Source organism: Lygodium microphyllum, chromosome 13 (assembly GCF_053477565.2).
Source record: "Lygodium microphyllum isolate KBCC chromosome 13, Lygodium_microphyllum_v1.1.10, whole genome shotgun sequence".
NCBI classification, from domain to species: Eukaryota; Viridiplantae; Streptophyta; class Polypodiopsida; order Schizaeales; family Lygodiaceae; genus Lygodium; species Lygodium microphyllum.
The window spans coordinates 12,858,606-12,930,694 of record NC_141147.1 but is presented as its reverse complement, the minus strand read 5'-3'; the positions used below and the strand labels follow the sequence as shown (position 1 = coordinate 12,930,694).

General features: G+C 40.5%; 1 protein-coding gene across 1 annotated transcript; it reads right to left on the bottom strand.

Moving 5' to 3' along the window:
- Window positions 1-24,061: 24,061 nt before the first annotated feature.
- Window positions 24,062-25,616, bottom strand: LOC148026350 (palmitoyl-acyl carrier protein thioesterase, chloroplastic-like). Its single transcript, XM_087690434.1, has 5 exons — window positions 25,492-25,616; window positions 25,254-25,367; window positions 24,997-25,168; window positions 24,813-24,881; window positions 24,062-24,519 (listed from the first exon to the last, which is right to left on the bottom strand). Exons 1-5 carry the CDS (start codon window positions 25,599-25,601, stop codon window positions 24,172-24,174), a joined length of 813 nt encoding a protein of 270 aa, XP_087546560.1. The 5' UTR covers window positions 25,602-25,616; the 3' UTR covers window positions 24,062-24,171.
- Window positions 25,617-72,089: the final 46,473 nt, after the last annotated feature.

Sequence of the window (72,089 nt, the reverse complement as noted above, 5' to 3'; positions counted from 1 at the left end):
CATATTCCCTAACTCACCACAAAGAAAGCACCTTCCTTCCTCTTTGTACTTTTGTATCTCAGAGGGTGAGAGATACTTGCGCTTCTTCTTGTTACCCTCTGGCTTTGAATATTGGTTATGGGTAAAGGTAGGTCTTCTTCGATTAGTCATGTCTCTTGGTTGATCATAGAGCTGCTCTTGTCTAGCTCTATAAGAACTCATCTCCAACTTTCGAGATGTACCAGGTGTATGCAAACTTTCAGCTATGATGGCAGACTCCATCATACGAGATACGGTTTCATGTGGATACACCTTCATGGTTTTGTGTAAATGAGGGAGTAGGCCAGCTTCAAACTTCCTTTTCTTCTCTTCATCGCTGATCTCCATGAAAGGAGTAACCTTGAGAAGAGTAGACCAAAACTTGTCCACATAACTAGTGACCTTTTCATGCTCTTTCTGGCCTTGCCAATCCCACTCCTTCTTGACATCATTCTCAAAATCTGGAGGCAAAAATTGAGCATAAAACTTCTTCTTGAACTTTTCCCAAGTCATAGGTTTCCTTCCCTCCAAAATGAGAGTCAACCACCAATTGCTAGCGGAGTCTTTCAAGTGCATGCCTAAATGCCTTAGCTTGGACTTTTCTGAGAAATTACCATCAGAAAAAGCAACTTCAAATTGCCTGAGGCTAATAATGCCTGAGCAGGATCTCTCTTACCGGAGTAAGAGGCAAACTTTATATCCTTATTCCCAGCAAAAGCTTCCGCAGCACTTGCACCTTCTCTTCTCCTCTTGGAAATTGATTTCAGTAGGGCTTCCGTAGCACTTGCACCTTCTCTTCTCCTCTTGGAACTTGCAAAGTGATGCTTCCTTCACCCCTCCCCTACACCCAAAGAGAGCATCCTCTTTTATAGGCTTTCAAGAGCTTCTCTTCTTGGAGAGAGAGTTGAGTTATTCTTCATGCAAGATGTGGTTGTTCCACTCTGTAGCACTAATTTTGAGATATCTCTTTGTGCATTGTTTGGATGAAAAAATGTCCAACACGAAAGTTGTAGATCTCTTTGTTTTCGATAACCCTAGCGGCCCATTTTTAGAGATTGTTTTTCTATTGCGAGATATTTTAAAAATGGATTTTCCAAAAAAATAGCTTTTTAAACTGTACTCTTAACTTGTGGTCCATGCAACCACTTTGAGTCATAGATAAGGAGAGTTCATTAGATTACCTTGGGCCTCAACCTTAAGATTGAATTCCACACAAAAGCTTGTGTCATTTTAGACCTTAGAAAGAGAAAATCACTTCTCTCCTCACTTCTAGAGGATCACGTTCTCTTGTCTTTCTTAGTGAGAGAATTCCCTCTCTCGTCTTTCTTAATGAAAGAAAAGACCTTAAACCTTGCCTTGTAGGGGAGAAGATGACCCCAAATGAATGCAATGCTCATTACACACAAGTAAAACATTCCCAGGCATCCCTATGGATGCACACATAAATACATAACACAATGCTAATGCACTTCCTCTTCTTAGAACTCAATCCATCTTCATTTATGTGCAACTCCTTGGTTCTTGTGTACACTCTTACACTTGGCAGACACTTCATTCCCCCTTCATAACTTGTACTGCTGCCTGTACCAGATATCGCTGTCATAGTGCTTTGATCACCCCATTAAGTGATGCACTAGGAATACTGGTCTCTAAATGGTCTCATGGCCATGCTAGATCATCATCAACACTTAAAGAAAAGTGAGTCATTAATTTATTGACATGAATCTATTAAATAGAGAATGCGTAATAAGTAATCAATTTAGTGACAATGGCGGCCATGCAGAGTATGGTGGAGGGGGAGAGAAGGGGTAGTCATGCAGCTCATTGTCTCGCAACACCTAGAGTCATTGGCCACCACAGCTCTCCCTCCCTCCGCCAGATGCTGTTCTCACAACCATTGCCCCAACTGGCGGCGTGAGTAGGGGGACATTTTTTTTTAAATCGTTAATTTAAAGGGGGGGTCTTATAGTTATAGGTGAGGGGGGGATATTACAGTGGTGGTGTTTTTATGCTAATAATTCAAACACTGAGGATTCTTCCACCAACCTTCAATGAAGGCAAGTTAGATGCTACAAACTACACTTTTTGAAAGTTTAAAATTACGACTATCCTTGATTCTTATGAGCTTCTAGAGATGGTACTAGGGACTAACCTGGAAACATAACCCATCCCTGATCCATCACATTTGAGTGTTATGATTCCTTTCAATGCACATCTTCTATGGGCTTGAAATTGAAGAGACATAGATGTATTGTGTACCTTAATTACAAGCTATTTTGATAGTGTTTTGACCTTGATTTAGCATACAACCAAGGAATTAGAGGCTTGGAACGTACTAAGGAGTTAGTAAGAAACGTAAAATCAAACAAGGATTTAGAACTTGGAGAATCAACTAATAGTAGAGAAATTTTCTAAAGAAGAGATAGTTGAAGCATTCATCACTTGAATCAAGAATTTGTACGACCAAATGGCTAGCATTGGAATACAGAAGACTAGTGATGAGGAGCTATCTTAGAGGTGTCCTCAGATTTTTCCACCAAATTTTGATGGATTGGTAATTGCCCTAAACACTTGGGTGAGACCCCAAGCTTCGACATTTAAGGTTTTTGTGCACTACTAATGAAGGAGGAGCTGTGGCTTAAATTCCAAGAAGGTAGCAACAATGGGGATGCTATATTCTCCACTAATCTAAAGAGGAAAGGTGACTCATCTACTACCAACAATGAAAAAAGAAGAAGGGTAGTAAGAAAAGTTTCAAGGAGAGTGCTTCTACTACAAGAAGAAAGGACATGCAATTACAGATTGTCATATCAAGAAAGTTGTAATATTCCCATTTGAGAATATTACTAAACCGATCTCCCGCTCTCATCGTAAACTCGTGCAAAGATTATCACCAGTGCCAGCAGCTAATCTATAACCACACGTGAGAAATGGAGACACTCCACCTTAGGAAAATAAGGCTGGGGATTCAAACCTGCATAGCCGCGGGAAAACTCCCTCTTGGGAGGAGGTTAAGGGGATAAAAGGTGGAATTATTGAAAAAAAATTTGAATTTATCTTCCCCAGCCGATGTGTGGCTGGGGGAAAGGGATGGGCTAGTAAGGGCAGCATGAGGAGGTGGGGGAAGAGAGCCATGCAACGGGCCACGTGGGGAGGTCCCCTCTCCCCCCCTTGGACTATAAGAACCCCCTTTGTGGAGGAGGGGGGGTAGGAAGGGTGGAAAAAAAAACTGAGAGGCTGCGAAGGGCCGTGAGGAGGTTGCCGTGGAGGGCCGTGAGGGCCGCCCAGACCTGCCACCAGCGCCACACCAGCCGCCACCAAGCCACCGTAAGGACCGTCCTGCCACGCCCAACCGTTAGGCCGCTGCCATTCTGTCATGAACCCCTCCTGTCGTCGACTATTTTTCCCCCCTCCTCAATCATTATCTTTTTCCCCACGTGGTTCTGGGGAGGAGAATCTTCCTAGAAGCTTCATGGAAGCTTCCAAAAACAAGGCCTAAGACCTTGTGCACATGGGGTCTATCCTGAGGGTTAAAAACCTTTCCTAAAAGCCCAAATCTTTTTTCCTCCTTAAGCTTCAAAGTGGAAGCCTATAAGCTCTTCCCAATAGTTCCCTAATACTCCTTTCCGGGGCTTTGAAGGAGAGGGAGCTACAAGCCTTCCCACTCGATTTCCCCCATAAGCCCATTGAAGAGGGTTGCCTTAAGGCCCTTTTTCAAGAACCTTTACCCCATAATTTTGAAGAAATTAAGCATAAAGGCCTTGCCACTAATCACCCATAAGGCCCTAGGCTTGGGATTTAGAGTTCCCCTTTTCCGCAAGGCCCAAAAAAATCCTTCCTAAACCCGGAATTTCAAGGTGAATTAAAGCTCTCAAACCTCCATTGTCCAAGGGTCCTCATAAGAACCCTAAGGCCTTCCAAAGTCAAATTCCGCAAGTCGGAACTTCGGTCAAGGAAGCCATATCTCAAAGGGAATTGCGCATACAAGGGAGACGGGCCAAGGTCATAAGACTGCAAGCCAAGGCAAGAAGTTGAAATCCACAAAGGCTAACCGGAGATCGAATTCGCGATGGCCTCTAAAAAGTCACAAGGCGCAACCGTAGGAGGATCATCTCCTAATATTCATGTGGACATTTCACCGAACCCGCAAGTCTAGGTTTTCTTCCTATTTTTGATTCACGTCGAAGTAGCAATTATGCATGGTTAATTCATGGAATTAGGATGCACTTTTGCGATTGAAATACATTGGCTATTTTAAAGGAAGTAACTCACGATTGAAGATCGGTCGTTTGTATTTTTCAATGGAATGAACGAAAAAGAGCATAAGGTGTCTATGCATTTGTAGGACCTTATCAGTAAGTTTCCTTTTGTGCATTCGAAAGTGGCGAGCCTAGGACAACTGTTACCTCATTACAAGGTTGAAATTATTGAGGTACACCTTTTACTAGGCATGGGAAGATTAATGGCATGTCACATTTTTAGATAAATCCTCCTTGTAATGATTCATGAGGAAAAGTTAACACTCATAAGATGTTATTCGAAAAGAAATAGAAGAGCACGAGAATGATCTATGGACTTGCCAGTGGCATGTAAAATGGAATAAGTTAACACTAGCTTTAGTTTAGTATGAACTTCATTAACTACATTGTAGCTAGGGGAAAGTTGCGTGTTGCATAGTCATCATGCAGAAATTTCATTCATCAGGAGCCGTATTTAGGAAAGGTCGCATGGTTTATCAAAGCATGAGATTCTAAAGTGTAGACAACAAGGTTGTAAGCATGATTATTTGATGTAAGTCCTAGTAGGTCCTAGGAAAGTTAGTATCCAGATTATCATGCATTTTTACTATACCAAGGAAAGATAGAGTTAATGTGAACCATGTGATGCGCAGGAGCAATGAATCACATGTTTACATGTATTGTGTTAGTTGCAACTATTTTTTCTCCTTTAGATCTAGTTCATTGTCTCTAGGAAGGATTCATCCTTGTCGCGAGACAAGCATAATGAATTACCCAAATCACCTAGCCACAAAGGAATCATATGGTACGATAGACACCCCGAACACTAACTAGGTTAAGGATTCGGCCAAGTTTTCCAAATGTCGCTAAGTCGAAACCTTCAAGCCAATAGTCCTAACCACATTCCCAAAATGTTGAGCTAATTGGATGCTCATGTAAACAATAATCTACGATTCCTACCTTAAGGACCAAGCGTTCAAGATGATGAAACTCGATTTGAGTTGGACTAAACGCTGTCGATTTAGTGAAATTAAGGATGGGTGGGTAAAAAGACACCCTAAACCCTCCTTCTCGTCTAAAGTTAATTCCGTGACCTGAATACGCCATTCATTAGGAGAAATGATCTCTTAGAATGGAGGCGACACTTGTGCAATAAATTGCAATGTCACTTAGCTTTGTGGGTTGATCGTAAGAAGTTTTGCCATTCCGTGGTTTAAGGTTGGCAGGCTCTTGCGCGAGTTTAACTTGCAAGGGGAAAGGGTAGTCATCCTCTTACTCTATCCTCATTAGGGAAAATTTGTCAAGTTAAGGGAAGCTAGGTATTTGCTTGAACGCAAATGATTAGTCAATAAACTAAAGCGACATGGTCGTCGGAATCTACCATAAACAAAACCTAAAGTATTGACAGGGTATGACCCTAGCCCAAGGACGATAGGAATCTTGCCAAGTTGCAATTGATTCCGGATCGAATGCGGGTTGCATTCGGAGAAAAGGAGTCATTCCTTAACAGTTTGCCAGCTAAACGACCACTGGAATTGATTGTGCTTGTAACAGTTTAGAAAGCATTGTTTGCATTGTTTGCTCAATGAACTAAAGGATGAAAAGATATCTAAATACTTCAGGTTGAAGGCCTGAAGGGAGAGGGAGCTTCAGTTACCCCCGACTGCCTGCCTGACCCTAACCAAGGGGGTTGTTGACCGCGCCGGGAACGTGGACCGAACCCGCCGTGAGAGGTCTCTCCGTTGAGTTCTACTTGGAGCAGGAGGACGCTTGGGTGCCAGAGGGGGCTCTGGCTGTAAATCCCTCGCCTTCCGGGCCCTGCACAAGAGGCTAACGTGACTCGGGATTGGATCTCGAGGCCCGCATACTAGTCTACGGGCAGAAACTTGGAATAGTGATCCCTGGTGGATTACTGGATAGCCTTCGGGCGGATTATGAACAAGCCTACGGGCGGAACTCCTTGTATTTCAAAGATAAAAGGATAAAATGATAATAAAGAAGTTGTTTGACATTGTTTTCTTTATGTCCTGTGATAAGATTACGTGAAGGAACCAGTGCTTAACAGGGTTAATCAAAGAAGCTGTTTGTTATATGTCAAATTAATGTGGTAGGTAATTACATAACTAAAACAAACCGAGGAAAGTGCGGAGGATGGACCATGGGTCCGTCCTATGGATGGGTGGTCCCGGTTAGCCGGGAACTTTTCTCAAAATCTTGGACGATCATCATCATCACCGAAGCAAGTAACGAGAACGATGGTTTAGAATTACCTATTACCCGATTCACGCTGTTTTAGGGGAACGGAATGGGACTATGCCTTATGGCAGAGAGGTCGAGCCTTGCATCCCTCTCGTTTCCCATTCTCCTTGAACCAAGTGCAGCATGAATCCGCTTCAGGCCGGGCGTTTCTGCGTAGAGTAGTTCGATCGGGCCTGACGCTAGTTACTGCTAGCTAATGACCAAACAAGAAAACCTAAATTCAGGTCGATCCTAAGTGGGAACGGCCAGGATACTTCCGCTACGTGGCAGACGCGGGAAGACCTAGATCGCAAGTCTCGTAACATTCCATGGGAGTGCCGGGCGGAGCATTCTAGACATCCTTTCCGATGGACTGCTAAGACGTGTCCGGGATGATTCTAGGGGACGCGTTACAAAAGTAGATGAAAAGAATGGTATTGTGAAAATTAAAGGGAAAAATATAGCCCATACGATTGAAGTAGAGTTACAGTTATTCATGGAAACCATTCAGGAAGTATGTTTCTTGGTGTAAGAAATATCTACCATTGACTCATGGGTATTGGATAGTGCCATCTCCCATCATATGACCAATAAGAAAGGTCTATAAAGTTTTAGGAAGCCTTTGTAAGAATCCATCATTGTGACCATTGGAAATGATGCAAAATGCCATAGTAAGGACATAGGTACTATTTTCTTTGTTGTTGTAAAAGTAGTGGACTCAAAAATTGTTCAAATGTGTTGTATGTTCTAGATATTAAGAGAACTTTATTATTAGTTACTTCTATAATTGATAGTGTCCATGAGGTAATATTCAATAAGACAAGTGTAGAAATTATCAATAGTGCTGGCAAAGTTATTGGCAAAGGAGCAAGAAGAAATAACTTGTATGAGCTAAGTGCTCCTACAACCACTGTTGGTGTGGGTATAAGTAAACTTTGGCATGAAAGATTTTGTCACATTGGTTTTGCCATGTTAAAGGAGATGCATTGAGAGACGTACCTGTAACAAATTATCAATATAATGTGTATTCAAAGGATACTAAGAAATATCATTTCTTTACATGCTATAAGGCCATAAAAATGACCTCTTTTACTTTGCTAAACTTACAGATTTTTTTAAAATTGTAATTAAAAATCCCCATTTGTAAATATTCTATAAGGTTTAATCCCCAAGGAAGATTAAGCACCATTCTAGGGTGGGGTGCAAGATAGAATATGTAAGATACTTTTGCAAAAACAAAGGGATTAAGCACCATTCTAGGGTGGGGTGCAAGGGGCAATCAACTAACACTTAATACCTCACTTGTTACAAAACTTCTCAAATGGTTTAGAAACATATTTTCCCCATTATCTAAACTTAGGTATTTTAGCCTATACCCAGACTAGTTCTCAACAAGAGTAAGCCAATGCTAAAAGGTAGCCAATACATTAGCTTTTTGCTTTATGGGATATACCTAGACCTTATGCAAATAATCGTCAATGAAAGTCACAAAATAATTCACATCGCCTAGTGATTGATAGGACATGAGACCACATACATCAGAATGAACAAGAGCCAGAGGCTCACCCATGCACATAATGCAAGACTTTTTATGAGAACTATATATCTACCTACCATAAAGACAATGGCCATAAGAATTAAAATATTTGTAATCAAGAGGTAGAAGGTACAACAAACAAGTAAGCATTTTCATTCTCTTTAAGGACATGTACCCAAGGTGATGATGTCATAAAGATGCATGTGGTATATCAACCACAGCCAACACATGGTCAATAAATCTATATATAAATAAAGGATAGAGGTTGCAAACCTTGGCACCTCAAGGAAAGATAAGATTCCATGGGTAATCTTCCATGAAAAATCACTAAAAGATATATATTACCATGTATCATCCAATCATCTAGCAGACAAATGGCTTTTGGTCAAAGTGGATACATGACATACATTATGCAAAGTAAAGGAGCTACCTCGGAGAACTGCAGTCTAACATCATCAATGCCAAGCCATAGTCAAGCCATAGTCTAACATCACCAATGCCAAGCCATTTCCAAGTCTCACAGAACCTTGTTATGCTATTACGATGGGAATGAAACCAATACCTATGTGGGGTAACATGGAAAGAAGCCCCCCTTTCCCACCCAAATCAAGCAGCCAATACTGAGAAAAAGTGGATGAGGCATCGGTCTCAACAGACTAGCATCAAAAAACAAGTTTCCAAGATGTAATCATCATCAAACTCAAGTTCCAAGCTATTTATCTTCTCAATTTTCATGTTGGAATTATTAAGAACAATGTTACAATCATCATACTTATCCTACACTTTGTCCTTGTCTTTCTCCTTGCGCTTATCATCGTGCATCTTATAGCATTGTGGCCTAATATGACCCTGCTTCCCATAGTAATGACATGTAAGAGAGGCCTGATGATCAGGGACTTATTGCAAGATTGTTCGCAAAACTAAGATCTCTATGAGTCTCTACCATAATGGTCATTGCGACTCTTATCATCATGCCTGGTCCTCCTAACAGTCAATGTTAAAGAAGTACGGGGGGTTGCATTCACATTCTTTCTGTTTATGTTGTATCCACATTCTTTCTATTTATATCCTTTATTAATAAGGCACCCTCAACATCCTAGAGTTTCAAACCATCCTTAGGTATATTAGTACACATAGCAATACTAAAAGTGTCTCATGACTCAGAAAGTGTCACAAGCAAGAACAAAGGAGAGACATAATTCTCGAACTCAATGCCCGTGAAGTCAATTGATTGAAAATAGAATGAAATTGATTCAAATTCACAGATATACTAGTCCCTTTCTTCATGTGAAGGTACATGAGATGTTTCAACTAGTACATCTACAAAGTAAGAATTTCTTGTCATAAAGATTGCATATCTTTTCCCATAATTGTAAAGCATTATCTTGAAGTGCCACACCATTGAAATAAACATGTTTTGACAATGACAATATAAGAGTGGATTTACATAGCTCATCCAACTCACCCCATGTATCCTGAGATTAATGTCTTTGAGCTTTATACTATTGGTTTTCAAAGGCATAACCTACTTCTTTTGAGCCAGTACTTGCCATATCTGCGTCTTTTAATAGGTGAAATTTGTGCCATCAAGATTTTTAATATTGAAAATAGTACTATCATTTGAAGAGCTACCTATAATACTAGTATACCAATGTAAAATCCAAGAGAATGGGCTATTGTAAATGACTACAAATTAGTCCCAAAAACTCAGCCAAAGCAAGGGCAAAACTTGAGAGAATACCAAAGTATAGAGTTGCCCACCAACTGCAAGCAATAGACTGGTGCCAAAGTACAATGTTTTCTCTCCAAGACAGTGTAGAAAATCGTAATTACAACAATGCTGAAATAAAGACATCAACACATGTCAATACAACTATGGGAAAATAGCCAAGAAAGAAAGCTCCCTACAAGAGATATCTGTGGTAACAAGATACAAAGAATGCAACTAGCAATGACTAAGCATAGACCACTAGTACCAAAGAGTGTCATGAACTCAAATTATCAGTAAACTGTACATTTTATAAGCATAAATATTAATGACAAACTACTGACAGAGGTGAGTGCTAGTGTCCAAAGCATACAGAATTAAATTAGTCCACAAGTGGAGGTAACTGTGTCCAATAGAATACAAGAGAGCATATACATAAACCAACAATCCCACTATCTCAAAGAGCCAAGATCAAATGCATAAAGAATCAAAAGATCTAATGCCAATAGCAAGTATCTCCCATTGAAGCAAATCCAAATGACAAATAAGAAATACAAGCTCAAGACATAAACCAAGAGTCCCACTATCTCAAAGAGCCAAGATCAACTGCATAAAGAATCAAAAGATCTAATGCCAATAGCAAGTATCTCCCACTGAAGCAAATCCAAATGCCAAATAAGAAATACAAGCTCAAGACATCAAGTACATGACCATCTTGAATCCAAGATACATCTCTGGGAGCATAAAACCTAAGTCGTAGAATCCAAGACATCAACTACATGACCATCTAGAATAGAAGATACATCTCCGAGAGCATAAAACCTAAGTAAATGACCAAGCCAGAATCCAAGATACATCTCCAAGAGCATAAAATCTAAGTACATGACCATCCAGAAACCAAGTGGTAAAGCCATCCATAATCATATATGGATCCAAGTATCAATGCTAGACATCAATGTATGTACGTGGCATACTCGAATAGTATCAAGCCTCAATAGGCATAAAGTTACTATTAATAGCTTGCTACCTTAATTGTTATCACAGCAATGAAATTTTGCAAAACTAAGTTATGGAAGCTCTAACCAATCCAAATAGCATCCCAAAGCATTATCATAACATTCAGGCACAAGCTAGCATCACCAAGGTATTAAACATGCATAATGGAGCTCATTGTTTGTTATCCATACTAGAATTATTTTGTTCTATGTGAAACAAAGAACTAAAATTTCACAAAATAAACTATATGATTTGTGGCTTCTATCATGCTCTTCATTTCTAGCTATAGAACATCTAAATCTGATGTTGTATATAAAGGTTATGGTCAAAATATGAAAGTGCTATCAAGCTCCTATAGCTGTCCATGACTTTTGCAGTATGCTCTACATCTACTCAAAATGGATAGAATGGATTCTCCTCATCTCAATAAGCACTCAACAAGGCTTAACTAAGCCCTAGGAAGCTCCTCGACAAGCTAAAAGCAAGCTAGAAGCTAGGAGAAGGGAAGACTCAATGCATATCTTATGAGAAAGAAACGATGGCTGCCATGAAACCTTTAGCTAAAGCTTTGAATCCAATATGAAGCAAAGGATGAAGAAGCTTTTTGAATGGTTGGCTTTAGTACCAATTGAAAGATAGAGCTTGAGTGGAAGTATACAAGTAGAAGAAAGAGCTATGGAGGATGGAATGATATATATATATATATATATATATATATATATATATATATATATCATATGTGTGGAACCTCCAATAGTCACAATGTGTGATCGACCTTCCCTTTGTTGGGGTAAAGGTGCCTATGCCTAGCTGCCCGTGTATTACTATATTGATAGTACCTTGTACACTGTAGGTAACAAGCACTCATCACTATAGCTTTATTATTTATTCTTTCATTGACATTTGAATAAAGGGACAGTCGGTCACACATTGTGAATATTGGAGTTTCCACATCTTGTGTGTGTGTCTCTCTCTCTCTCTTTCTCTCTCTCTCTCTCTCTCTCTATCTTGGTCCTTCCACCATAACTCTTACTTTCACCCATGTGCTTCCACTCTGAGCTCACTCCCTTTAGCTAGTATCAGAGCCAACCATTTGAGGAGCTTCTTCATCCTTTGCTTTAGCCTAGATTCAAAGCTTCAACTCAAGGTTTCACGATAGCCATTGTTTCTTTCTCTTGAGGTATGCATTGAGTCTTTCCTTTTTCCGGCTTGTTCCAACTAGCTATGCACTTGTTGAGGAGATTTCCAAGGCTTAACTGAGCCTTTTTGAGTTCTTATTGCGCTGAGGAGAAGCCAATTTATGCATTTTTAAGTGTATACAAAGCATGCTATAGAAGTCGTGGACAACTATGATAGCTTGATAACACTGTTGTATTTTGGAAATAGCTTTTGCATATGGTATCAGATTTAGGCATTCTATAACTAAAAATGATAAACGCATTGAGATCTACAAATCTGGGTACTTAGAGAGTTGATTATGTATAGTTTTTTATTCTTTATTTCATACAAAACAGAATTGTTCTAGTTTGGATAGCAAATATAAATTCTATAATGCATGTTTGATGCTTTAGGGATACTATTTTGGTGCCCAAATGGTATAGTTATGGTTTTGGGTTGATTTGAGCACGCACTTACCTCAATTTTCTAAGGGATTTCATTGCTATAATAACAGGGCTGAATGTCATTTATCTAAAAAAAGTATATGCCTCTTATCACTTGATGCTTTCAAGGCTTGGTATTGATACTTGAATGTTCACTTAACACTTTGAAATGCTTGATGCATGTCTTAGAATGCTTTTGGAATTTGATTGAGCTAGTTTTGACTATCATATCCCTACTATTCATAGTGGACAATAAAAATTTGTTTGATAAAGATTATGCTCATTATGCTTTGAAGCTACTCGAGTACCACATCATGGATGCACCAACACTTTGGTTGTCATGTATGCCTAGGGATATGTTTATGACATACTCCTCAGAGCTTGGATGCTTTGACATTTGCTATCATTCATGTCCTTGGATACTACTTGATGCTATAGTTAGAGTTTTGCAGACTACTTGAATTCAATGCTTTCGAATGTAGGCTCTATGGATCTTGGATACTTGAATATCATTCACATGATATTTTGAGTTTTACTTGCTCATTTGGCATTCGATTTTTACTTCATTGGGAACTACTCAGCTTTATGTAGTACTAAGCCACATTGGCACTTAGATGCACTAGAAAACATTTAGTTATGCAGCTGAGCTTGAGCTTATTACACTGAGATAGTGGGACTGTGAGTGAATGCATGTGATGTACTGGGCAGGATGTTGAGAGTGCCCTCTTGACAGAAGAGGTGAACATAAAGAATGTGGATGCTTCTTGTACATCACAATGCATTGACTATGAGCTTTAGTGAGATATCAAGACACATGGACACTCTCAGTAAAACCTATGGCCATAACTCCGATTTCACTTGTCATTATTGTGGAAAAGCATGTCATACTTGGCCACAGAGCCATAAAATGTTCGAAGAAAAGTGCAAGGAAAAGGGAAAAGATAAAGTACAGGACAAGAATGATGATTGCAACATTGTGCCTAACAAATCTAGTGTCAAGATTGAGGAGATTAATGTGGTGCAGCCTAATATATTTGACGATCTTATCTTGGCAGCTTCTTCTTTAGATGCTTTGCAATTGACTGGATATACTCAGTTTTGGTTGTGATAGATTCAAGGGCTTTCTTTCATGTGACCCCTCATAGAGAGTGGTTTTTACTCCTATCGCAGTATGACTTGATTCGTCCATTGTTTGGGTGATGACATGGCATTAGAGATAGTTGGTATTAGTGATGTCTAGCTGCATTTTGGTTCAAGCAATATGTTCACTCTTCATACTATACATCATGTACGGCTCTTAGGAAGAGCCTTATCTCTACTAGCACCTTGGATGATGCAAGTTACGTTGTCTCTTTTGGTAATTCCTCATGGAAGATTTCACGTGGGAATCTTGTTATTGCACATGGTGCTAAGTCTAGTACCTCTATCCTTTGCTTGTATCTAGGTCAGTTTGACCATGTTTTGGTCATGGTTGCGGTTCCACATGTATCTCTTTGGCATCGTTGCCTTGGGCACATGTCATTGAAAGAAATGAAAATTCTTACCAGTTTTTTTGTAGTATCTTCTACCCCTAGACTATAAGTGTTTTGAGTCTTGTGATCATTGTTTATATGGCAAGCAAACATGTAGTACGCATAAGAAGTTTGACATTAAATGCATGGGTGAGCCTTTGGCTCTTGTTCATTCAGATGTATGTGGTCCCATGCTGTGTTAATCGCTAGGTGGTAAGAAGTACTTTGTCACATTCATTGATGATTCTCACATAAGGTTTGGGATTTATTAAGCAGAAATCAAATGTCTTGTCTACCTTTCAGTATTGGCTTGCTCTTGTTGAGAACTAGTCTAGATATAGGCTAAAATGTCTAAGGTCAAATAATGGGGATGAGTATGTCTCAAAATCTTTTAATCAATTTTGCAATGAGTGGGGTATTAAGCCTCAGTTTACTGCCCCCTACACCCCTCTCTAGAATGGTATTACCAAATGCATGAGTAGGGCGATTCAAGAGAGAGTCTACAGTATGCTTAGCCAGGTAGGCTTGCCCTAGCACTTTTGGGCTAAGGCAATTACTACTAGCGTACACTTGATTTTAACGCGTCCCCTTGCACTGATTGCCAGGTTGAAAAGGAGGTATGGATTAAAAAACCTCCATTATATGTTCATTTTTGTGTGTCCTTTCTTGTGAGTCATTCTTCCATATTCTCGAGGACAAGTGCAATAAGCTAGATCCTAAGTCCGTGGAATGCATCTTTCTTAGTCATGGGGGTATAGGTGAGATGGGCTATCACCTATGGGATCTGTAGGCTCCCAAGGTTATCTGCAGCCATAATGTCATTTTCCATTAGAAAAATATGCATAAGTAGCTTGAGTCAGTGATTGAGGTACATAGGGTGATCTTTCAAAAGGGCTCCTAGTCTCGTACACAACTAGCTAGATAGCCTGCGACAGCAATTGATGCTCTAGTGGCCCAAGCTCCACTTGTTTTGCAGGATCTATCTGTTTTGAGACATTCTTTTATAGCTGAGAGCTTTATGCTCTCCATGGATTATGTTATAGTGACAGATGTAGGTGAGCCTCTCTCTTATGAGATGAGGCCATGCACAAAGATGATAGTCACTCATGGGACAGGGCTATGTAGTCAAAGTTTGACTCCTTATAGACTAACCATATGCAATATTTGGTTTCTCTACCTAGTGACAAGAAGGCACTACCATGTAAGTGGATATAAAGCTAAAAAGTATCCCTAGATGCCCCAAGCCAACTTATAAGGCCAGATTGGTAGCTAAGGGTTTCAAAAAGGAATATGGTGTTGACTTTGGTAAATTCTTTTCTCATGGGGTCAAAATGATAACCCTATGCTTTGTACTAGCATTAGTTGCTCTTCTGAGCCTTTATTAGATGGATATAAAGATAACTTTTCTACATGGGTACTTGCATGATGAGATCTATATATAATAGTCTAAGGGCTTTGAAGGAAAGGTAGAGAATACCTAGTGTGCAAGTTGAGAAAGAGACTTTTTGACCTTAAGAAAACACCTAGGGAATGGTACCACAAGTTTGATGCTTTTATGCATTCACGGGGTTATAGCCGTAGTGCTATAGATCCGTGTTTATACACAAAAATGGCTCGTGATGGCAATTTTATGATTTTGGTACTCTATGTGGATGATGTGCTTGTTGTTGGGAGCACTCATGATAAGCTAGATGCCTTGAAAACTCAACTCAAGAAGAGCTTTGAGATGAAGGACATGGGACAAGCCTCACATATTCTTGGGATGGGCATCATGCGCACGATCACTCTCAGGGGACTCTTTATTTGTCACAAAAGGAGTATATCCAAAAAGTCATCGAGTGATTTCATATGCAGGATGGTAAGCCTATTGGTTTTTCTCTATCTTCTCATGTGAAGGTTAGTTAGGCCAATTGTCCGCAGTCTGATGAGTAGAAGGCTAAGATGCATCTGCCATGGGTAGTTTGATGTATGCTATGATAGCCACTTGTCCTATCATAGCATTTGTAGTGGGAGTTGTGGCACACTATATGGCTAGACTTGGTAGACGACATTGGGATGCCATCAAGGGTATCATGAGGTACCTAAAGGGTATAGAAACTATGTGCATATATCATAGTGACCACTAGGATACAGGATCCGTGGGGTACACTAGCTCTAATTATTCAAGACATGAAGGGAGTAGGAAGTCCACCTTTGGCTATGTCTCCACCTTTGATGGAGGCATTGTTTCTTGGATATACAGGGTGTAGAAATGCACAACCCTCTCTACTACTGAGGATGAGCAACCACAAAGACTTTCAAGAAGGATCTCTAGTTAGGCAATCTAGTGGCAAACCTTGGTATTACTAATGTGGTCCCTACATTGCATTCAGATTCTAAGAGTGCTATCTAGTTAGTCAACAATCTGGTCTTCCATGTGAATACAAACACATTGAGTATGTTACCAGTTCACTAGAAAGGTCATTTAGGACATGTTTGTTAACCTTGTCAAGATCTCAACTAACCAAAATCCTACAAATGTGCTCATCAATTTCCTTCTTACTATAGGTGACTATGAAGATATGATCCATCAAACTCGGAAGGCCTTAAGATCTGATTTTGAAATAATATACTTGGGCTTTTTGCACTATTGTTTAGGGATTGAAGGCTACTGGCAACATCTTCATCTCTCAAAAGAATTATGAATGGAGGATCTTGAAAGCATTTGGCATGACTGAGTATAAGGAGATAGCTACACCTATGGAGGTCAATGTAAAGTTATCCATTGGGGATACTTTAGCACTAGCAGACATTGGGAGGTATAGAAGGATGGTCAACAATGTCATTTACTTGTATAACACTAGGCTAGATATCAATTTTGTTCTTAGTGTTTTGAGCAAGTTCTCAAACAAACCACAAGAAACTCATTGGAAAGCTAGGATGCAAGTGTTGAGATACTTGAAGGGAACTCTTGACTATGATATCACATATAGTTTCGAATGTGCTCTTGTAGGGAACTGTGACTCAAATTGGGCAAGTGATAGAGTGATTCCAAGAAATCTGTTTCCAAATATTATTTTTCTTTAGGTTGAAGAATCTTCTCTTGGATCAGTAAAAGAAGCAACCAATGATGGCATCTATCTTCTATCCAAGTAGAGTACAAGGCAGGTTGTTTTTTGTTGCATGTGAAGTAGTATGGTTAAGGAGGTACTATAGCATATGGGAGTACAAGATGAAGATCCAATAGTGCTAAGATGTGACAATTAGATTTGCATCACTATTGCTAAAAATCTAATTTTTCATGCATGCACCAAACACATTGAGATCTAGTATCACTATGTACGTAACTTGGTTAATGATGGGATAGTAGAGCTTGTCTACTATCTAATGGAGGAGAATGGAGCAATATATTCACCAAAGCTCTTAATAAGGGCATGCTTCAAGTGTTGAGATATCGAGCTCCACTCGTGATATGCCAGGGTGACCGTTGTGCATTTATGTCACTGACTTGTTAGTTGCAGATGCGGTTGGTACACCGCTCATGAAGAATAGCTAGATGACAGCTATCCTTATCTACTCTAGTTCGTGGTTCAGCTAGTATGCCACCTTACTTAGTTGAGTTTGGTTTGAGACCCATATATAGGGTTCTTCTATTTCTTTGTATGAGAGTTCTTTTGGCTTACACAACTAAGAAGAGGAAAACTGTTTTCAGCCTCCACCTTTGTGTGTATTCTCCCATTGTGTAAGTGAGAAAGCTACAAGTGAGACTCCTTCCTTCTCTCCCACAATCTTGACATGGTATCAGAGCCTTGTTCGTGGTAAGGAGCTCAAGAAAGCAAACTAAGTTCGCGGTGTTTTGGTAAGAGGACCAGTGTTGCTTTCATTTTTCTGTTTTGGGAGCAAGTCTCTGCAGGTAGCACAGCCGAAAAGTGCAAGAGTGCATTGTCTTAGATTGAGACGCCCTTCACGGTGCAGCAAGAGGGCAGTATATGCTGGGGTGAGGGCTTTAGCCCTTGGTTGCCCTGTTTTTTTGATTCGAGGCCATTTCGGGGCCTGTTTTGGAGGTGGAAGTTTTCCGCACGCACTCAAGAAAAAGCCCTATTTATGTTGTGCGACCACTGCTCTACAGGTCGGTGAAAAGTTACCATAGAAATTGCATCATATGCCTATGCGCAGAGACATTGGGAGTTATAGAATCATCCTTGTTGCCTGTTGATGCAAAATCGTCACTAGGAAGTGACTGTGTGGTTAAATACCACTTTCGTCAGTTTTGCAGATTTGCCCTTGTGAGGCTGAAGCTATGTTTTTTTACAGTGACATAATTTTTTGCAGTGTTCTGTAATGGCGTCTGATTCTCTTTCACAGATTGTCACTGAAAAGCTTGACAAGAACACCTTCCAAGCATGGAAGTTTAGAATGACGAATTTCCTTATGGAAAAAGGATATTGGGAATTTGTTGCAGGAAATGAAGAAGAACCAGTTCTTCCAGATATTCCCAATCAACAGCAAATGCAGGCATTTAAAGGATGGCATGAGAGAGCCAAAAAAGTTATGTACTGGTTGTCTATCAGTATTTCAGACTCTATGATTGTGCATATTCAGGATGCAAGTACGCCAAAGGAGGCATGGAATACTTTGTCAAAAATGTATAGCACAAATACGCAAGCCAGGAAAATGCAGCTCAAGCAAGAGTTGCACAATGTGCAAAGAGAAAGTATGAGCATCAATGACTACCACATGAAGGTGAAGAAGATTGCAGATGGACTTGCTTCCATTGGGTCACCAGTGGAAGATGATGATTTAGTTTCCGTGACCTTGAATGGGCTAGGAAAGGATTATGCACAGTTCCGAACATCCATTTCCATCCGTGAAAGATTTCCTGATTTTGAGGAGTTGATTGCTCTTCTAATTTCTGAGGAACAGAGAAATGGTGGTGCATCTTCTTCAGGAGGAACTTCAAAAGAAACTGTCTTCTACTCAAATGTTGAAAGAGGTAGAGGCAGAGGTAGAGGAGGCCGATCTGGAGGCTATGGTAGAAATTAGAATATGCAGCAAACTCAAGAAAACCAGTCCTATGGAGGAGGACATGGTAACTCTAGAGGCAGGGGGAGCCAAAGAGGTCGTGGTGGATGGCAAATATGCCAAAATGCAAACAGCAATGTTGAATGCTACTACTATGGTAAAATGGGTCATATGGCTAAAGACTGCTATAAAAAGCAGAATGACATCATGAATGGAAAATTGCAACAAGGGAATTATGCATCTTCTGGTAGAAAGGGTGATGACAGAAATGAGAATTTGTTTATGGTGCAGCACATGACCAACTCTGTGACAAGTGTAGAAGAAAGCAACGATGTGTGGTATGTTGACTCAAGTGCATCAAACCACATGACAGGTCATGCAGAATGGATGCAGGATGCAAGGAAAATGGAAAAACCAGGATTTGTGCAGACTGGTGATGATACTGCACATCCTATTGTGCAGATTGGAAAAATTCCTTTGTCTATGTAGGATGGGAAAAAGAAATACCTGTCAGATGTATTTCATGTCCCGAATATCACCAAGAATCTGGTTTCTATTGGTCAAATGGTTGAGCATGGCTTGCAGGTCAGATTTAATCCTCATGGATGCTTTGTTGAGGATATGAAAAATAAAGGTCGCTTGATAGCAAAAGGAAAGAAGAAGAGCAGAATGTTTACGTTGGATGCAGACATGTCTGAATTGAGTACAGCAATGTTTGCACATGGGACCGGTGTAGTTGCAGATATTGATATCTGGCATAAACGCATTGGTCATGTTAATGTACAGCGACTTAAATTAATGCAGGCCCAAAATATTGTTGCAAGCTTGCCTAAATTCAAGGTTGCAGAAATGCATAAGGGATGTGAAGTCTATCAATTTGGAAAACAGGCAAGGAAACCATTTCCTAGACATGTTCAAGAGAGTAAGAAGCCATTGGAATTAATCCACTCTGATATGTGGACTACTAAAGCTGCATCTATTGGAGACTGTCATTATTTTATCACTTTTATTGATGACTATAGTAGAAAAATTTGGGTGTATTTTATGAAAAAGAAAAGTGAAGTTTTTGGGAATTTCAAAACTCTTAAAGCTATGGTTGAAAAAGAAACAGGCCTGCAAATAAAATGCCTAAGGTCAGATGGAGGGGGAGAGTACCTCTTAGATGAGTTTGCAAAGTTCTTGCAGGAGCATGGCATAAAGCAGCAATATTCATGTGGTCATACTCCACAGCAAAATGGAATTGCAAAAAGAAAAAACCAGGCATATTGGAGAGGTATCTCATGCCATGCTCAATGAAAAAGACCTGCCAGATTTTTACTGGGCTGAGGCAGTTGCTACATTAGTCTACATAATGAACAGGACTCCCACTGCAGCAATACATAGCATGACTCCAGAGGAGAGGTATACTGGTAGGAAACCAGATATTTCTCATTTGAAAATTTTTGGTTGCATTGCCTATATTCATGTGCCAGATGAGTTGAGATCCAAATTGGATCCAAAAGCTGAGAAATGCATCTTTATTGTTTACTCTCTGTACAACAGAAAGGGTATAGATGCTATAACCCTTCTACTCGTAAGTTTACAGTGAGCAGAGATGTTGTTTTTTATGAGATGAGTAGCTGGTATAAACCAGTAAATGTGATTGATAATGTAGATGCACAAAATGGTAATGCTGCACAGAATTCACAGCAGCAGTCACAAGATATTAGTGGACCTGGAGTGTCCTCTAGCAGTGGTTCACATTCTTCGCCATGGACAGGCAGATTGAGATCAGGAGAATCTTCTCAAAGCAATGTAGATAGTGGTATGCAGGTATCACGAAAAGGAAAAGAGAAGGTAGATCAGCCCATGTTTGATGTGAATGCAGGTTACTCTTATGTGGATGGAGAATCCAGTGGCTCAGAATAGAGCATTGATGATGAGTTGGGTATTCCTTCTGTTGTTACACCTGGAGTAAGGAAGACCAGGGATGTTTTGAGAGCACCTGGAAGTGAGCCTACTTTGCGCAGGTCTACCAGAGCTAGGTATCCTGTGGATAGGCTGAAATATGATGGATTTACAGCCATTCACTATGCCTATATAGTCAAAATGATACAGGAACCAAAACCCACTTCTTTTGAGCAAGCCATGGGAAAAGAAAAATGGGAGAAATCCATGGATGAAGAAATGGATGCCTTGGAAGCAAATGCTACATGGGAATTGGTACCTTTGCCTAAAGATCAGAATGCAATTGGTTGTAAGTGGGTTTATAAGGTGAAGCACAATGCAGATGGTTCTGTGAACAGATGCAGGGCAAGATTAGTAGTCAAGGGGTATGCACAAACATATGGAATTCATTATGAAGAAACATTCAGTCATGTTGCAAGGATGGCAACTGTAAGAGCATTCATTGCTATGGCTGCATCAAAGAGATGGTCTTTACATTAGATGGATGTAAAGAATGCCTTCTTGCATGGTGATTTGCAAGAAGAGGTCTATATGGAGCAGCCACCAGGTTATGTGCATGATGTTCATCCTGAGTTTGTTTGTAGGTTGAAGAAAGTCTTGTATGGCTTGAAGCAAGCACCTAAAGCATGGTCTGACAAGATAGGACAGTATCTTGTCACTATTGTTTTTCAGATTTCCAAGGCAAATTTCTCACTTTATGTGAGAAAAACAGAGAAAGGTATTATGTTGCTTGTCATTTATGTTGATGATTTGATTATCAAAGGTGATAGTGATGAAGATATCCTTCATGTGAAAATGCTATTGAAGCAGAAGTTTGAGATGAAGGATTTGGGAGAGCTGCATTATTTCTTGGGCATTGAGGTGATAAGATCACCAAGTGGGATATGGCTCTTACAGAGGCAGTATGGATTGGACATGCTGTCCAAATATGGGATGACAGGCTGTAAGCCTATTTCAGTTCCTTTGGAGCAGAATGTGAAGCTGAGCGCAGATGCAGGTGAGCTTTTGGAAGACCCTACTATGTACAGGCGCATAGTAGGAAGTTTGATTTATATGACTATTACCAAGCCAGATTTGAGCTATGCTGTTGGATTGGTAAGTCAGTTTATGCAGGCTCCAAGGAAACCGCATTTGGATGCGGCTAGACGCATACTCAGGTATGTAAAGTCCATATTGCAGTATGGACTATTTTATGAGACTGGGGTTCAGATACAGTTGCATGGATACACTGATGCGGATTGGGCTGGTAGTATTTCTAATAGACGATCTACCAGTGGATATGTGTTCTCTTTTGGGAGTGCTGCAGTCACTTGGAGTAGTAAGAAATAGCCTACAGTTGCCTTGTCGAGCACAGAGGCTGAGTACAGGGGTGCAGCAATGGCTACATGTGAGGTAGCTTGGTTGCATAAGCTACTTTATGATATGCATCAACCTCCTACAGATGGGCCAGTTGTCATTTATTGTGACAACATGAGTAGTATACACTTGGCAAATAACCCAGTTTATCATGCTAGAACAAAGCACATTGAGGTGCATTATCACTATGTGCGGGAGAGGGTTTTACTAGGTCTTATTGATTTAGTTTATGTCAGCATAGAGGATCAGGTAATTGACATATTCACGAAGGCATTGGGTGCAGAGAAGCTGCGCAAGTTCAGAGACCTGCTTGGTGTGCAGGAATTGGGATTGAGCTCGAGGGGGAGTGTTGAGATATCGAGCTCCACTCGTGATATGCCAGGGTGACCGTTGTGCATTTATGTCACTGACTTGTTAGTTGCAGATGCGGTTGGTACACCGCCCATGAAGAATAGCTAGATGACAGCTATCCTTATCTACTCTAGTTCGTGGTTCAGTCAGTATGCCACCTTAGTTAGTTGAGTTTGGTTTGAGACCCATATATAGGGTTCTTCTATTTCTTTGTATGAGAGTTCTTTTGGCTTACACAACTAAGAAGAGGAAAATTGTTTTCAGCCTCCACCTTTGTGTGTATTCCCCCATTGTGTAGGTGAGAAAGCTACAAGTGAGACTTCTTCCTTCTCTCCCACAATCTTGACATCAGGTTCATCTTTATAGACTCGATGTTGGGCTAAGGATATAGTTTACTTATAGGTGGACATTGAGGGGGGGGGGGGGGGTGGGGTTGTTAGATATGCTCAATGCCCCAGCATTATAAGGTGCCACCAATGATCTGTGGTGTTCTAAGTTGTAAGCCCTCCATTATGCGGAGAAGCAATGTGTAAACCCAGTAGACATTGATTGAATCCTAACTTGTATATCAGATGAGGTCTATGTGACCGAATGGTAAAAAGGTGACCTTTGTGGATCTAGCCTTTGGGTTGGATAGAGTAGTTATGTTGGTAGCAACTTAAGGCACAATGCATCGAGTTACAAGGTGTGGAAGTTATCAAGGACCCATATTAGCAAAAGTTGCCCCTAGAGTTGGGGGTCTCAAGGGGGCAAGTGGCCTACCCAAGGGAAGCACCCTCGGCCTGATGGTAAAGAAAATCCAAGTAGGGAATATTCATAATATGGTCAAATAGGCTAACCAAAATATCTTCCCAAGCTATAAAAGGAAGGACCCTCCAAAACCGTCATCAGTCTATCTTTCACCAAGTTAGAGTTCTTCTAGTAACCAGCCTTAAACTCTTCATCTATCATCTATCTAGATCGCCATCTAAGCTTCATAATGGAAGTACATAGGTGGACAAAGCCATCTTTGTACCAATTCATTTGAAATTAAAGAAGTTTCTATTGCTCTCATATTTGTTATGTATTCTCTACTCCTTGCTCAGATTTTGTCTGGTGCACCATGTAATTTTTACAAATTCACGCTTTATAGTGTTTCCATGATTAGCATTCACACTTTACAATGCTTAACATTTCCATGGTCAGCACTCACACCTTAAAACATGTTGTATCTAGTAAATCCAACAATAACATATGAAATGGTTGGACCCAATTAGTTGTTGCATGTGATACACCAAATAGTAGTATTTTATTAAGATAGAGGTGGAATATTCCACATAGTTCTATAGTAGCCATGCACAATTTAGCTGGATTCTTGCATATTGAGAAAGCGTTTAGGTTACAAAAGTTAGAAAGGAAGGCCACTGCATTTACAGGAGCACGCCTTTCATTTATATGTTGTGAGAAACCATTGTACAAGTTGTGTTGTTATTTTCACTAGGATATTTTCATATTTTCTTCTTTTTTGACATGTGTCTTAGCATAGGACATGGCCCAGTTTGTTGGCTTCCATGCTCTCATTACCTTATGGTAAAATACATGTGTTGGGCATTTGTGTTATGATCATATCAATAGCTAAGATGGGAATTTTGCAAAGTAGGCTAGAGACTTCCTTTGTGTAGTTAGAGTGTCAAGGCATCTTAATTTGTTTCAATCTCCATTGAGTTCTTCCTCTTACAATTTCCCCTCCATCTTTTTGTAGTTTTAGTAGATGTGTATATTGACAACAAGGTGATGTCATGCTAGTTTCTAAGTCATCCAAGGAAAGGTACTCCACTGGAAGTTGGTTGATAAGATGAGCTGTAGAAGGTGAACATGTTCCTTTTCGTCCATCAATAGTAATCTCATTTACCCTTTTGGTCATAGTTGTATCGGGACTTGTGAGGGATTGAACAATATCTGATTGTCCACATTCTCGCCGATATTCCAAAGTGATGCTTGCAAGCTCATGTGTATTTTGAATACATGTAGGAACAGTCTACAAAATTCAACAATAGAATAAGAAAGTCAAATGCAAAGTGGTGAAAGCTTGACAAGGTGGATCACCATTTTAGAATGCATGGCATTGGCCTCCCGATCATTTTTCATTTAGTTACGCATGCATTTTAAGTTGAATGGCAATTGTAAATCTTACCTACTAGAGGTGAGCATATTAAAAACAATGCCATTACTCAAATATCATTTAATCAAGGGTAAAGAAGGGATCTTAGTTTTTCAAAGCTTGTCCTTAAATATGGCAGCAAGTTTCCTTTATATAAGCAAATTGCTCACCTCAAGCATCCAACCAAGATATTTCACATTGTTTACGTGTTGATTCATATCAAGGTCACTACGTCGAGGCTGCAAAAGTGCACAACATGATTTAGTTTACAATGATTTTAGAATGTGAAATTAGTAACTTTATGTTCAATTACTCGAATCAACTCATGCTTATATAAAAAAAAAGTTGAATCACCTGTAGATCAGAGTTGACGTAGGGTGCATCATTATCAAGTTTGTAGATTTTTTCACTAGATTCCATGTCTTTGATTGCAAATCTATCTATAAACCAAGGTGAAATTTCTGCTCGCACTTCATCTGGCATTTTAGATAGCCTTCTAGTTTTTTGATTCATCATTACCCATGTACTGCATAGATATAGATGTTAAATAAGCTCTAGGACATGCACATAGGTGGGTAGACAAAGCACAAGATATATAAGATGGTACTCACCTCGTAGCCCGAGCAAGAATCTCCCCAGTCTTGTAATTCCTCAACAACCAATCTCTACGCATTCCATTCTTGCCAGATGCTCCAACCCAAGTGTCCAATTCCAAAATGTCACCCCTACATATTTAAAAGAATTGGGTTTAGTTTGACAAAGTAATTTAAATCATATTGAAAACTAATGTGTTTAATTATATTCTATGTGTTGCATCATGCTATATTTCAAGATAGGACAATTACTTACCATGTAGGATATTTTTCAAACTCGACTTGCATCCTAGATACAACCCAAATAAGGTGATTACGAATCATCCCATGAGTTGCACCAAACCCATCTCCAAGTAATCCAGACATCCAAACATGATTTAGTGCACTCTCCTACAAAAGAGAACAAGCAAATGAAGCAAATGTTGAGAGATTCACTTTACAAGACTATAGGTAGGAGTATGAAGCACCTATCATAAAACACATTTTTTTGTTAAATTATTACATCTTAAGACAATCAACAAAAAAAGCCTTGAAATAAAATTGAACAAAGCTGAGGATGAATGGTTGACATATTTAGAAGTGCAGGCATAAAAGGCATGTTATTGATTTCTCTTTCATGGACAATTGTTTTGTGTGTGTGTGCGCGTGTGCGCGCACGCACGCACCATGGGCTGTTTGATTGATTGCACTTGTCCACTATGATGGTTATAAAACGGAAAAACCCGTTTACTATCCATATGGAAAGAAGTAAGAATAAATAATGACTCTTAAATTCTAAGCTACATAAGGTATATTACTAGAAACGAAACAAACTTGGAAGTGCCAAGTGATTACTCCATGAATATCTATCTACATGATTAAGGTATACTGAATAGAGCCGCAACATGCTTGACCAGAAAATACAAAGCGTACTTGGAAGTGGTTGAGGAAGGTGTCGGGAGAGGCGGTTTTGTCGACGCCGACTTCGTAAGAGCGGACGACGAAGGTCTGCCGATAGACGATGCCACCTTCGACGAGGCGGCCCTGCCGGAAGGGCTCCACCAGGACCTTGCTGGTGGGCACGCCGCCCCGCAACGACAGCTGATCATCGTCTTGAATCTGCACCTGGCGACCCCCCATCACCGTCGGCGCCATCAGCTGCCCACGATCGCTTATACCATCGTAATTATTCGTGCTAGCGTTGTGATCAACGGTAGTGCTGCTGCTGCTGCTGTCACGAGGATTGATGCTGGCCCTCCCGAAGGCCGCCGCTATCACCGCGTCCGCCAGGGTCTTCTCCGTCGCCTTGGCCGCCATCCCGGCCGCCGCCTCAGCCTTCAGTGCCACCTGCGGGCTGCCGTTCACCTGCGGGTGACCGCCACCTGCTGGTTTGGAGGTCGCCTTGGCACTGCAGGACCGGATGAGGAGAGCACGACGCTGAGGTTGATGCTGCTGCAGCTGCTGCTGCGGTCGCAGGCGAGGGGCCAGGCAAGCATTCAACCTCAAATCCATTGTAGCCAAGCTGCGTGCGAGAGAGGGAGGCGCCGCTGTGAATGAGTCTACCCTGGCAAGAATTATCCTCAGGAGGTCAGCCCTCACTCCTCTTGAGCTAAGATCGCTTTGAATAGTGCTGCTTGGGCATCATCATCAACCCCCTCTTGGTTTATCCTTTGTGAGCTTGGTGTCTAAGGTTCGTGCCTTCCTTTTAAACTCCATTAAAGCAAAGGACCAAAGGAAAGGCTAATGCCAAGTCCTCCCCGTCCCCCCTTGAAACTTGGGACTCCAATACGGAGTGTACGAGGAGCCACAAATGGCCAAACTCAACCACATATATGAGGTGGGTTTGTGTGTGTGTCTCTCTCTCTCTCTCTCTCATATTAGTGTGTGCATGATGCCAAAATGAGTGACCTTCCAACTTCCAAGAGGCCCAATGAACCTTCCCCCTAACAAAATCTCCACTACTCTCCATCCATAGTATCTCACGTCAAAACATGAAGTAAAGAAACCTAACGCTATCCAATGCATACAAGAGCTCTCATGCCATCCATGAATGTGTAGGTGTTGAAAGAAAGAGAGAACACCACATGGTTACTCGTTATTGAGGCTCTCACTCGTTTTCTTGCTTGCTCTTTACAAAAACCATCAAATCTTTGTCACCTTCCATTTTTGTGTGTTGTCTCCTTCCCTCCTCCCAAAGCCCCCCTTTGTCTCTGTCTATATATTATATATCAAATGGAAAAACATACTCAATATGTCGCTTTCTTAATAGAGACGTTCCACTTTCACAACAAATGCTCTAAATCATTTTTGTAGTATCATCATTTCCAAATGAACATTGAGTTGTGCTTTCGTGGTAAAGAGGTGCCACCTCAAATTCAATAATCTTAAGTTTTTGGTAGCATTGTCCCTTCCAAATGAAAAATACAAATTGCCTTGTACTATCATTCCAATTCATACAGGAGAAGTGCCACTTCTAATTAGAGAACTCCTACCCATTTTTTGTACTATCACTATTTCCAATTTGATTGAATTGTCTAACTTCGAATCATCCTAAGAGATTCATTTTTGTTCTTCATAACCTAATTCCCATGAGAATGTGTGTGTGTGTGTGTGTGCGCACGCGCGTGCGCGTGCGTGTGCGTGTGCATGCGCACGTGCCTACACGCACACGGGTGCATGCCCACACATGAATGCACGTGTGTGTGTGCATGCGTGTGCGGACGTGCATGCTCCTACGCGCACACATGTGCATGCCCAGACATGAGTGCACACACACACACACACACACACACACACACAGAGGTACACATCTTTTGAAGAATGTTACAAGAATTCTACAATGCCATCATTGTGTTTGACAATCAAAATGGCTCAAAAGACTTGGTCATTAACATTCTAATACAAAAAGTATACAATGCACTAGCTTTATAAATAATTAGTGTTTGGCTAATGAGAAGTTTTACATGTACAAGAGTTCAAAAAGGTATATGAGATAAAACATATACATTTAAAAGTTCCTTGACTTTTGAAAAGTCAAAATCTATATTCCTCATAGATTTTGTTTTAGCATTTGGAATTGTTTCCCTACCATTTGTAAAGAAATAGACATATTTGATCTAGTTTCATACTGACATGTTGTAATTGTGCTTTTGCATTCTATCTTTGGATCTCACTCCCACAACCATCTTTGGTTCTCACTCATCTAATGGTACCATTAGTTAAGAAGAGGGATTATTGAGTTTTTTAAACATTGTGATTAGTTTTGTTATGCCTCTCTCTCTCTCTCTCTCTCTCTCTCTCTCTCTCTCTCTCTCTCTCTCTCTCTCTCTCTCTCTCTCTCTCTCTCTCTCTCTCTCTCTCTCTCTCTCTCTCTCTCTCTCTCTCTCTCTCTCACTCAGCACGTGATTATGGTAACTAGTAAATATAATCCTTTACTTGTAGAGGATATCTTAGTCCCTTGAAAATCTTCCATCTTATTGGAAGTCAAAAACTTTTCCTATTTTCCTTTATCATCCCCTCCATCATCTACCCTTCCTCTTCCTCTTCTAGTTCTTCCCATTAACATCAAACTTTAACACTAGTTTCTCCCACCATCGCTCTCTTGCTAAGCATCAACCAATCTTCATTTTTTTGTGAATCCCTTGCAACCTATCAAACTTTCTCCATGTGGATTCTCTTTTCTTATTGAGCATTATATTTCTAGAGCCCTATATTTTCAACTCATGCAATATTTTTTCTACTTGATAATTCTTTGCAAAGTTACACTTATTTATTGAGCCATTCAAGCACAACATTAATCATCAAGCCATTTCTTTGCCAACATAAATATAGTGTAGAGTCTCAACAAGTAACTCAATTACATTTTTAAGTGTACCAACACCCAATGTAAACATCAACAAGAATCTACATATCTTCCCCAAAGAAATTGCTAAAGAAGGTAAAGTCATTTTGGCCTTAGGTAGCTTCCACAGAGACATCTCTTACATAACATGACATTAGGGCCAATTTTGAGTGAAAATGGGCCTTTTACTTAGTGTTAACTAATGACGAAATTAGTAAATAGGTCAATGGGACATTGCCATGTGTGGTCAAATGTAACATTTGACTCTTTACCAATTCGGCCAAACTTCTTCTACCACTAGCAAAAAGGTGGAAATGGGCCTCCAAGCTTATCCTTAGGGGGTAATTCTAACCAAAGGACTTCTCCTTAATAATAACATTTTTTTCACTTTCTTTTCTTACTTTCAGCATTATGATGTGACTTTTTGAAAAGTGTGATTCTTTAAATTCACCTCAAAATTTTAAAAATCAAGTATTTTTAACATCAATCTCGATCTAAGGGATATTTTAAGAGTTTTTATAGTTTGCACCATCCTTAACATCCTCTACCTATGAATATCCTTGTAGCCTGATTTATAAAGGCATCCCAGTTGATTGAGGCGGGGAACTCTAACATGTCTTGTGATGCAATGCCACCTTGGCATTGAGGGGGGGTGTTACAATATAGGCATGAGAATTCACCCTAAGCAAGGGTCTATGAGGGTAGATGGATGTGAATGGCCTTAAGGGGCAGGGGAAACCCTAACCCTAGCTTGGCAGAGGCTATATAAACAACCTATGGGTCACTATCAAGTGTGAGATAGAGAGTACCCATGTTGTATTCTAATCAACTTAGTAAGCAAGATTTTGTTCTTGTACTTTGAGCTCTCACTTCCCTCTTGTGCACATTCTTCTTGCTGCAAACTCTAATTTTCCACAACACACACACACATACCCCTTACATTCCCTATCTTTCACACTCTCTCTCCCTTTCGTATACATTCATCTTATAGCTCTTATTATTTTCGTACCTCAACTCCTCCAAACTCCTTTTTGTACTACCTCTACTCTATTACAACCTCATTTATAGTCAATATCTCAATCTTCTTCTTCCATTGCTTCTTTGAGGTGGTCATCTAACTCTATAGAGGCATGTACATACTACAATACAAGAGATGATTATATGTAGTATCAAACAACCTACAAGCTGCATGATTTAAAAACAATGCTTCCCTTTTGTAAAGGTCCTCATAAGATCAACAAATGGAAATGAAAAAATATGAGCTTTCACTAGAAGGGATCAATTATAGGGTTTTAATTTATAGGATAAAATATGGTATGTAAATATTCAACTCATATTTACTACAAAGGGTCATCACTTGGTGTCTTCTATGTAATAACACTTTCCACCTCACTATAAGACAATAGGATTTACCTTTCAAGAAAGTTTAGCATTTATTATAGCTTTTCATTTTAGATTTTATTGTTCCACTAAGGCTGTAGATTAAATTTGAGTACTTTGTGCAAATATATTTACATCAAGAAGTACGGAATGGTAGCCACTAAAGTCATTCATAAAGTATATTTAGTGTCACGCATACTAAATTTGGCAAACGTATTTACCTTGAGCATCTATCATCCTTCTTTATTGAAAAGAAATTATATTTTTACTTTGCAACTTATGTTGCTTGAGCAAACATACAAGTATTTAGGAGGTTGGAAAATCTTCATTCACTTTATCTCAATGGACTAACAAATGAGGAAAATCTCAATGAGGATGGAATCATCCAAGACTTCAAATAAAAGGTGATACAAGATATTTAAATTTCTATGAAGCTTGTAAAATTATTAGAACAAAAACAATGAGGTTGGATAGGAAAATTTCATTCATACGCTAGCTAATATATTTGGAACTGATTGGAAGTCAATGAAGAAAGACACAATGGTAACTTGTCTATATGCAAATGTTCAAAGGACCTTGTTACCTTATCATTCAAACAAATACAAGCACTACATCTTGCTTTCCAATATAGAATATGGAAGAAGATGAAGGATACATGGGTACCTTTGGACTATGAGGAAGGCAATGATCACTTTACTATTATAACTATCTGCTTGGAGGATGAGGATCTAAAGTATTTGTCATGAAACTAGAAACGGACATTAGAAAATGTAAGAGAAGGCATTCAAAGTCTATCTACAACCATGGATATGATTCTACTTTAGGATTAATTGTGAATTGATTAGAAGAAGGGCAAGAAAAGCTCACACATGTGACAAGCTACCCCAACACGGCCTTGTAAGATTTTTAAAGCCTTAAACTTGCACCTTTTGTTAAATTGTTATGTGGATTTTTACTACTTCATTTCGTTCAATATTGGGATACTTAGAATGAAGCACATATAATTGTACATAACTAAATTCATATTCTGAGAGACAATTTTAAGATTCCTAAAACTAACTATTCACAAGGAAATAAAAGAAAAAATGGATACATTTTAAAAAGACATTGAGCTTATATCGATTTTTGTTGGATACAAAGGTTATGTATATATGCAAGGATATTTTTTACATATTTTCTCTCACATTACCTAGGCCATAAAAGCATAAAGAATATCTAGCTCATATTATCCAAGAAAATATTCAAAGTACTCAAAAGATAATATAAAAATACAACATAATACTTTAGCATTGTTGACTATATGAGCTCAATGATGAGATGTTGGACACCCTCTTATTTGTTCAAGAGGCTCAATCCATGAACTATGGTAGCTCTCTCTTACCTAGTCTTTCACATGTTCCAGGAACACAATTATTTGCTTGTAATGAGCTTGCAAGGCACTCAATCGGGTCACAAAAATTTCACATGGCTAACTCCATGATCCATACGTGTATCTTTTGGTCCTCAACTATCTACAACCTCCACATGCATGAGAGGAGCATGGATTTAGCAAGAGAGAGTGTGGAGAGGAGATGAAGTGTTTCACTTGCTTGGTCTCTCACTCTCACTCTCAATCAATCACTCTCTTCCTCACACTCTCTCTCAAAATGGAAACAGGAAGGCAAGTACACCAAGTTGGCATATTCACTCTCAATATCTCTCTCTCTCTCTCTCTCTCTCTCTCTCTCATGATGGAAAAAAATAACTAATGTCTTTCAAAATTTGTATCAAAATTTATATAGCTTGATTTTTTTTGTCTTGATCAATCTTCTTGTCTTTCATCTTGCTAGTACGCTATCTTGTCTTTATTATTGTTGGCTTGCTATCTTTTTGTTAACATTCATCCCCCTCCTAGATGAATGCCAATTCTATGAAACTTTTGCCAATCGGATGATGTGATTGCTAGTGAGAGGCTTTGGGATGTTTGACAAGAAAAAAGGCAAGGTTGGATAGAGTGATATGGTAGAAGAGATGTGGGAGGCATGGTAAAAGGAACTGAGAGCACTGGAAATGGTCAATGATGAATGTATTGTGATGGGTGTGGGCCATCGATATTGGTGGTTTTTGAGGAGCTTTATGGTACCTATTTGTCACTTGTGCTCTCCCTAGGGGAGTGTCTAACTTATCATGCGATGGGTGCCCTACACTTGAGAACCCAGTTAGAGAAAGAGTGTGATGTAGTGCTTCTCTTAGGGTGATGGATCATCCAAGCAAACCTGGAATATCCCACCCTTGATGCACTGTGAGGTTGTGATGTGGGGAAGGGGCTAGGGGTTTCCCTAGGTGTAGTGAATGCTTATGTGCTTTTCTTTTCTTTTCTTCTTTTTCTTTGGAATAAATAAATACACAATACTTGACAAGGCACCAAAGTGAAATAGATCTCTCAGATATGGATTTGACTGTGCACTCGAGACAACCCTTGCTAAAAAGATACTCCTTGATAGGCTCCCGTAGATGGAGTGATGTCTTTGGAAAAAATGGGTGTGAATGCATAGTGAACCTGATATCCACCATGTCCTCCAATAACAAAATATAATAGGTTGGCAATAATAAGGTATGGAGGTGAAGACAAACCATTGATTTGATCAATTCAAGCATTGATTTTGAAGAAGAATGGGGATATCCTGTCTTCATAAGGGGTTATTGGTTGATGGAGGAGCTTGATGAGGAGCTAGAGGTACTTGCAAGTGGTTAAAAAGCCCTTATAAAGGAGGGGTCTAGACAGTTAGCAAACTCCCTCGGGAAATGCACAAAGAGGGGATTAGGTCAATAGGCTAGAACATGTAATTTCTATTGACTTCAATTGCTTTAATATTGGTGATCTTTGGGAAATTGTACCTACCATGCTCATTTTCTTGATAGTCTTGGCCATGCCTTTTTGTATAGGGATAGTGTGGAAACTATCATAATACCCATGCACTTTGAGAAGGACCTTTGGCATCGAGTTGTTGTGCATGGGTTGTTACAATAGGAATTGCAATATCAATGAGTGTGGCCTCACTTTTTTTCCTAGCTTGTGCTACGAAGAGTGGTGAGAAGTGTTTTTGGGCTACCACTTCCACTAAGCAGTGGAGCTAACAGATAACTTTTTGTGAGCTTGGTCATTTAATATATGGGTCAAAAGCATTGTGGTTTTCGGTGCTAAGTTGGACTAAGACGTAGAGATGTTGTGAGTAGGCTCAAATCACACCTCTTTGAAACTAAAGGCCATTACTATGCATGCATCTACTAGCTATATATGGATTATACCAACGTGGTTAACATTGCAGTTGGCTAAGCACTTGAATGTTCATCCCAAAAGAATCTCAGTGCCACTATCTTCAAAGTTCAGGAGAAAATAGAAGAGGAGTGGGATGCTCTGAGTCTCAATGGTGACTATTAATTTAAATGCCACTCTAGCTAGCCTAAGTTTTTCCAATGGTAGTAAGGAAGTGTGTTATAACCAACCCTTCAACAATAAGTGCATTAGATAAGACCAACTTAGCTGGTGTGAGGTGAATATAAAGATAAATAGCTAGATTCAAGGCTCAACTTCCATTTCTAAACTACTAATAATAACCACTCGAATGTTGATGATGGTGCCAATTGGATTTGATTGAGAGTATAATGCAAAAAAGTGTCGTTGTTGCTCAAACTATTCATACATGACATATTCTATTCGCAACAAGGGACATGGGTGGTTCATGGAAAAGGTATATCCAAGTGCATAATAGTTCTTTATTTTATTACCATTAAAATGGCCAATGGGCTAGCTATCTAGCATTTCTAGTTTAACATTTATTGTCCTACTAATTACACGAATGCAAGAGGGTTCAAGACCTTAAAGTTTCAGCTTTTTCTTTGTCGACTTTAAATTGAATAGATCACTACAAGATCCCCTTTGTTGAAGGACCATTTCTTGATATGCTTGTCAAATATTGCTAAGTTTTACTGTCATCACAATGTTCTTAGTGAGCAATGCATAGGCTAAGGACTAAGAACTCTATGGGCATGATAGCATCTATGCCATATGTAAGTTGAAATGGGGTTTGTCCCATGGAAATCTTGTAAGCTATTTGATAGGCCCACAATGCTCCATGAGCTTATGACCCCAAATTGAATGTGATGCTGAAATAGTTTTGGCTAATATACTAATGAGAACTTTGTTTATGGCTTTGATTTGGCTATCTTCTTGGAGATAATAAGGGCTAGACTTCCTATGGATGACCAAGAACATAGATGGCGAGTTCGCAATCACTTCATTGAGAAAGTGTCTCCTCCTCAATCACTAATGATTTAAATGGGGAAACCAAAGCATGAGATAGCTTTTTCCTAGAGGAACCACATCATGGTTTGTGCATTGTTCTTATGGTTTTCCCAGTCTTAGCCATTTAGTCATGTAATCTGTGGTGATGATGATATATCAAGGCTATGAGTATTGCAAAACTAGGTTAATGGATCCCATGAAGTCTATACCCATTTTTCAAAAGATTATCGGTAAATTTCTAGTGTGAGTTCCATTTTATCCTTTTAAATAGGTAACTTTATGCATTGTGCTTATCATAGTGTTTGGAAAATCTAGTTGCATTCTTAAAAAGATTGGGCCACCATAATTGGATTTGAAGTACTTTTTAGGCTATGGTAGTTGTATAGAAGTGTCTTCCAATATTGCCACCATGTGCATCTCATAGCAGATCCTCAATTCCGTGCTTGCAGCCATACCGTCTAAAAAGACCATCTTACCCTAAGCAATATAATTGACAAGCAATCAATTGGTAGTGTCAAGTCTTGATCACAATACATGTCAATCAAGCTTTTTTAATTGGTCATTTTGATATGCCTTACTCAAGAATATGTACAGTGTCATCATCCCAATGAGGCATGAGATCGGCCTTAAAAAGCTGAGCTTCCTTGTTAATGTGGAACAAATGAACATCAGGGAGCTGATCGCCAATTCCTATGGCCTTTCCACCATTGGTCACTCATGATAAGTGATCAATAATGAAGGTGATGTTTCCTTTTGCCCACAAAAACTAAGAAAAATCAAACTCTAAGAACGTGATGTGGCCTTTGTGTATTTGCCACCCAACAAGACAACTACCCAATCACTCTTTCTAAACTTTGTGAATCTTAGTAGAAGGTGTTGAGATTTCTTCTAACTTTGAGCTTCTAACTCACTACTACTGTGAGTATTTGCTTTTATGTTTTCATCCCAATTGGACTAGAAGTTTAATCTTAGACTTGATAGATAGGGTTGGTTTCAGAAAATTCCAAGTTAGAGTTGCTATCTCTATCCATGTTAGAGTCAATACTGATTTTGGTGTTCTATGGGGACTTTTACTAGATCTTTGACTATGAACACCAAGATCTAGATAGTGATCATTGAGCTGGTACCACATTCATTCATATCCAAGACCTTAAGGTATTTGATCCATTCCAACTCTAAGTTCAATATCATGATACCCATATTAATAAGCAAGATCTCGATCTTAGAGGGTTTGGGGTCAATACAAATTTGCTCAATGGTATGTCATGTGTGTCTTAATCGCCCAAATTAGAGTCAAAATCATTGTCATCTTAAATTAGCTAGCCATCCTCAAAGTCGCTTGCTTCCTCAATGTCATCTATACCTTGTTCCTTTATAAATGAGGCCAAGAGGTTGCTATGGAAATTGAATGGGACTTGGTGCAAATTGTTCCATTACTAGGTGGGGCTAATCAATAACTTTTCAAATATAATCAAATTATTATTTGTGCAATTACGAAAGCACAGCCACCAATCCCTGAGGATCTTGTGTAATGCAAGCCTATATATTGAGGTAGGATAGCCCTAGAAGGTTGTGGCTATTGAGTCAAGGGAGCCATCATAAAGAGTGGCACTAAGATTGATTCTTCATATTATGAGAATTGAAGCATCTCTTGTATCTTTCTTACTCAAGTGTTCATAAGCTATGATCAAAATGCTGACTCTCTTGTGAACACCAGTTCCAAGGTGGTAAGAATGTTCATCAATCATGCTCATCCTTCAGAGAGGGAATGTATTTGCCAATGATTGGGAGGTTGGAGGTTGTAACAGAGAGTAGTGAACTCTCTTGTTCTCTTCTTCTCATTCTTCCATAATTCTTACTAAAGTCTAATCACATATAACTGATAAACACACTAGGTCACTAACTAACCATACCACTACCTGTAGTTGAGTCTGATCGACTTAGTTATTACAACACACATGTAGAGTGACAGCTAAGACAACAACTTTCTAGATAAGGTCGGTCATGTTGGTGATACTGATCACGAGCTTGATTCTGAACACTCCCCCTCAAGCTCAAGCTAACTGTTGTACTCCAAGTAGCTCCTTGAAATGCACAAACTTCTCTTTACCAAGTGATTTGGTAAAGATATCTACTACCTTGTGGTCTTCTGTCTTCACCACTTAGTAGATCAATCTTTCCGGCAAGTACCATCTCCTTGATAAAATGGTAATGAACTTCTATGTGTTTAGATCTAGCATGATAGATGGGGTTGCTAGCCAGCATCACATTACTGAGATTGTCACAATGCAATGTGACTTTTCTGTCCAACTATATACCCAAGTCATGGAGTAGTTTCACAAGCCAAACTGCTTCGCATGCCACTAAGGCTGCACCCCTCTATTCTACCTTTGTACTAGATAAAGCAACGGTCGACTGCTTCTTGCTACTTCAATTGATCATATTGCTGCCCAAACTGAAAGCATAACCACTGGTTGACCTCATGTCATACAGACAACGAGCCCAATCAGCATTCATATAACCTATCAAGTCAAATGATTTCCCATGCTCATAAAATATCCCATAATCAATAGTACCCTTCACGTACCACATAATCCTCATGACTACATCTAAGTGTGGCTTACGAGGTTTCTACATAAACTGGCTAATCAGCCCCAGTGCATAACTCGAGTCAGGATGGGTAATAGTAATGAAAATCAGGCTACCTACCATTTGTCTGTACATAGTGACATTCTCGATCTCAGTCCCAACATCAACTATAAGTTTGACATTTTGATCCAATGGTGTTTCCATGGCTTTACACCCATCATGCCATATTTCAGCAACATATCATGAGCATACTGTTTTTGTAATAGCCATATACCTTGAGGTGTAGACACAAACTCAATCCTGAGAAAGTACTTCAGCTCACCAAGATCCTTGACTTTGAATTCAACCTGTATCATTGTTTTAATTTCAGCAATCCCATGATCATCATCTCCAATGATGATCAAGTCATCAATATAAACCACTAGAAAAACATAACCATGCTCTGTCTTCTTTGTAAATAGGATGTGATCTGCATGAACTATCTGAAAACCAAGCTACTGCAAATAAGTGCTTACGCGAGTGTTCCATGCTCTCAGTGCTTTTTTTAGTCCATACAAGGCCTTTTTCAATTTACACACATATGTCGAATAGTCAAGGTGCACATAACCTTTAAGTTGTTCCATATACACCTCTTCAAGCAAGTCACCATTCAAGAAAGCATTTTTTACATCCCCTACCATAATTTCCAGCCCTTAGAAGCCGCTAATGCAATAATTGTTCTCACTATTTCCATCTTGGCAAATTGAGCTGAAAGTCTCCTCATAATCTAGACCGTACTGCTGTGCATATCCCTTTGCAACCATTTGAGGGCTTTATATCTTTCTAACAAACCATCTGACTTGTATTTCACTTTATAAACCCATTTGCAGCAAATGGGTACTTTTCCTTTAGGAAACGGACCAATTCCCATGTCTCATTTTCAGCCAATGCTGCGTATTTCTCATCCATGGCGGCACACCAATTCTCATCTATAACTACCTCACTGAACTTCGTAGGCTCTTTGTAGCCTGACACTTTAGTCATATATGCATAATGTCTATCTAAATACCCACTATATGTCAGCCTATCAACTAGTTTTCAGACCCTTTTAGACCTCCTCAACTACAGTGCACTTTGGGCTTTCCTCTCATGAGGCGGCACATACTTGCTTTTCCTCACACCAGGCGTCATAATTGATGGTATGCCCAATTCACTATCAAGACTGTCACATCCAAGTGACTCATATCCAACTGTAAGAGGGCTAGTCACATCATCAAACATATTTTATTTGCCTTTATCCAATCTCCCCCTCACTGACATATCTATGTCAGTGGATCCAGTAGCACGACTGCGGAGTCGTCTTGTCCAAGGACTAATAGTAAATGAAACATAGTTGAAGGATAATTTTCAGCATAAGTAGGGATGGCTGGTCCATCAGAGACCACTGCATTCGGATTACCATACCATAAGGTCAATTCATAAAAAACTACATCCTTATTGATCAGGGTTTCTCGAGTGGATGGATCATAGCATTTGTAAGCCTTTCTCTCCTGTGCATAGCCAAGAAAAACACTTTTGATAGCCTTCAGGTCTAACTTCTTCCTCTTTTCATCTGGCACATATACATAGGCAATGCAACCAAATACTTTTAGGTGACTAATGTCTGGCTTGTTCCCATACAATTTCTTAGCTATAGGTGTTCGGTTTAGCACATAAACTATAGTAACCACTGCTTCAACCCAATAAGCATTTGGAAAATTCTTTTCATTAAGCATTGCACTGATAGCTTCCATAAGCACCCGATTTTTTCTCTTTGCCACATCATTCTGCTGAGGTGTGTAACTATATATGAGCTGCCTTTTTATGCCATATTTAGCAAGGTACCCATCAAATACTCTAGATACATATTCTCCACCTCCATCAAATCTCAAACATGAGATATAACATCCAAGTTCATTTTCAGCATGCTTCTTAAAGTCCTTAAAGACATGAAGCACCTCATCCTTGTGCTTCCAAATATATAACCATGTGTATTAGCTAAAATCATCAATGAATAATACATAATACCTAGCACCACCAAAAGATGCATTATGGGCAAGACCCCATACATCTGAATGTATCAACTGCAAAGGCCAAGAACTATTTCTGACATGTTTCATGAAAGCAAATCTCGCTTGTTTCCCAAACTGACAAGCAGAGCATACATGTCCAAGATCAGTGCATTTGAACTTCGGTAAGCAAAGTACAACCTCTTTTTGCTACATATTTTTTAGTTTCTATACATTAACATGACCAATGCATTTGTGCCAGATTTCTACATCCTGAACTACTCCATTATCATGGGCAAACATGGCTACCTTCAATTCAGGGATAGATGCATCCAAAGTAAACATTTTGCCATCTCTCTTGCCGTTAGCAATCAATTTATAGCCATTGTCATATTCTTCAATAAAACAACCATCCCTATTGTATTTGACTTGAGAATTCTGTTCTACCATCTGTCCAACCGACAGTAAATTCTTGGTAATAAAAGGTACATGTAGTACATCATGTAGCCTCTTCTTTTAGCCATCAAGCATGAGCAATGGAACCACAATTGTATGTTGAATATCATGATGTGCATCATCATCACCAGTACATACAAATCCATAAGACCCTACTACTAACTCATCAAACCATTCACCATGAGGAGTCATATGATTGGATGCTCCTGAGTCTATGTACCATTTCTCATCTTTTCCTTCCTTAGATGTATTCTTTGATACATGTTGCATAGCAAATAGTCTATTTCCATGGTCATCCTGAGTACCACTGGAAAATGCATAATGTCCATGTTGCCTGCCTTTTGCCTTCATATCAGCTTGCTTTTTATGACAATCCTTCATGATGTGCCCATACCTTCCACAATAATCATAGTCTTTATCCCTATTAGACTGCTCATGCAACTGCCAGGAGCCACCTCTGCCTCTAGGTGATCTCTCCCTGCCTCTAAAGGCTCCAAATTCTCATTGTCTTTGCATATTTGAGCTATGCCAAGCATTTTGTTGTTGTTGTCCATATGTGTTTTGAGTGTCTCCTCGACCCTGAAAAGCTCTGCAAGCTCTATCACCTCTAGCTCATTCATCCATTGACTAGAGTAAAAGATAGTGTCTCTGCCTTGAGATGTGCTTGAACCTATATTTAAGCCAAGCTTTACTTCTTCATGTAGCAGTAGTGCAAGTAACTCATCCCAATCAGGGGGTTCTGTTCTCACAAAAATAGACGCAGCAAATGCCTTATACTCCTTGCCTAACCCATTCAATGTCACTGCAATCATATCATCCTCTGAAACACGAGATCCAATCGTAGCCAGTTGGTCAGCTATGGTCTTTATTTCAGTTGTGTATGCTTGAATGCTCCTGCCATTCCTAGACATGTTGTTGAACTGTTGCTTCAATTCTATCTCTCTTGCATGTGTGACATTACCATAATTCTTCATGAGTGCATCCCAAGCATCCTTCGGGGAATAGCAATTGGTAATGTTCATAGCCATCGCATCATAAATGCATAAAGAAAACCAATGCAGTACTTTACTAGCTCTTTTTGACCACTATCGGTTAGCTCTCCAATGTTCTTGTGTAGGATTCTGTTCAAACAATTCGAGTTCACAACTTCAGTCCGCCATACATAAATCCCAATAGCCTCTACCAATCAAAAAGTTTTGCATCCTGAACTTCCATAGAGTGAAGTTTTTGTTATCAAGCTTCTCTCCCACAATTTGAGTGATATTGTTAGTGTTGAGATGGCAAGCTCAACACGTGGGGACATTGATGATGGACTGCCTGGCTAGATGGGTCCACACGTCTACACTTAGCACATTGGTGGTCATTATGATACTCACATGGCCACTGACTTATCATTTACTATATTTAGTTTGTTACACCTACCTACAACTAGCAAAGATATAGTGCCAGTTGATTAGTGTAGTCTGTTATGCACTATTTGACTTTGTAGGCCACTTTCCTTTATGTTTTATCTTATCTATACTTCATGTACATTTCATGTATATTGTATAGTGTGTGGAAGAAGAAGATGAAATCAGTGTGTGTTTGGCGTAGCAACTCAACAAGTCTTCCCATCATGTGATTCTTGACAGCCAGTGCCTTGAGCATTTGCCATATTTGCAACTAAGGTATTCAATGCTATATGTAATATGTAAGTGCTTGACTCCCCGATGTTCAGGAAAAGACTTTTTGCAATTCATGAACAGTTTTCCTATAGTTCAAAAAGAGTTTCCTCTGCAAATCAGGAATAGACTTCCTGCAGTTCAAGAACAGTTTCCTGTTGAGTTCAGGAACAATTTTCCTGCAGTTCAAGACTAGTTTCCTATAGTTCAAGACCAGTTTTCATGTAGTTCAGGACCAGTTTTACTGCAGTTCATGACCAGTTTTCTTGCAGTTCATGAACAGTTTTCCTACAGTTCAGGACCAGTTTTCCTGTAGTTTAGGAACAGTCTTCGTGACAACCTGCTTACTGTAAACTATATTCCGACAATGAAAAAAATAAAAATCAATTGAGTATAAACCAAGCTCAAATTAGTTCAAAACATTCTATGGAAGTGGCAAAACATCACAACAACAAACTCTATCCATACAAGCATCAATAGATGCATAGAACTGATGTTGACACTCACTAGACTTTTCCACAATTGATGGCAAGAAAGTAGCCTATTGTGACCAACAACATAAACTCTGCAATAATCAGGGTATTTTCAACTCAAAAATATCCTTAAACCATCGTAGACATGTCCCAATACATTGGGGATTCAATATTTGACCAAACAAGCATCAATGTTTGTACTATATGCAAGTAGCAATACCAAATACAGCCAGTTCACTACTATAACCAGCAGTATTTTCTCTTTTAAAATAAGAGTATTCAGACCTCAAAACAGCCCCAAAACATCGTGTTGAGTTGGACACTCTATGCAAGAGTTTATACATGTCCAACCAGTCAGAATATATTACATGTATGTCAAGTGAAGATTATAGGTATTCTTTCCTACAGACAATAACCAATCAATACCATGGTATAACCAGCAACAAATCAGTCCAGGCTTTGGACTTTTAGCACTCAAATTATCCCAAAAAGCATCTACCACTCAAGTGATATGATCCAAGAATTTGTCAGTAGCAAATAAGCATCACAGATACTTCAACCCTGTAGGTATATTATTTCCAAATTCGGGACATCAACGAGTTCACTTTTTCCAGCCTGCAAATAAGCTCCAAAACTGAACATTTAGCACTCCAATATCATGCTCAAATGCATGATAATAAGGGCATATACATTGTTAGGATGAAATCCACCAGTGCCCTAGAACCACCTGCTATTTACAGTAGTAAACAGCCAGTTTGCACAAGTCTATGCTAAATATCTCAAAATTTGTGAAGAATTTGAAAAAAAATTCTTCTGCAAAGTTGTAGACCATGTCAAAACTATCTTCAATAGTGAGTCATTTCTCCAAAATCTATTTATGTAGCAAGATATAGCTTCTACAAAAAAACGAGTTGTAGGCACAGTCTCCTTTGATGACATTTTCTTCAAATCTCATGTCTTGATGTCAAATGGCCACTGCCAAGCCTTCAAGCTTCAGGTGTTCATGCTCTAATACCATGTTCAAGATTCAGAGGGAGAGAGAGAGACAAAGACATTGAGCTATAATAGAGAGTAGTGAACTCTCTTGTTCTCTTCTTCTCATTCTTCCATAATGCTTACTAAAGTCTAATCAAACATAACTGATAAACACACTAGGTCACTAACTAACCATACCACTAATTGTAGTTGAGTCTGATCGACTCAATTACTACAACACACATGTATAGTGACAGCTAAGACGACAATTGTCTAGATAAGGTTGGTCATGTCAATGATACTGATTACGAGCTTGATTCTCAACACATAATGTGTTATAGGCAAGAGCACGTGCAGTAGGAAAGTTCAAAAGACAAGGCTCAAGTGCACGTGTTCATGCATGTGTGCTAGTGTAGTGCACTAGTGCACATGGGAGCGCACTATGTGTTTACATAAGTGCAACTACTGCATGCATGAGGTTTGGGTGCAAGGGTTGAATGCAAGTGTTATACTAGCATGCTAGTTCATGTGTGTGTACTAGGATGGTGCTAGTCAAGTGTGCTAATGCATGTATGACTAGTGTCAATGTACTTGTGCATAGGTGTGGTATGCTAGTGCACTTGTGTGATGTGTTTAGGATGGAAGGGTCGGTTTTCTTGTGTTCTTAGACCTAGGAATAATGCATTAAGGTGGCACTATGACTATGTGTCAATGCAAGTGTATTTGCACTCAAGTATGTACAAGAACACACAAGTGGTGCACACAGGTATGCAAGTGTACACTAGTGCACTCTAGTGCGCTAAAAGGTGTCACTTTCATCTCTCCTCCTTCCCTCCAAAACCCTCCCTTGCAAATAGGGTAGGTGTGGGTGGGTTTGAGACAAAAGAAACTCTTGCACATGTGTTGTGCACTTGTTTGTGCACTTGTATTTTAAATGAATCCAAACAAACAATTGTTAACCCCAATGCAAGACAAAGAAAAAGAAAGCAAAAGAAAATTCAAGAATACAGAAAAAGGCAGCCCAACAGAAGGAATGAGAAGAAAAGGCCAAAAGCACAAGGGAAACCTTGAAAGTTCAAGTCAAATGCAAAAGGGAAAAGGTGCATTTAAATATCCAAAAGCGTCCCTAAATTTTTGTAAAAGAGCACCAGGCTTCCTCTTGTGCAATTTGTAACATGTAGACGGGAATAAGTGAAGGGGCAAAGTAGATAGAAGGGAATAGGAAAAGAGGACCTAGGCAATATGGCCAGTCATGTAAAAAATGGGATGGGTACCCAAAATGTATTAGGACGTGATAGGGCATGTACAAAAGCCAAAAATATGGCCGGTCATGTTAAAAAGGGGATGGGTGCCCAAAAGGGAATAGGGCATGTATAAAAGCCAACTGAATAGACGTAAACTGAACAAACCCACCATTAGGAGAAGACCCAGACTCTTAGGCAGGAGACTCGAGTATCCAAACCGCTCTTGGAGAAAAAGAGGAATGACACTATTAGGGACTTGACATTTCCTAGCTTGATTAACCTAGGGCTCAAGAAACAATGAACATGTCTGGCTCTAGCACTAATCATGAAAATGATGAGCTTGACGTGAGAGATTTCCCAATTGATATCTAGCATATGATAAATCGATATGCCTTGCAAACAAACATGGAGCATCACGGTAAGGCCACAATTGAGGACATTATAGTTGACCTTGAGAAAGAGGAGAAATTGGCAAGGAAAGCGCTGCAAGCCATAGTTGCTTACAATTAGGAACAGTGAGGTCAAAGGCTAAGGAAAGACATAGAAATGTGAGAGGTCCATCACGTCTTAGCGCTTGCTAACAAAAATAGGACAAGACCCAATGCAGAGAGGGAGAGAGCACTAGAAGCTAACCTTATGCTAAGTGAGCTTCTCATGAAGCGACTCTTAGATAACACAACTATAGAGCATAACAGAGTAGCCCTAGCAACTTCGTTGCTAGTGGGACTAGGAATCACTCCAAATTCGAAGAGCTAAACAAAGATACCCATAGTTGCTAAGCAACGCAGCAAGTATCAACCTGATAACGACCCATATAGCTTCATAGAGCAGTTCGAGTTAGTATGTGAGGCAAACAGCTGACAGACCCTTAGGGAAGTTACTATATGTATATCCTCTACATCACGTGCATTCAAGGCCTATTTATAAAATATCCTTATCTATGAAATTTTCCTAAGTAAAATATAATCCTTTTCTATTCAATCTATAAACAATCTCTTTATATTACATCCTTTTGTATGCTAAAAATATATAAAAATGGTATTTTAAAAATACATTATTTTGAACCCATGTGATGCACACATATATTCATGAGTAACTTACCCGAGGACCCTACTCAACGTGCACAATCTTTTGGTCTCTACCTTGGGGATAAAGGGCGGATGTGGTACACTAGTCTAGACAATTCCAAATGCAACAACTTCAAGAATCTCAAGAGTCTCTTCATCAAGAGATTCTCTAAGGCAGGGTACTCAGATAACCTTATTGTTTGAAAAATGAACATCGATCAAAAAGACAAGGAAGACATTCGAGATTATTTCACCCATGTGCAAAGTCTCTTTAAGAGAATCCCAGCCATAGAGCAACTTAGCAAGTGAGTAGTCTCTACCATATTCATAAGCAGAATTAAGAGTGAACATCTTTACAAGGCCTTGGTGAGCAACTTGAACCTGCCAAGGGACATGCTAGCTAGGGTCTTTGAGGAAGCCATACGTGTGGGAAACCTACTCAAAGAGAGAGACTCGAGGGCCACAAGCTGAGACAGTGCAACCTCTAGAACCTTAGAGAGAGCTATGAACATTAGCAAGAGATCTAGCTAGAGTAACCAAGAGAAAGGAAAGAGTGTTAACTCGAGCCAAGAGTTGCCAGATGTAAAGCTAGAGCTTTCCAAGCTCCAAGAGATGATAAGAAGACCTACTCGACCTCACATGTAATGCGTGCATTGTAGAGGGAACCACCTCTTGCTGGCTGAGTGTTAACTAGCTAGAGTAACCAAGAGAAAGGAAAGAGTGTTGACTCGAGTCAAGAGTTGCTAGATGTAAAGCTAGAGCTTGCCAAGCTCCAAGAGATGATAAGAAGACCTACTCGACCTCACATGTAATGCGTGCATTGTAGAGGGAACCACCTCCTGTTGGCTAAGTGTATGGATCCATGATCCAGACCTTGTGTCTACTATGGTAGGTTTGGCCATGATGCTATGCATTGATGTTTACCAAGGAGATTACCACACCCATAGCCATATATCCAGCCATACTACTTGGGAAATAGACTGCCACATTTTGGAAGGGGAGCTCCATCATCTCTTCTAGCACCTAATGATGCCAAGCTAGCTATCCCTAGGATGGACATTAACTCTACAGGCATACATAGACCACCTAAACCCTTTGTGACCCATCCACTGAGCAACACTCCAATACACTATGTAGAGGAGCCAAACGAGGATGATACATACGTAAACCCTTATGTCTCTTATGAGGAATATGGCAATCCCATTCTAATGGTTTTTAGACTAATACCGATGCATTACATCAGGGAAGGGGTAGAGGCCTAGGAGGACAAATAGTAAGAACCAATTGCATGCTGGACATGCAGCCACCCAGGGCACATCTCATCTCGTTGCCGTGAATGAGAGCAAGCCAATCAAGAAGAGGCTGACTTGAGATTTCCTAAGTGTTTAATCACTCATTTGTATGCCAAATGCCCTAGGAAAAAACCATCCACTAGCTTGGCTATCGTGCCATTTGTAGCTTTGGGACTATTTGGAGTCAAAACACTTGATGGCTAGCAAGCCACTCCCATCTCATTGAATATCATGACCAGAGCACAAACAAAGTAGGCTGACATTTCATTGCGAAGACCTAGCAATCTAGATGTAGTCTCAATGGGAAAGAAGACTCATCAAAGGAAGAAATATAGGGTTCATGCCAAAGTAACACTAAAAACGGACAATACAACCATGCTAACAAGAGGGAAGTGAGTCATAGATGCAAAGGTTGAGACTTCAACACCCAAGACAATAGAGGAGGGGAGTGCCAAGATTGGAGAATATCCCAATCCAAGGCACCAATTAGAAGTGGTTGACAAGGTTAAGGAGTGGGTGAGAGAAGCCCAAGAGCATTGAAAGGATGCCAAGCCCATCCTAGAAGACAAGATTGAAAAACTCTCCAGTGTGAGCATGCATGTCTCACCGACATGCATAGAATCAAGATATGTATCTGCACCTTATGCAACACCACAAAGACAAGGCCTAGATGCCATAGGTAGGAAAACTGCCCAAGATCAATGGCAAAAGAGTGTAGGACATGACAAAAGGCAAGTGACTAGCAGTTTGCTTACAAAATTGATATTGCCCATGTAACTTTGTCGATGGGGGATTTTCTTAGGTAGAGTCCCTCATTATGGCAAGAGTTAAAGTAGTGGGGGTAGAGGGATCTAATGAGTCGAGAGTAGCCAACTTGCACAAACACAACACAACCACTCAGATACCTAGCCTAAAACTGAACTCAGTACCTAAGTCCTTGCATGTAAATGCTTTCTAGGAGGGCATAGAGGTGCATGTAGTCCTGCCAGTGGTAGCATTAGGAGATGTCACAAGAAAGGGGATAGTAGACATAGGAGTGGGAGTTAGTGTGCTTAGCCATGAAGTCCTGTTCAAGCTTGGCGTAACCCACTAGTGGAGACAGTAAGGTTTAACGTCACACTGGCTAATGGAATGAAAGTTAAACCATTTGAAGTATTGAAGGACTGACCCTTGAAAATAGCAGGTATCCATTTCTTCATTAACTTCATAGTTATAAAGGGAGTAAACTACAATATTTTGCTAGGCCGACCCTAGATGCAAAACACACAAGTAATCAAGACTAGGGTAATAGTCTTATATTCCTAGGTAATAGATCGGAGGTAGTAAGAGTCGAGATGGATACCTGGAAGACCACGCTAGTCAACTTAGATGCCATCTCCTCTATCTTAAAGGGAGACTTACAAGCCATGAGCTCTTACAGACAACTAACAAATTATATCCCCTTCCTTGAGGATGACAGGGATTGGATGCACATGCTAGCCACCATCAATCACTCTTCGTAGACAATGAAGAGGACTATAAGTAGGTGGCAAGGACAACTATGAGTCCCATAGAGCCACTGCATCCCAACTACCAAAGGGAAAGACCCTACCATCAGTGCCACTTTGTATGATGGCCAAAATCCCTAGCAGATAACCAACAGCTACTCCTTTCCACATCCCATCTAATAGAATTGAGCTCCAAGGGATCCTTAAGTACTTGACAAGGGAGTAGCCGGTCACCCACCTGCCTCATGGACAAATCGAAATGGCAATGGACTAAATTGCATGACCTAAACATGATGTACAATTAGGCATTATTCATGGATGAGAATAGAGGCCTCGGGTAGTCAAAATGCAATGATTCAGACAATGAGTATGAAGATTGCTACCCTACAAATGAGAAAAGTAAACAAGAGGCTGAGACAATAAGTGTGACACAAACAGTCGAGTAATCCAACAAATAAAAGTGGACTCCAAGCCACAAAAAGTCAATACCATTAGAATCAAGAAGGGAGTCTTCAAAAAAAAGCAATCGCACTTGGTTGGATCACTTAGGTGCGTGATAGACTATGAGAAAGTAGGATTGGTCCAGCCAAGCGTCACACCTCTCCTTAAAACAAAATAAGTCTTAGAGAAGCGACCACTAAGGGAAACTCTTTTCTCTAGTAAGGATTATGAGTTTAACTCGAATTCAAAAGTGAGCTCTGAGAATGACAGAGAGATACCCCAATCACCTAAGACCAAATGCACCAAGGGGAACTTACCAGTCCATCTACGGTGCAGGCGGTTGAAGGAAGAAAAGAGAGGATAACCAAAGAGGTCGAAAGCCAAACAACAAAAGATTTCCAAGACCTACCAAAGTGCTTCACTAAATTTAAAAAAGAAGATAGAGTAGTGACCTTATTGGGAGCAAAGAGATAGGGACATGTAAGTGAACTAATTGAAGGGCGCGCCAAGGTCAAGGAGGTCAACTTAGTAGGGGAAGGGGAAAATCCTCGACCCATTGTTATAGCTGATAACTTGACTGAGCAAGAGGAGGCTAATCTCATTGCTGTTAGAATATCAAGCTCCCATTACTCTCCTGTCAGTATGTATGACCGACATTAGCTGTGTCCAGCTATATCAGCATGGGACATTAAATAAGTCGGTGGCCTTAGACCCAGTGTGAATGGTCCTACGGACCTTAGTACTATTGTATACACTTATGTTATGTTAGTAGTCTATAAAATAATGGAATATGATGAACGACCTGAAGGTTAGGTTGTTGCTCCATTACATTGTCTCTCTCCCTCTCTCTTCCAACATGGTATCAGAGCCATCATGGATGGGCTCTTGAAGGCATGAACCTGTGAGAAAGACCTGTAACCTGAAGACTCAGGGCAGTGGTTGAAGGGAAGCAAGCTGACAGTGTGCAGGTTGTCATTGTATCTGTGAAGGTATGCATTTTGTCATTTTGGGTTGTCATTATACAAGAGAGTTGTCCTTGCATGTTTGAAGCATTGTAGAGGCTTCATTGAGCACTCAAGAGCAAGCATCAACTATCCTTGTGGAGTATACCTGCTGTTGAAACCCCCAGGGCTGGTGGCATGTTTGCGCCTGATCTTGAATGGTCATTTTCTACTGCTAATGAAGATATCAATCACTACCTAGTTGATCTCCAGCTTGAAAATGCTTCTTGGAAGGTCCTTTGATGCCTTGATAAGCCATTGCTTGGTCTGGAGCTGATGTATGAGCCAGAATAATGAGCTTCAAACCTGAAATACAGTCCAGGTCTGTTACAAATAGGGAATACACAACATTTATGTATCTTCGATATGAGATTTGAGCATAGATATGCTTATGCAGACATATGTATTGGTTGGTATGCTTATGAGCTGAAGTCTTGGTGGCAAAAATATTCAAATCTAGAATTTTTTAATGGCTGGAAACTGTCATTGAACAGGGCAGCATACACTAGAGTCCTCCTGAAGATTTGAAGCCATTTGATGAGCATTTTGAGCTCTACTGAAGTGAGGGTTCATTCAGGAAGCATATGTACTGAGTTTGATGCATTTGGATTGCATTTTACTGATAAAATATTCAGATCTGAAATTTTATGACAGGCTGAAGACTGTCATAAAATTGTCATCATCATACACTCATTGACTTGAAGAAATACATGCCTTTTGTTACTTACTGGGAGTTGTATGGTATGGGATATGATTGTTGAATGCTATGAGCATTGAGATGAGCATTGAAGGCTCTTAAAAACTGAAATCTGAATCAGAGAACAAATGCTTTGACAGTGTATTGGCTGGTCATAAACAGTCCATGTACTTTTTGACATTACTTATTGAAGACAGAGAGTCTGCGAATGCCTGTATGGACATGTATTGATCCCTACACACAGTGGTATATGTATGAAGTGGCTTGAGGATCTCTTGGGCTGAAATTCATCTTGGTTTGAGAGTTTATTGGCTGTATACAATCTATGAGCAGATTTATGTCACTTGTACTTGCTGGATATGCACTGGTTTGTGCCCGTATGACTATGTCTAGTTGCCTACATATACTAGCAAATGTCTGGGAAAGTTTGGAGCATGTATGACATGTTTTAAAGTGGTTTTTGACAATAAATTCACTGCTGGTAAAAATTATAGGTTTCAGACTACGTATTCTCTTTACTACAATAAGCTTGCATGACACAGAGTTACAATACCTACAAAGTCTATGTACTGACTAATGTACCTACGGGTTATACCACATGTTTGTGGATGTTTTTTGAGGTTGAAATTCCCGGTTTTTTGTAGAGAATAACTACTAAAAACTGTCATAAACAGTCAAGGACTGAAGTTGGTCAGAGTGACTTGTTGGCTTGTAGGAAGTCAGGCAGTGACTAAATAGTGTCTGGTACAACATGGAAAATGCAGAAAGGACTAACAACATAACCCAGATAGTGGAGGAAAAGCTTGATAGTAACAATTATGCCATATGGAAGTTCCACATGGAGAACATCTTAATAGGGAAAGGCTATTGGGAGTTGGTGATGACTGGAGCGGAAGCTGAACCTGAGCTCCCAGATCGACCTAAGACTGATTAGAGACGATTTACCGAGCTTGGACAGAAAGAGCTCGTAGAGTCTTGTGTTAGATATGATCAATGCCCCACCCTCATAAGGTCCTACCAATGATCCATGGTGCTCAAAGTTGTAAGGCCCCCATTATGAGGAGAAGCCAAATGTGAGCCCGGACATTGGTTGAGTCCTGACTTGTATATCAGATGAGGTCTATGTGACCGGATGGCAAAAAGGTGACCATTGTGGGTCTAATCTTTGGGTTAGATGGAGTGGTTAAGTTGGTAGCAACTCGAGGCGCACTGCATGGTAAAAGGAATATTCCTTGGAATATTCCCTAGCCGACTAGTGGAGGCTCATATGGTAGGTCGGGCCGACCTAACGACCTTCGCGGGCTATAAAAGCTAAACCCCTTCGCAGCCATCTCTCACTCATCTTTCACCCAGTCAGAGCTGTTGTTCCAGCTAGCCTTAAGCTCTTCACCTATCTTCTATCTAGATCGCCATCTAAGCTTCACACAGTGGAAGCGCACGAGTGGACAGAGCCATCTTTGTATCAGTTGTTTGGAGTTAAAGAATTTACTGATTCTCCTCTTATCTATTGTGTACTCTCTATCTCTTTCTCAGATTCTGTTCGCTGCGCTGTGTAATATTTTACATCTTGTACTGGCTCTCTTTATGTATCTTAGATGCCATGGTAATGCAGATAATGAATTGCAGCTCTCCTAAGGATGCATTGGACATTTTGGTCAAGTATTATGGCACAACCACAAGTGCCAGGAAGATACAATTGAAGCAGAAGTTCAACAACATGGAGAGGAAGAGCAGATCTATACAGGATTATGTCACGGAGGTTAAGACCATTGCGGATCAGTTGGCATCTGTTGGTTTACAAGTTGAAGATGAAGACGTGGTTGATGTGACCTTGAATGGCTTGGGGCTTGAGTATAAGTCTTTTGACACTTCTGTGTCTGTGCGGGCTGAAATGCCTGATTTCAATGAGCTGGTTGCATTGCTTATCCATGAAGAGGTTAAGCTTGGTTTGGCTGCAGGATCTAGCAGTTCTAAAAATAAGGATGCAGTTTTCTATTCCAATCAACGCGGCCATGGAAACCGTGGTAGAGGCTATGGATTTGGTAGAGGAGGCCAGCAAAATGCATCCTATGGCAATAACAATCAGCAGATATCGAATGCAAGAGGTGGTGGAAACTTTAGAGGCAGGGGGAGATCTAGTCCTAGAGGTAGAGGCTCCTGGTAACAGCAACGTCCATCTGACAATCCAAACAAGCATAAGGATTGTCATTACTACGAAAAGTATGGGCATATTTCCAAGGACTGCTGGAAGAAGTAGGGCAATCAGAAAGGCAAACAACATGGGCATTTTGCTACATCTAGTCAAGCAGATGATACTTCAGGAGATAGGTAGGTGTAACAAACTAAATATAATATGTGATAAGTTAGTGGCCATGGGAGTGTCATAATGACCACCAACGTGCTAAGTGTAGACGTGCGGACTTATCTAGCCAGGTGATCCATCATCAATGTTCGCAGTGTTGAGCTTGCCATCTCAACACTCCCCCTCAAGCTCAATTCTATCAATGCAACTCCAAGTAAGCTTTGGAACTTTCAAAGCTTCTTTATACCCAATGCCTTTGTGAAAATATCAGCTATCTGATCCTGTGTGGTGACATATACCAAGTCAATCTCTCCTGCAAGTACCTTCTCTCTCACAAAGTGGTAGTGCACCTCAATGTGTTTTGTCCTAGCATGGAACATTGGATTCCTAGCTAGTTGTATGCTGCTCATGTTGTCACAATGAATGACAACTGGACCATCTCCATGCATGTCCAAATTACCTAATAGCTGTTGCTTTTCGCTGCTCCATGTAACTTCTGCACTACCAGGGGAAAACATGAACCCACTCGTAGATCTTTTGTCTGACATACTACCAGCCCAATCTGCATCTGTGTATCCAAAGATTTGTACGTCCTTACCTACCTCATAAAATTTTCCATAGTGTAAAGTGGACTTCACATACCTCAATATACGTCAGACTGCATCCAAATGAGGCTTTCTAGGCATCTGCATAAATTGACTGACAAGGCCAACAACATATCTCAAGTCTAGCCTTGTGATAGTCATGTAAATCAAACTCTGTACTATCATCCTGAACATAGTAGGGTCTTCTATCTCATCCCCAACGTCAGCACTCAACTTCACATTTTGCTCCAATGGTACTGAAAGAGGCTTACATGCTATCATACCATACTTGGATAACATATCCAAGCCATACTACCTTTGGGATAGCCATATACCATCATCACATCTGATCACCTCAATACCAAGAAAGTATCTTAGCTTACCCAAATCTTTCATCTCAAACAACTTCAAGAAGTCCTTAACTTTAGCAATCCCATTGTCACTGTCACCTGTAATAATCAAGTCATCCACATAGATGACTATGATGACCAAACTTGCATCTCCCTTTCTCACATAAAGTGAGTGATCAGCATCAAAAATACAAAATCCAATATTGACAAGATACTCTCCAATCTTGTCAGACCATGCTCTAGGTGCTTGCTTCAGCCCATAGAGTGCCTTCTTTAACTTGCACACATATGTGGGATGCTTTAAATCCTCATGACTTGTTGGATGCTTCATATACACTTCTTCTTGCAATTCACCATGCAAGAAGGCATTCTTAACATCCATTTTCTGCAAACTCCAACCTTTGGCTGCTACCAAGGCAATCACACATCTAATAGTTGCCATCCTAGCAACTGGACTGAATGTCTCTTCATAATCTATGCCATATGTTTGAGCATAGCCTTTTGCAACCAGCCTAGCCTTATACCTACTAACTGAATCATCTGCATTATACTTGACTTTGTAAACCCACTTATAACCAATAGCTTTCTTACCCTTAGGTAAGGGTACCAAATCCCAAGTCTTATTGGCTTCTAATGTAGCCATCTCCTCATCCATTGTTGCATCCCAATGAGCATGACCAATAACATCCTCAAAACAAGTGGAGTCAACATCCACAACTAGTTTCACCATATAAGCATAATGGTGAGCTGCATAACCTTCAAAACCAAATCTTTCAATAGGGTATCTGACCCTGCTAGATCTGCGCACCACCGGATCACTCAATGGAGCCTTTACATTACTTTGAGCTCTCTGTACACCTGTTGTCCTGACTAAAGGAATACCAAGCTCATCATCCAAACTCTTTGAACCACTGGAATCTCCATCAAATCCCAAATGATTGGTAGATGCATCATTACCATCCATCACTTTCTTCTTTCCTTTGTCCTTCCCTGCAACACTTATAGATCCACCTGAAGATGTGGGGCTAGTCCTTAGTCTCCCAGACCAAGGGCTCGCTATAGGTATAGTACAGGATGATGTTTCTGGTCTGCGGTGATTCTTGTTTTTCTTTTTGCACATAGCTATCCTGATCATTATCATCATCCAAAACATCACTAGCAGGTGTATACCAACCTCCATCTCATCAAAGATAACATCCTTGCTCACTCTGAACTCACCTATGACAAGGTTATAACAATGATACCCTTTCTGCTCTAAAGACTATCCAATAAAAACACATTTTTGTGCCTTTGGATCAAGCTTCTTCCATTGCTCATCTGGCACATGAACGTATGCAACGCGGCCAAATACCTTCAAGTGCAATACATCAGGCTTCTTGCCAGTAAAGCATTCTTCAGGAGTCATCCCATGAACTGCAATTGTGGGAGTTTTGTTCATAATGTGGATAGAAGTATGAACAACCTTAGACCAAAAATGTTTGGGCATATTCTTTTCAACCATTCATGCCCATGCAACTTCTGCAATATGCCTATTTTTTCTTTCTACAACACCATTTTGCTATGGGATATACCTGCAAGTAAATTGCCTCTTTATCCCATGAGTCCTTAAGAAGACACTGAACTCATTAGAGAGGTACTCTCCGAGGTACTCTCCCCCTCCATCTGATCTCAAGAACTTCACTTTTAAGTCTATTTCTATTTCAATAGTTGCCTTAAAAGATTTGAAGTGCTCAAACACATCACTCTTTTCCTTCATGAAGTATACCCATAACTTCCTTGAACAGTCATCAATAAATGTGACAAAGTATTTGCCGCCACCAAGAGATACATTCTGTGTAGGCTCCCAAATATCAGTATGCACTACATCAAGTATTTTTCTCCTCACTTCTCTGTTATGCGAGAAGGGTTGTCTTGCCTGCTTACCAAATTGGCATGCTTCACAGACTTTATGCAATTCTGCAACTCTAAAAGAAGGCAATCCTGTAACCAATCCTCTAGACTGCATTAATTTCACCCTTTGCACATTTGCATGTCCAATACGTTTATGCCATATTTGAATATCTGCAACTACTCCTTTTCCTTTAACATACATAGTAGCATCCATTGTAGGAATTCCAGCATCTAAAGTGAACATTCGGCCAACTCTACTTCCTTTTGTGACCAACCTGCACTTATCATTAAAGTCTTCTACGAAACAACCTTTTGCATTGAATGGGACTTGCAACCTTTGCTCTACCATTTGGCCAACAGACACTAGATTCTTTGTGATTGATGGCACATGTAATACATCTGTTAGACTCTTTGTCTGGCCATCATATAAGGACAAGGGAACCTTTCCAATGTGTGAAATTAGGTGGCATGACATCTGTACATAACCTGAATTTTGTAGGTCCTGCATCTCTCCAAACCATTCGACATGATTGGTCATATGATTAGATGCACCTGAATTGACATACCATACATCATCATGTGTCCCCTTTCCTGTAACTGCATTCATCATATGTTGCATAACAAACAAACGCTCATTTTTGTCTTCATTTTGTTGTGAAGACGATGCATAGTTTCCTTGATGCAATTTACCATTGTGAATATCATCCGTCTTAGCATAACAATTGGCTGCAATATGTCCGGTTTTGCAACAATAATGGCAAACAATAGCAGAATTTACAGAGCCTCTGTTTTGCCATCCACCTCTTCCTCTAGAGCTCCCCCTTCCTCTAAAGTTTCCTTTGAATCCAGAAACCTGCATTTCACCAAACTATTGGACTGAGCCTATTTTGCTGGTTATCGCCAGCACATCCCATACCACGGCCTCTCGAAGAGGATCTACCACGTTCCTTTCCTGAAAGTAAAATGCTTGAACATGTTCACCATTTCTTTTAGACAAAGCACCCTGCATATTGATCTCTTTAGTAATCATGAGAGAGATCAGCTCATCAAAATCTGGAAATGGCTTCCGTACATATACTGAAGTAACAAATGATTTCCATGCCTTCTCATTGTTAAGGCCACTCAAAGTGGATGAAACCAAATCATCATCATCCGGCATTGCATCAATCACTGCTAAAGCATCTGCAATGCTCCTCACCTTCAACACATACTCATCGACATACATTTTCCCTTTCTTCAAGGCATTCAACTCTTGCTTAGTTGAATCTTTCGTGCCTTTGTATTTACTGAAAACATGCTCTCAAAATTGACCAAGCTGCATGTGAAGTTTCTGCATTTCTAATATGTCCCAACATCATAATATCAATGACTGCAAATAACCAATACATCACCTTTTTGTCTTTCGCATTCCATTCTTTCCATGCTTTTAATTCATCTGCAGTCGGAGGGATACCTAGCTCTGGCTCCTTTTCTTCACCTGAAACAAACTCATAAAGGCCCTTTCCAATGAGGAAGTTCGTCACACGAAACTTCCATGAAGGGTAGTTGTTCTTGTTGACCTTCTCAATAATGGGATTTCCACTGTTCTCTGGCATTATCACAAACAAGGATACAACATAGCAAGCTAGTCTTTTGCAATCTTTCACAATATATACACATCAATACACCAAGCAACCTTTTTCACTGATTGCTCAATAGTACATGTAATCTGCAACTTGTTCGTAGATAAAACTTATGTTTGCTTCCTGCAAACACCTCAAAAATTACAAATTCGCAATTTGTAACCTATGCACCCACTTTTGGTTAATACAACCAAAATCACAGTGTACCCTGAAACTGCTGTCCACAACCTTACGGCTCTAAAACGAGGCCTGAAATGGCCTTAGATACCCAAAATAATTGCGTGAAATCCTTTAAGGGATCATCTATAAAATATACAGCGATTTGCTCGCACACTAAATCTCACAGTAATCTGAGATTTTTGCTCAACCCTACTTTCGGTGCCTCCACAAGCACTATCCAAGAGCGAGAGTGGAAGAATAGGAGAGCTTCTTACCCATTGCTTGCTTGCTCAAACCTTTCTTCTTCTCCTTCACTTCAGCCTTCAAAATTAACCTCTCTTAGTGGCGCGGCTGTGATATCATGTCAGGAATTGTGTGATGGGGGGATGTGCCTGAGCTGCTGTGCCAAACACACACTATATACACAAGAGGAAGCTTACTCAATAACACAAGAAGAGAGATGGAGAACAAAACTTCTTTTTGCTGATATAATGTACACATAGTATAGATAAGATACAACATAAAGGAAAGTGGCCTTCTAAGTCAAACAGTGCATAATTGACTACACTAATCGACTGGCGTTATATCTTTGCCAGCTCTGTAGGTAGGTGTAACAAACTAAATATAATAAGTGATAAGTCAGTGGCCATGTAAGTGTCATAATGACCACCAACGTGCTAAGTGTAGACATGCGGACTCATCTAGCCAGGCGGTTCATCATCAATGTCCGCACGTGTTGAGCTTGCCATCTCAACAACATAGCCACACATACTACATGCACCCATGTACTCGTACCCTTGCATTGCATCTCTTGAAATTTGCATACATGACACTGCACACCACCATGCACATGCACAACCTTAGGTAGTTGCTGTGGACATGGCTGTTGACCTATCCCTATTTCCTTTCCTCTCTTTGATTGGTGCACAAGAGGGCCAATGGGATGCAGGAGCATGGAACGAGGAACCTTGCAGCACCAATGCGCCATCCTAGCACTCATCATAAGTCAACAAACAAACCTTGCACCCTAGTGTACTAATGTACATGTGTGCATCCATGTACACTTGTGTGTGCCCATCTACACTAGTGTGCACTTGTGTGTGCTCTTGTGCACCTTGGCACACTAGCACTTTCACAGCTTTAGTTAGTGTGCACATGAGAGTACAATTGTGTCTTAGGTCTCATCTTGCATAGCATCCATAACCCTAAAGCACTTCTTACACTTGCACTCTCCACACATTCACATTTGTGTCTTAGGTTGCATCTTGCACTGCATCAATAACCCTAAAGCACTTCTTACACTCATACTCTCCACACATTCATACATTCATAGGTACTTTAGGACTCACCTTAGTGCACTACACCTTGCACTAGCACACTTCCATAAACACACTTGCACTTTAAGTGCACCATAGTGTGCCTTTCATTGAAACATTGTATTCTACCCAATCACTAGTGCATGCATGAGACAGTGTGCCTTTCATTGAGACATTGTATTCTACCCAATCACTAGTGCATGCATGAGTGCCTCTCTCTCTTCCAATACCAACCCCACCCACCTATTTATCACAAGCAAGGTTCCAATACCAACCCCACCCACCAAATGACACAACTTTGTGCACATGCATATACTTGAGTGCATGGATGTGTACTTAAGAGCATGCGCATGTGCATTGGCATTAGCACATGCACTTGTGTGCACTACTATATGTACTAGGACATTGTAATTGTATCCAATCCATCCCTTGATATAACCCATAACACCCTTGCACAGCAGAATGCACTAGTTTCACCACAATGCACTTACATCCACACTTAAACATGAGCTTTTGGCTTTAATGCATTGTTATGCATTAGACCCTACCTATGCACACTACTACATTACCTTAGTACACATAACTTGTGCACTATCCCACTCCTACACAAAATCTTGCACAACCATTTGCACTTAACCTGTACACCTTGTGCACTCATTGTCAACTTGGATTCACTTAAGATCCCAAGTGCACAGATAGTGTACAACATCATGATGTGCCCACATGCACTCACAAGAATCAAAGCCAACCCACATCCATCTTGTTTACAAGGGAGATTTGGAGGAAAATAGGTGAGAAGAAGGTGGCATCTTGTAGTGCACTAGTATACACCCATGTGCTTATGTGCACTGGCATTGGCACTAGCACTAGCATGTGCACTTGACCACCCTGGAGTGTAGTAGCACCCATGCCCTAACCCACTTTACATCCATTCCTATAAACCTATCACCTAGTCTCATTTAGCTCGATTGCATGCACCATGTGCACTTATATGCACTTACACGCATTTGCACTGACACGTGCACTAGTACTACACTTGTGCTAGAAAATCTAGGAACCTTAACCTAGTGCACTTGTGTGCACTCGAATACGCTCAAGAGTACTCATGTGCACTATATGTGCTCAAGATCCCTTGAGTGCACTTAGATGCACATGCACAAGGAAGTAGTTGTACTCTAACCTAGGAGCACTTGTACTCAAAATTAGGTATACTTGCACTTATGCACATCCACACTTAGGCACTTTCGCACTTGTGTGCACTACCTCACTCTTGTCCACAAGCTCTTGCATAACCACTTGGAGCAATCGCACACCCACATCATGCATTTATTGTTGTGGGAGCTTTTGCTCAACCGCCAAGATCCATAGTTTGCTTATTGCTCAAGTGTTTCGAGTCAAGTGCTAATGGCTACCTCTCACATAGCCATGTGCACCCTCTGCCCTACAAGTGTAGTGAGCTTACCTCCATGCTCGATCGTGTACCCTTCTCTCTCAAACCTTTCGGTAGCTCCATGATCCGAGATACAAGGTCAAGCAACCTCAATCCTCCATCTTCAAGCTCCATGCTCCATAGCTGTGCGAGATAAGAGATGAGAAGAAGAATAAAAGAGGAAAAGATGGAGAGCTTCTCCAACACGGTCCCTCACCCTCACTCCCTCCCTCTCTCACACTCCCTCTCTTAAAAGCACAAGCAAGAACAAGAAGAAGAGAAGAAGAAAAGGAGAGCCACTTTTTGCCACACACCAAGAATGAGCTTCTCTATTTACTTTTTGGCTTTTATACATGCCCTAATCCCTTTTGGGAACCCATCCCCTTTTTTACATAACCAATCATCTTGCCTAGGTCCTCTTTTCCTATTTCCTTCTATCTACATTGTCCCTTCACCTATGCTCATCTACACATTACAAATTGCGAAGGAGGGAGCCTGATGCTCTTTTACAAAAATTTAGGGGCACTTTTGCATTTTAAAATGCATAGTTTTCCTTTTGCATTTGCCTTGAAATTTTAAGGTTGCCCTTTTTCTTTTGGCATTTTCTCCTCTTATTCCTTCTGTTAGGCCAACTTTTTCTACATTTTTGAATTTTCTTGAAATTTCCTTTGCTTCCTTTTCCTTTGTCTTGCAGTGGGGTTAACATTACCCCCTCTTAGTCGAGTGCCAGTCCCAAGGCACTTGTGGATAGTTGCTGATGAGGGCTCGGGTAGTTGAAGGGTTATCATGTGGGTCGATGAATGGGGCATTGTGGGGATTGGAAGTGGAGAAGACACATTTCAAAATGGTGGAGGTTGTGGAGGTCAAGAGTGGATTGAGCAATTGACGGGGCCTCCGAAGTCGATGGTTGGTTATGGGGTGTCAAATTCACCTGAAAAGGAAAAGAAAGTGCACTGCTTAGAGGGTGTGTCTACCTTATTATGCACTGCATTGTGTCCATGCTAGTGGAACTAGGAGTTGGGTTGAGCTTGGTGGGGTGTTGTCCCACACTTAAGAACCCAGTACGTGCATAGGGAAGGTGCGATGGTGTAGTTTAGAGAGACACGTCTTGACTTCCCTAAGTGTGTCCTACCCTTGATGCACCCTAAATGTGTGAAATGGGGGAACAAAAGGGGCTAGGGGGTTAGGCATGGAGCTGATTGACCAAGGCCACCAAATGCACCTAGCTTGAGGACCCCTAGGTGTAGTGATTGTGACACTCATCAAAAGTGAGATGTATTGCTCGTTTTCTCTTTTGATTTTATTTTTCTTTTCTCTTCTCTTTTTCTCTTTCTTTGTCTCTTTTGTTTTTTGAAGGTATGCAAAGAACCAGTCCTCATGTTCATGGTCGTGGGGGGAGAGGAAGAGGTTGGGGGACTCGAGGGACTTGCTAAGAAAGTGCTCACCCTACATGTAGCCCTTTAGATTTAAGCATATGTTTAGAGGGGTTGTGTAAAAGAATGGATGCTTACATCTAGTGAATTGTCTATCATTCATATCATCTAGTAGAGCCATGCAAAAAGATGGGAGAAGTATGACTTGCATCATGAGTCTAGCCATTGCGCAACTATCTATGCCATGCAAAAAGATGGGAGAAATATGACTTGCATCATGAGTCTAGCCATTGTGCAACTGTCTATGCTAGCATTCAAGTCAAAAAAGGGGGTGTGGTAGGCGATATACCTGAGTGGTAAGATCCTGTTTAAGCAACACCCTAAGTAATGATGTATCAGGGAAAGAGGAGAAATCACTAAGGAAGTGGGAGATGGAGGGCCTAAGGTAATCAATAGAGAATGTGAGGGCTTCACCTAGTTTACTGGCATATACATATTATATCTTGGGAAAGTCATAGTGGCCATGGATGTTGGAATTAAAATCCACTCCTACCCTTCTTGGATATGGCATGTAGGTTGGGTCATCTCTCTCATAGGGTAGGGTGCTGCAAAAACACATCCATGAATCCATGTTTACATCCCAAATTCTTCTCCTCCACTTGGATTGTGCTTCATACCCTTCACAGTCCTAGGCACTTCCATGACCTTATCTTCCCAAAACTTTGGTGATTCTGTCCTCCACAGTGTTGGGTTCTTTTCTCTTTCTTTGTTCCATTGATCCCCAAGTGTTTTTCCCATGTTTATCACCTCTTCCACCACTCTAAGGGGGATAGTGTTTGGCTCATTGTTGGTGGGAATTGGAAAACTCAAAGGGTTGGTATTTATTTTCGCTCTATTCCCACACAGCAAGTTCTATGTTCCAATTTATAGGAAAGCACTCTTCTCTTTGTGGGATAGGAACTTCTGGAACTGCTAGGGGTTGCACCCTTAGCCTTCTTTATGCCTACTCCAACATCTTCTTTCTCTTTCTTCTGGCTTTGACTTTCCTTTTTGGAGTTGGATCTTCTTGTGGAACTTCCTATTGTGCTTCTGATTGTGGAGGGCTTGGTTGTGGAACTTGCTCTTCTTCTTATTGTCTCACCTCAAAATTCGGCTCTTCTTTAGTATGTGGCACCTGTTGCTCTTCTCCTCTTGTGGCCTCCAGCGGTCTCTGTTCCTCCTCATACCCTAGCAATTCTACTTCTTAGCTATCAACCCTACCCTTAACAAGTTTTCTCTTTGTTATTGTTGGCTTAGATAGGTTTTTGTTGTCAAGAATCGCGTGGTGGAGGGGGTTGCTCAAGATGCTGCGCCGAACACACACAGAATGCACAAGGAGAAGCTCACTCAAGAGACAAGAAGAGAGATGGAGGCCAAAACGTTTTCTTGCTGATTTCTTCTTCTTCTTCCACACACTTTACAATGTACACAAAGTATAGATAAGATACCACATAAAAGGAAAGTGGCCTACTAAGTCAAACAACGCATAACAGACTACACTAGTCGATTGGCGCTATAACTATGCCAGCTGTAAATAGGTGTAACAACCTGAATATAATAAGTAATGAGTCAATGGCCATGTGAGATGCATAATGACCACCGACGTGCTAAGTGTAGACGTGTGGACCCATCTAACCAGGCGGTCCATCATCAATGTCCGCATGTATTGAGCTTGTCATCTCAACACTCCCCCTCAAGCTCAACTGCATCTCTGCAACTCCAAGTAAGCTTCAAAACTTTTGAAGCTTCTCTGTACCCAATGCCTTCGTGAAGATGTCAGCTATCTGATCCTGTGTGCTGACATACACCAAGTCAATCTCACCTGGTAGTACCTTCTCTCTCACAAAGTGATAGTGTACCTCAATATGTTTTGTCCTGGCATGGAACACAGGGTTCCTAGCCAACTGTATACTACTCATGTTGTCACAATAAATGACAACTGGACCTTCCACCTGCACATCCAAATTAGCCAATAGCTTTTGCAGCCATACTACCTCACATGCTGCAACAACAACACCTCTATAGTCAGCCTCTGTACTCGACAAAGCAACTGTAGATTGCTTTTTACTGCTCCATGCAACTACTGCACTACCAAGAGAGAACATGTATCCACTGGTAGATCTTCTATCAGACATACTACCAGCCCAATCTGCATCTGTGTATCCAAATACATGTACATCTGTACCTGCCTCATAGAAAAGTCCATAATCTAATGTGGACTTCACATATCTCAATATGCGTCTGACTGCATCCAAATGTGGCTTTCTAGGTACTTGCATAAACTGACTCACAAGACCAACAGCGTAGCTCAAGTCTGGCCTTGTAATGGTCATGTAGATCAAACTCCCCACTATCCTCCTGAACATAGTAGGGTCTTCTATCTCATCCCCAACATCAGCACTCAGCTTTACATTCTGCTCCAACGGGACTAAAAGTGGTTTGATTGCAGTCATACCATACTTGGACAACATATCCAAGCAATACTGTCTTTGGGACAGCCATATACCATCATCACATCTGATCACCTCAATGCCAAGGAAGTACCTTAGCTCACCTAAATCCTTCATCTTAAACTTCATCTTCAAACAGCCCTTGACTTCAGCAATCCCACTATCACTATCACCTGTAATAATCAAGTCATCCACATAGATGACTATGATGACCAAACCTGGATCTCCCTTTCTCACATAAAGTGAGTGATCAGCATCAAAAACATAAAAGCCAATATTGACAAGATACTCTCTAATCTTGTCAGACCATGCTTTAGGTGCTTGCTTGAGCCCATAAAGTGCCTTCTTCAACCTGCACACATATGTGGGATGCTCTAAATCTTCATAACCTGCTGGCTGATCCATATACACTTCTTCCTGCAAATCACCATGCAAGAAGGCATTCTTTACATCCATTTGCTGCAACCTCCAACCTTTGGCTGTTGCCAAAGCAATCACACATCTGACAGTTGCCATCCTAGCAACTGGACTGAAGGTTTCATCATAATCTATGCCATATGTCTGAGCATAGCCTTTTGCAACCAGCCTAGCTTTGTACCTGCTAATAGAACCATCTGCATTGTGCTTAATCTTATAAACCCACTTACATCCAATAGCTTTCTTTCCCTTCGGCAATGATACTAGATCCCAAGTCTTATTGGCCTCTAATGCAGCCATCTCCTCATCCATTGCTGCATCCCAATGAGCATGACCAACAGCCTCCTCAAAACATGTGGGCTCAACATCCTCAACTAGTTTCACCATATAAGCATAATGGTGAGCTGCATAACCTTCAAAACCAAATCTTTTAACAGGGTATCTCACCCTGCTAGACCTGCGTACCATTGGATCACTCAATGGAGTCTTTGCATTAACGCGTGCTCTCTGCACACCTGGAGTCCTCACTGAAGGAATGCCAAGCTCATCATCCAAGCTCTCTGAGCCACTGGAGTCTCCATCAAGAACTGCATCAATGCCTTCTGACACCCTATTCTTTCCTTTGTCTTTACCTGTAGTGCTACTAGATGCACCCGAAGATGTAGAGGTACTCCTTAGTCTCCCAGACCAAGGACTACCAGATGATGTCTCTGGTCCGCTAAGAGTTCGTGATCCTTGCTTTTCAGCCTGCACATGAGTGTCATGATCATCATTATCATCCAATGCATCACCACTAGATGCATACCAACTGCTCATTTCATCAAAGATGACATCCCTGCTCACTCTGAACTTATATGTGACAGGGTTGTAACAGCGATACCCTTTCTGCTCTAAAGAGTATCCAATAAAGACACACTTTTCAGCCTTTGGATCCAGTTTCTTCCGCAACTCATCTGGCACATGAACATACGCAATGCAGCCAAATACTTTCAAGTGTGAAACATCAGGCTTCTTACCTGTAAAACATTCTTCGGGGGTCATACCATGAACTGCAGCTGTGGGAGTTCTGTTCATAATATAAACAGCAGTATGAACAGCCTCAGACCAAAAATGCTTAGGCATATTCTTTTCAGCCATCAAGGCATGTGCAACTTCTGCAATATGCCTGTTTTTCCTTTCTGCAACCCCATTTTGCTGTGGGGTATACCTGCATGTGAACTGTCTCTTTATCCCATGAGACCTCAGAAAATCATTGAACTCATTGGAGAGGTACTCTCCCCCTCCATCTGACCTCAAGCACTTTACTTTCAAGCCTGTTTCTCTTTCAACTACAGCCTTGAAAGTTCTAAAGTGCTCAAAAGCTTCACTCTTTTCCTTCATAAAATATACCCACAACTTTCTAGAACAATCATCAATGAATGTGATGAAGTATGAACTACCTCCAAGAGATACATTTTGTGTAGGCCCCCAAATGTCTGTATGCACAACATCAAGGATATTTCTGCTTACATCTCTGTCATGTGAAAAGGGTTGTCTTGCCTGCTTACCAAACTAACATGCTTCATATACCTTCTGAAATTCTGCAACTTTAAATGTAGGCAAACCTGTAACCAACCCTTTGGACTGCATTAATTTCAGCCTTTGTACATTTGCATGTCCAATGCGTTTGTGCCAAATTTCAATGTCTGCAACAACACATTTTCCTTTGGCATACATTGCAGCATTCATAGTAGGAATTCCAGCATCTAGAGTGAACATACGTCCAACTCTACTTCCCTTTGCTACCAACCTGCACTTGTCATTGAAGTCTTCTACAAAGCAACCCTTTGCATTAAATCTGACTTGCAGCCCTTGCTCTACCATTTGACCGACTGGCACCAAGTTCTTTGTAATAGATGGCACATGTAATACATCTGAAAGACTCTTTGTCTTACCATCATGCAAGGACAAAGGAACTTTTCCAATGTGTGAAATTGGGTGGCATGAGTCATCACCCGTCTGCACATAACCTGCATTCTGCAAATCCTGCATCTCTCCAAACCATTCTGCATGGCTGGTCATATGATTGGATGCACCTGAATCAACATACCAAACATCTTCATGTGTTCCCTTTCCTGTAACAACATTCAGCATATGCTGCATAACGAACAAACGTTCATTTTTGTCTTCATTCTATCGTGAAGATGATGCATAGTTTCCTTGCTGCAACTTACCACTGCAGATATCATCTTTCTTAGCATAACATTGGGCTGCAATATGACCTGTTTTGCCATAGTAGTGGCACACAATACCAGAGTTGTTAGAACCTCTGTTCTGCCATCCACCTCTTCCTCTAAAGCTCCCCCTGCCTCTAAAGTTACCACGACCTTTTGAAACCTGCATATCGCCAAATTGCTGATTCAATTTGTTTTGCTAGTTGTCACTACCACGTCTTGTACCACGGCCTCTTGAAGAGAACCTACCACGTCCCCTTCCAGAACTGGAGTAGAAAGCTTGGACCTGTTCACCACTTCTTTCAGATGTCTCACTCTGCATGTTGATTTCTTCAGTGATCATTAGAGAGACCAACTCATCGAAATCTGGAAATGGCTTTCTGACATATACGGAAGTTACAAAAGACTTCCAAGCCTTTTCATTGTTAAGTCCACCCAAGGTAGATGACACCAAATCATCATCATCGGGCATTGCATCAATCGGTGCCAATGCATCTGCAATGCTCCTTACCTTCAATGCATATTCATTGATAGACATCTTCCCTTTCTTCAATGTATTCAACTCTTGCTTGAGTTGAATCTTTCGTGCCTTTGTATTTACAGAAAACATACTTTCAAGTATGGTCCAAGCTGTATATGCATTCTCTGCATTTCTAATGTGTCCCAGCATATTATTGTCAATTATTGCAGACAACCAATACATGACCTTCTTGTCTTTTGCATTCCATTCCTTTCGTGCCTTTGTCTCTTCTGCAGTTGGAGGATCACTCACCTCCGGCTCCTTTTCTTCACCTGAAACGAACTCGTAGAGGCCTTTTCCAATAAGGAAGTTCGTGACACGAAACTTCCATGATGGGTAGTTGTTCTTGTCGAGCTTCTCAATGATGGGGCTTCCACTGTTCTCTGCCATTATCACAAAATTAATACCAACAGCAAGTAAATCTTCTGCAACCCTAGACCTGTAGTGCACAGCAATACACCAGACAGCCTTTTTCACTGTCTGCTCAACAATACATGCAATCTGCAACCAGTTTGCAGATAAACCTTGTGTTTACTCACTGGTAAACACCTTTGAACTTACAGATCTGAAATCTGTAACCTGTGCACCCACGTTCGGTCGATATAGTCGAAGTCACAGTGTACCCTGAAACTGATGTCTGCAACCTTGCGGCTCTAAAACGGGCCCTGAAACGGCCTCAAATGCCCAAAATAACTGCGGAAAACCCTAAAGGCCCTATTTGCAAAATATACAGCGCTCTTCGCACACACCAAATCTCACTGCAATCTGAGATTTTTGCTCTGCCCTACTTCCGGTGCCTCCACAGGCACTATCCAAGAGAAGGAGTGGAAGAATGGGAGAGATTCTTACCCGTAGCTTGCTTGCTCGAACCTTGCTTCTTCTCCTTCACTTCAGCCTTCAAAATCAGCCTCTCTCAGTGGCGCGGCTCTGATACCATGTCAAGAATCGCGTGGTGGAGGTGGTTGCTCAAGATGCTGCACCGAACACACACAGAATGCACAAGGAGAAGCTCACTCAAGAGACAAGAAGAGAGATGGAGGCCAAAACGTTTTCTTGCTGATTTCTTCTTCTTCTTCCACACACTTTACAATGTACACAAAGTATAGATAAGATACAACATAAAAGGAAAGTGGCCTACTAAGTCAAACAATGCATAACCGACTACACTAGTCGACTAGCGCTATAACTATGCCAGCTGTAAATAGGTGTAACAACCTGAATATAATAAGTAATGAGTCAATGGCCATGTGAGATGCATAATGACCACCGACGTGCTAAGTGTAGACGTGTGGACCCATCTAACCAGGCGGTCCATCATCAGTGTCCGCATGTGTTGAGCTTGTCATCTCAACATTTGTTTCTTATTTTTGGGCACACAAGCCATGCCTTATAGCTCTAGGGGCTTTCTTGCCAATTGTCTTCCTCTTCCTTGGCCTTGAGTTCTTCCTTCAAATCATGTATCTCCTTTTGGTATCTTGCTACTTGGTGTGTCTTCTCTAATTGGAATGCTACCAATGCTTCCTTTTCAGCCTACAATACCTCAACCAAAGCTATATTATTTTCTTCCTTTGCTTTTTCCAACTATGCAAGGAGCTCCTTGACATACTCATCATACCCCATCGATGGTGGCACTGCTGTAGGTATCAATGTTGTTGATGCCTCTACCTTCTACTTCTTAGGATCTTGCCATGATTCAGTATCCACAACTATAAATCTCTTCATTCTCGTGTTGGAGCTCCTCCACTTGAGTCTGGGGCTATTTCTTGCACTCTACCCACCGGATACTTTACCCAAGCTATTAGATTACTTTCATTCATCATGTTTGTGGTGCCTTGGGTGGTTGTTGTAGTTGCAATTTGTTGGGACAATGAGAACTCTGGGATTGGATGTAGCAAGTTCTTGCCTTTTCCTTGCTCAATCTCTACTGCCTTGGCACTAATGCTTGGATCTTTGTCTATTAGCAGGCTCATGAAGGCTAATTCCTCCTCCATGGTGCACTATTCTATTGACATGCAAATAACTTTAGCAGTGTCTTCTTTCTGGTATTCTTTCTACTTCTTCTTTCAATTTCCTCACCCTATCTTCTTCAGAATTTTTTGATTCTTCTTATCCTTTTGCAACTTAGCCTTCTCTTTTTTAGTCGTCATCTGCTTGGTTTTCTCTCGCTTCTTCAAAGGAATTTTAATTTGTAGCTTTTTCAGCCCTCCTTGTGGCATCCCTTGTTCTCTACCATTGCTCACTATTCTTTCACCTTGATTGATCTTGTTCGTGGATCTTACTCTTCACCTTTAACCTCTCCCACCACCTCTTGGATAATAGTGGTTAGCACCTCGTCAAACCCTATAGTCGATGCTTTGGATGCAAGAAATTTGCAATCAAATTCAAAGGTGGCAACTAGTGACTCACCCCTATTTTCAATTTTTGGTTAGATGCTAGCGCCTTGCCTAAAGATTCAATGGTTCTTCGATATAAGCATTCAAATTGACTTCATCTAGGGCTCATGCCGTGATGCTTTCAGGCATAGGAACTTGGATTCTTGTCATAAGTGCATTGTACCTATCACTGGAGAAGAGTGCATGCATCGTTTTCACTTGCAGTTGGATGGTAGCATTGGGAATGTCCGCTAAATTGATTCCATATTTAGTGTCCACCTTGCCTTTGTCATCTTCAACATGTTATAGACATCTCTCTTTTGTCTTTTTCCTTAGATATTTGCTAGCCCTAATGCTTTCTCCACCAATTCCAGCCTTAGTGCAACTTTGACCTTCCTAGGGAAACCTCCTCGTCTGACAGTCATTCTGCCACTACCCTTGCTTGCATCAAAGGTTCTCAATAACTCCATGCATCTGCTGTGGCCGATTTCTTGGCTAGTTTTTTCCATGTATTTGTGAAGGTTGTATTGGTCAATCATCCTCTTCATCGCATCTTTAGTATCTATTAATTCCCTCAAGTTGCCGATGCAATGATACTTGAGTTGTTTGAAGACTCTTGTCTCAACAGCCAATTGGTACCTATTATGCTCTTCTTCCGAGAATGGAAGTTGTGCTGCCATTTTGGGTTCCTTCTAAGATACAATGACTTCTATTAGTTCACTTGCAAGGCTATTTTCCAAGATGAAGGTAAAAAGGATGTAACTTTACACAATGAAACAAAGGAACTTCAAAGATAGATGGGAAATTTTTGCTTCAAAGAGTTTGTCAATTCCAAGCAAGCATTTTCTAAATATTCTTCTTAAGTGCAAAGTCTCACTATCTGTTTTTTTACTTTCAATTTTTTATTTTAAAGTTTTCTTCCTATTTTCTTTCCCTTTTTATTCTTTTATTATTTGTGTTTCTATGAGGTTTTCTTTTCTATCTTGCCCCTTTCTTTTTCACATTACACCCTCCCCCCTGGAATGATGCAAATCCTTCCTAGGATTGGAGGATGAAGGGTTAAGGGCACTAAGTGCATAGGCATGATGCTTTTCTTTTTCATGAGCCAAGCGTAAAGCTATGGATTGTACTCTAAGGTAGCATGATGGTCCATGTCTTGAGGTTTAATGTTGACGTGCGTAATGTAAGTTAGGAAATTAGTTATTAGGAAGCGACAAGAGTTGATCCCACTAGCAATGTGTATTCTTCCTCACTCAAGATGCGATCAAAGTAAGGATGGCCCATAACATGATCTTCTAAGGGTCGACTACTGGTGATAGCCAATACTCTGAATGAGGTAGGAGCCACATAAGTTAGATTATACTTTGTGATTTTGATGGCATGTCTTTGCTCAGCATTGGTCATGATTTGGTAGCCCTCTTGTTCCCATTGGAGATGGAGACCATACCATTTTCATAGAAAAGAGAGTCAGATTCGGCCCGTGTTTTAAACTCTTCTAGTTCCTAACTGGTTGTTGTAGAGACTTTGCCCTTGCTATAGGATGTGATTAGTTGTTGTTTACAAGCTTTCTTTCAAGAGATTTCATTGGCAATCAACTCCTTAGCTATGATAGGGACTTTTAAAAACATGAATTCTGATTCTTCCCAAGTGCATGGCAACATGAGTACTTTCATTTTACTAAAGGCTTGTCTAAGAGACCTAAGTCCAATCAGACATAGCTTTTAGCAAGCATGGTGAAGGTGGCATCCAAGCGTCTAATGCATGTGACCAAGTCATCCCTCGTGTTCTCAACTAGATTAGAGGCCGACAGGTAAGAATGGATCTCCTTTCATGAGAGGGTCAAAGGCCTACAAGAGGTTGGGGTTTGAATGGGCTAGATAACTCAGCAATTGGTGTCTAGTACTTTGGTTGATCCTTAGGGCACATGTTAGCTAGTGTGATAGACATGGTTTGTGACACAGACATTGTGCTGCTTGTTGCTACTTGTGAAGCCATTGGCACACTAGCAGCATTAGGTTGAGTTCATTTAGGGATAATAGGTTGTGGTATTGATCAAGAGACCTGTTGTAGTTCTACAGATTTGAAGGCTTTTGGGTCAAGTGGCTTCTTAGTTCTAGGTGGCTCACAAGGTCTTGGAGATGGGCTAGTAGTAGAGGATTGAGGGGAACTTATGCCACTTGTAGGCTTAGGCAACTAGATCTAGTTGTTGCCTTCATAATAGCCTTGGGCATGCAATAGGGCTTTAGGCACCCATCTCACAACTTGGCCGTTCATTTGGTTCTATAGCGCCAATTGTATCTCCTAGTTTTAGGGCATGATATTCTAGGATGATGGACCTATGAGGGTTGCTTTTGGGTGGCCGTGGGTGTTGTTTAGATACCCATTGGAGTTGTTTATCTATGGGCTTTCTTGTGTTTTCTTTGGGTTGTGGTTGGTTGGTCTTGGCAAGGCGGGACAAGTCATGAACCCCCCTCCTTAGACTTTGCACTAAGTACTTCTATCGGTGGCACTGTGGGCTTAGATGGGGCCACGTTGCCCTTAGTTAAAGCCTTCACTATTTGGACATTGCCAATGGCAAGGTGAATGCTCTACAAGTTGTAGTCAACATTGCAATGTGTTAGCTTTTTGAATGCACATCCTAGCAGCGATTCCTTACCAGTGGCCTTAGAGTTACGAAATACATAGAAAATCATAGGTAGGCCTTCAGCCTCGATAGAGACCAATACTTTACAATTTCCTAGTGTAGTGGGTAGGAATGTCACCCAAATGGGTTGAGATTCACGTTAGTGGGTTGCAATTGGCGCTGACCAATGAGAGTCCAATGCTCATGGGTAAGGATGTTGAAGTCACCTCCCTCATTGATAAGCGCATCAAAGGTGTGCATTAGTGTGACTGTGATTCGCAAGTAAGCAGGTTCCACTAC

Excerpts from the sequence above, each read along its gene's own strand:
- LOC148026350 (XM_087690434.1), bottom strand. The coding sequence starts at position 25,601 with ATGTCTGGATTACTTGGAGATGGGTTTGGTGCAACTCATGGGATGATT. Across the intron at positions 25,169-25,253 it reads ATTCTTGCTCGGGCTACGAG|TACATGGGTAATGATGAATC; the intron begins GTGAGTACCATC and ends ATATCTATGCAG. Across the intron at positions 24,882-24,996 it reads ACGTCAACTCTGATCTACAG|CCTCGACGTAGTGACCTTGA; the intron begins GTGATTCAACTT and ends GCACTTTTGCAG.